This window comes from Chrysemys picta, chromosome 10, assembly GCF_011386835.1.
Source record: "Chrysemys picta bellii isolate R12L10 chromosome 10, ASM1138683v2, whole genome shotgun sequence".
NCBI classification, from domain to species: Eukaryota; Metazoa; Chordata; order Testudines; family Emydidae; genus Chrysemys; species Chrysemys picta.
Window position 1 is genome coordinate 6,885,257 of NC_088800.1, and position 62,087 is coordinate 6,947,343.

A 62,087-nucleotide genomic window follows, 5' to 3' on the forward strand; every position below is an offset into this window, starting at 1 on the left:
TTAGGAGTGCAAGACATCATGAGCAGTGACCCCCAGCAGACTGTGAGAATTTGAAACTCAAAGGGGAACGAGTCCATCTGCGCACCTAAAATGCAGGAATTTTGCTGAGGGTTTAACCAGACTCCTGCCGACCCAAACCTACACGTTAGGGGGCTTTCCCTTCACCCCTCCCTGGTTCTTATCTCACAGACAGAAAGCAGAAGACCAGAAGTCTGAAGTTCAGGCAATGCAATGTTTATTGGGGTTAGTTTCAAGCAAACATATGCATAGCTCTGACGCTGCAGAGCCTTTACCCGTGTCCCCGTTCCCCTCCTCCTTAACAGGCATAATTATACCTCCACTGCACACCCCTGGGCCCACCCCTTACAATGTAGGGTCATGTTCCGTTTTGGAGGGTCATGAGTCTTGGGGCTTGGTACCACCTCTTGTGTATTCCATAGGAGGGGTAAGGAGTGAGGTTGTTTTCTTGCCAAGGCCAGGCTTTTCTTTGGTTTTTAGTGTTTCTTATACCTCCCCCTGCACCCTCCTTGCCCCCTACCAACTGGCTGCTTGACCTTGGCTTGAGAGAGGAGCCAGGCAGCCTTCCAGTGTGTGCTTGTATCTTATACTCCCAGTCACGGGGACAGTATCTCTCCCCTTTTTAAAGATCTTGTATGTTGCGAAGGCTAATGGTTTTTAAAAAAACTCCCCTCGGGTAATGCCAAAGGATAATAATAAAATACGCTTGGATTAGCCGGGCTCACACTGCAAAGGTATCCACAATGACCCATGGCTTTGAAACAGGCTTGCAGACTTAACACACATGTTCTCCCTGTCTGTGTGGACAAAACAAAACAAAACAAAACAAGGTAGAAGCACATGGAGGAGCAGTGTTTTAACCCCGGTGGCTATTTAGACTAATAAACGATTCCTTAATACGGTTAACCTCTAACCCGAGGGTGGGGGGAGTTTCTGTTCTTTTAAAAAACAAACATTTTATTGTAATTATGGAAACATTTTCACCCAAACAAGGAAGTTCGGTAGCTATTAGTGACATTTCTCTTTCATTTTGACAGGCGTGGCACGGAGAATTATATTAACGAAGGACTTAATTCTGCAGCCAGTCATTGAACAGTGATCTTTTAACTGACATCCATGGACATTTTGTCAGATCCCACGCCCCCTGAAGTCAATAGGAAGACACCAATGTCAATGAATGTATCGCAATGTATTTGTCGTGTTGTATAATAACTCACGCCTGCTACTGCTCGTCTTACTTACTAACTTCCACATGAATGGAAGATGCGAGAGATTTACTGCCCATGCTATCTCCTGGGAATGACTTGTCAAGATAAAACAGGAAGCTTGTAATATTAGCTGTGCAATAAAACTAAAGTTGTGCTTCAAGTGAAAATATGAAGCCAAGCTCTCTCTCAATAAGAAGGGACTGATGCCAAGAACTCCGTGCAAGAACAATAAGGCAGGAGGTAGAGAAGACACATATTAATCTGTCAACATCTTAATGTATAATAAACAATTCCAGGAGGCAAAATGCTGAGCAGAAGAGTAAGCTTCCAAAATCTGATATATGCCTTTCTTTGATTAAATGAAAATCAAAGCCTGAAAGAAAATAGAAGTTCCACCTCAGCTGGTTTGAGGACTCTGTTAGAACACATGTTCTCTGTCCCTCTATCTTGCTTCCTAATAAAAGGTTACAAACAAACATTCCTGTACATTCATCAGCCTGATCCATCAGCTCCATGAAATGCCACATGCAGCTGTTTCTAAACACGTGCCAGGAATCTGTCGCACTTTATAGACCGGCTCAACCAGGGAAGGTCCCTGAACTGCAAAGCCAGCCCAAATGTAGCCTGATTAATTGTGCGATGGGGACAGAAAAGGACAGGGACTCAAAATGGGAATGTGGAAGCGGTTTCCTAGAGACAACTGGTTTAATATCTACCAAAGAGCAACAACTTTCCATCACTGGCTTCCAACCTGCCTTACATTTGGACCAAGGATGTCCATGTGAAAGGCTCCACATTCTATTCCGAAGGCGCCAACCTCCTGAATTGTCTTGCCTTGTTTTCCTAGCCCGCCTCCCACAAGAGCTTGCAACTCTTAGTTATTGGATGCTATGTTAAAATATGTTCTGTGTAAGAACCAGCCGAGACAGAGAGCTGGTAGGCTCTCAAGTCCCAACCTTTGTTGCTCCCACAATAAAGCTCATGCTTCTAGATCAAGCCATCCGTTCATAAGCCTTTCCCTTTCTTTAGGACACTACTACATATTCATTCCGCAGCAGATTTCACATGTCCTGTGTGTAAGTAGATGTCTGCCAATTTCATCAATGGGCTGTGAAGGAGAATAAGCTTCCCTATTGGGGTATGGTTTGCTTAAGAGTTTTTACAGACAACCCACTCTAAACATCAGCCTTTTAGAAAAGGAAGAAGACAGAGGGCTTTGGGCAGGTGTAACCCCCACGGAGCCCTTGGGGTCAACTGGCAGAGGCACAGGTGGTGCCTAGGGTTTTACAGGGATTCCTTGGCTCGGATAGCAGAGTGGCATATGAGATCTCTACCGAAAGTCAGTTGCCCATCGGTCATCATGATCATTATGAAATGTATGTAAAGAACATATTTAAGGAGTTCTGTATCAATACTGAAAGTGATGCTCTTAAGGTCTTTGGAGTTAAGGCTGATCCCCAGGAGGTGGCATACCTTGAGATGTTCCTTTCAGGCAAGAGGTAACAGATACTTCTCTCCCTGTCTGGCCATTTGTGTGCTGCGTATTGCATGTGGGGCTTTTCAGCTTGGAAAAGAGATGACTAAGGGGGATTTGATAGAGGTCTGTAAAATCACGACGGGTGTGGAGAAAGTGAATAAGGCAGTGTTATTTACTCCTCCTCCTAACAAGAACTAGGAGTCACCAAATGAAATTATAGGCAGCAGGTTTCCAACAAACAAAAGGAAGTATTTCTTCACAGAACACACAGTCAACCTGTGGAACTCTTTGCCAGAGGATGTTGTGACAGCCAAAACTATAATGGGGTTCATAAAAGAACTAGATAAGTTCATGGTGGATAGGTCCATCCGTGGCTATTAGCCAAGATAGTCAGGGCTGCAACTCCATGCTCTGGGTGTTCCTAGCCTCTGATTGCCAGAAGCTAGGAGTGGATATCAGGGGATGGCTCACTGGAGGGGAAAACGCCACTGAGCCTCACAGGAGTTTTCAGAGCCCCCTTGCAGGTTTGTCTGGGTAGGGAGCGGGAGGAATAGCCCCGGATGCGTACACAATGCCGGGCTAGTCAGGGAACAGATGGGGAATAGCTGCAGGAGATAAAGGCTGCCCCGGCCCATTTGGGGCTGGTCAGAAAACCAGCCTTAAAGGCTATTATGTGCCCACAGTGATTTAAATGGCTAGACTACATGAGAGTCTGATGAACAACATCACTCCGGAGCACAAATAGCTCCTGCCACCGAAGCCGTTCCTGTTTGCATAGGTCAAGTCAACCCAGCGTGTGAGTCGTTAGCTCCACTCCCCGTTAGCAGTGCTTAATTAACCTTTAAAAGAACAAGCTGCGGAAAGTGAAACATTAATGAGGTCTCTCATTGGCGTTTGGGAACAGTGTAAAGGTCTCAGATGAATCCCTACAAACCAGGCAGCGCTCTCGGAGCTTCGATCAAAATTCCTATTAGGCCGCACATCTAGCGTGGAGGGACTTTAATAACTCTGGGCTCAATATGGGGAAACAAGTTACTTCGTATGTCTCTTACCCCCAGCCTACAATCAGCCTGAAATGCACCTTTGCCAGAAATAATTAACCTGGAGGTGCCCTCTCCCATGCCTAGGGCTTAAATTTGACTGCCACCTCCCTCTTTCCTAACACAGAAACACAGCTGTAAAGGGGAATTCTGTGCTAAGCAGCCCCTAGGGACAGCAATGGCCTTGCCCATGTAGGCACTAGCTAGTACTAGGCAGTTAGGCAAGCCCCTTACAACACATGCAGCTGTCCATTTGTGGGGGGAACCAGAACAGATTGGGAACCCCCCAGGCTAAGACACAGTATGTGCATCTGATTACCGGGGGGCTGATCTGCAGGGAGGTTTCTAGCTTCCCCACAAACTCACAGAGCTAGTCAGGGATTTTTTTAACAAAACATTTCCCTCCCCCATCAGAGAATGCCGAGTCACCTGAAGCAAAACTTCTCCTGGGAAAGGGTTGATTTTTGACAGATTTTTTTGACTTGAAGAAATTTTGAAGGAAAAAAATATTTTGAAGATTTGTTTTGTTTTTAAAAAAGAAAAATGCTGGTTCCAAACAATTTTGTTTCAAAATTTAAGCCAATGAATGTAATAAAGAAAAGGTTAAAATCACACTAAAACATTTTTCTTGGCCCAAAGCATATATTTATTTTAGTCAATGAAAGAGATCAAGATTTCAAACTCTCATCTCAGTTTAGAGTAGGAAAATTCATCAAGATGTTAAACTCTCATAGCATAGAGAAACAATTTCCTAGATAACACTACTTACAATTACTGGTCTGGTCTGACTCCTTCCATCCAATATAATCCTAGTTTTAGTCCAATCTCTATCCAAACAGCACTTTAACTGCTACTAGAACAGATCCAGCTAGACTCACCTTCTCTAGAACTGAGCTCCAGGTACAGCCCTAGCACTTTTGTACAAAGGGCTCCATACCCTACAGGCCTTTCAGTAAGGGTGACTATGCTGGGCAACAAAACAACCTCTCCAGATATGTTGCCTAGATCAGACCAAATACAAATAAATCCCTTGTGAACATTTTCAATGCTGAACAAACCCATGTTCACCAAAACACAGCAGCCACTGGACCAGCCAGCATATGCAAATTGCCAAGCAGTTGATTCAGTTCCTCCTTTATGCCGACAGGTGGCGCCAGCATTGTTAGAACAATCACTAAGAGCCCTTCCTCTCTCAACACATTAACATAACAGCATTTCCCATCCTGGAAGGATTGTGTGTGATCTGACTGGTTCTCCTCCCATCTCTCCATTTTCTGTCCTCTCTCTGCTCCTGCCTCTCACCTCTTACCTTTTAACTGTTTTCTCTTCCTTTTCCTCTCTCCCCTTTTTTCTCTTCCTCTGCTCCCCCCATCTGACCCTCTTCTCACTTTCTTGGATCCTCAAAACAGGTTTAAGCTGGGCTTTAAAAAGGTGCCTAGACTTAGTTCTCACCCGCCATAGTACCACCAGCAAATGATCTGTGCCTCAGTTTACCCATCTAGCAAATGTGGGTGTGAGGCAGGGGGATGTATGGATACAAGTACCAGTGCAGAGTGTTATTGTTTAGCTTGCTGGCACAGGGGGAAGTCAAACGCAGACGCTGCCTGTCACCCTCTGTGTCTCCACAGACACGTGCTGTAAATCTTTCCCAAGCTGTCCCCACTGCCCCACCCCCCCGCCAAACGCCCCCCAAACGCCGACTGATGGGACTTTCCAGCAGCACGGCAGTAGAAGTGGATCAGAGGGAGTGAGAATCTTTCCCCTTTTGGAAGCCTCTGGCTAGGAGACGTGCAGAGCTGGGGCTGATTTCACGCGTAGAGAAAAAGGAATCGCGCTGAGGAATACACCAGAGGGGCCAGAGCCCAAGGTCCTTCCCTCGGGCGAACTCCAGCTGGAGCTAAAGCCAATGAGAACTCAAGTAAGGGGTAAGTAAAAGTGGAGTAAGGACGTCAGACCTACATGCGGATGACTGAGTGAGATGGAGTCATCTGGCCAGTGCTCCCATGATGTCCAAGCAGCAATGCTCAGTACCTTTCATTTGCTTGGGATATGAGAGTCCCATCGGGCATCTTTTGCACCAGACTCAAGTCTAATTCCCACTGACTCCTGGGAATTTTGCCTGAATAAAGAGTGCAAGATCGGGCCCTTTCTTTTAAATTTGGAAATCTGCATTCTTAGCACAGACCAGAGGTTGCTTGGCAATAAAAGAGACGTCAGCATGAGAGGTCATTGCAATTGCCCTGAGGCCAGTTACATTCCTGTCCCAGCTCCTGCTCTGTCACTATCAACTTGTGACTTCTGATCTGGCCACACCTCCTGCTTCCCCTACACACCCACCCAGGGCCGTAAGCAGGGCAGGGAGAGCAGGGCAGCTGCCCAAGGCGCAAAGCCGTGGGGGCAGAAAAATGGGGCATGTGGGGGCAGTCATATCCCCCCCCCCGATTTCTGCCTTCCATTTAGCACAGCGATTTTCAAATTGTGGCGTGTGCCCAACCTCTGTGCTAAATGGAAGGCAGAAATCTGGTCGGAGGGGGAGGGGGTGTGCACATGACTCTGTATGTTCCCCAGGCGTCACCTCTAGGGGGCGCAAATATGCCTCAATGCGGCTCTGCGCCCACCCACCCTCAGACACTACTGAATGAAGGCTTATTCTGCCTGAGCCCTGAACAGATCAGCCAGAGCCAGCCTGTCTTCCTCTGGATCCCAATAGCAGCTGATTGACACATCCCTGCTGGTCTTAGGGTTCCTTCTCCTGGTGGTTCCCAAACAACAGCCAAACCACTGAAGCTGGGGTCCAGGATTTGCCCTGTAACGGTAACATTTATAAAGCATGTTGAAAGCCATGGACAGCAGGTGCTGCAGAAGTACCAGTGCATTAGTAATAGCAAGGAGTGGGAGCTTGAATCTGTGACAGATTGCTAGCAGAAGCACTATTGCAACGTGCTAGGAGTGTGTTTCCTCTTCGCCTCTGGTATTCGAAGGTGCTAGCAATGGGAAGCGGGGAGCCGCTAGGGATTCTAGGAACATGAAAAGAGACTCATCCCGTGGAGCATACAAAGTAAAATCCGGGTGCGTGGGCCACAGGTTAGGACGCTGGGCTAGAAGTCCTGGGCTCTATCCCCAGCTCTGCTGTAGGACCTTGTGCAAAGTGGCTTTCAGTTTCCTCCCCTTTAAAATAGGGCTAATGAAATGTATCTTCCTTTGCAAAGCTCTTTGAGATCTGTGAATGAAAAGCACTACAGCGGAGCTCAGTCCTATTAGCTGTGTCCAGTTGCTGGGTCTTTACCCTACAAGGTTTGAAGTATTATGAGGCGAGTGAAACAAAACCCTGCAAAACTCATTTATTTCTCATTCCAAACCTAATGGTGGGATTTATGCTGAACATTTGGTCAGATGTACAAACCAGCAATCTGTGGTCGGAAGTGCTCACGATCGGCTGCCAGCATCTTTCCCTATTGAAAGCCCAGCCTGGCAGATGGCACCGAGGGGCTGCAACAGTGCCCACAACGGTGCGAGAGTTTTACTTGTAATTGACATGAGCACAGGAAATGTGAGGCTGGAGAGAGGCCCTGGAGCCTGACCAACCTGATTGCCTTTTATAAGACAACTGGTTCTGTTGATATGGGGAAAGCAGTGGACATGATATACCTTGACTTTAGCAAAGCTTTTGATACAGTCTCCCACAGTATTCTTGCCAGCAAGTTAAAGAAGTGTGGGCTGGATGAATGGACTATAAGGTGGATAGAAAGCTGGCTAGATTGTCGGGCTCAACAGGTAGTGATCAATGGCTCCATTTCTAGTTGGCAGCCGGTTTCAAGCGGAGTGCCCCAAGAATCAGTCCTGGGGCCGGTTTTGTTCAATATCTTCATTAATGATCTGGAGGATGGCGTGGATTGCACCCTCAGCAAGTTTGCAGATGACACTAAACTGGGAGGCGTGGTAGATACGGTGGACATGGTAGATACGCTGTTCTCAGTGGTGGCAGATGACAGAGCAAGGAGCAATGGTCTCAAGTTGCAGTGGGGGAGGTCTAGGATGGATATTAGGAAAAACTATTTCACTAAGAGGGTGGTGAAGCACTGGAGTGGGTTACCTAGGGAGTTGGTGGAATCTCCATCTTTAGAGGTTTTTAAGGGCCGGTTTGACAAAGATCTGGTTGGGATGATTTAGTTGAGGTTGGTCCTGCTGTGAGCAAGGGGTAGGACTAGATGACCTCCTGAGGTCTCTTCCAACCCTAATCTTCTATGATTCTATGAATGCCAGCTACAAACGTGCCAGGCAAATGCCTGTTCTCACTTTCAGGTGACATTGTAAATAAGATGACGGCAGCATTACCTCCTGTAAATGTAAACAAACTTGTTTATCTTACCGATTGGCTGAACAAGAAGTAGGACTGAGTGGACTTGTAGGGTCTGAAGTTTTACATAGTTTTGGTTTTGAGTGCAGTTATGTAACAAAAAAAAAAATCTACATTTGTAAGTTATACTTTCACGACAAAGAGATTGCACTACAGTACTTGTATGAAGTGAATTGAAAAATACTATTTCTTTTATCATTTTTACAGTGCAAATATTTGTAATCAAAAATAATATACACTTTGAGTTCAATTACAACACAGAATACCATATATATGAAAATGTAGAAAAAAATCCAAAATATTTAATAAGTGTCAATTAGTATTCTGTTGTTTAACAGTGCGATTAAAACTGCGATTAATCGCGCTTAATTTTTTTAATCGCGATTAATTTTTTGAGTTAATCGTGTGAGTTAACGGCGATTAATCGACAGCCCTAGTCTGAAGCCCATTAGCCTATGCATCATCAACCTCCATTTTCAGGGGTCACAGTTAAAAAACTCATGCCAAGGCAGCAAAATATGGGGCTATGGGAGGTGAAGCTATTCATTTCCCAGAGTGACTAAGGGAGCCGCTCTTCCTGTCTTGGTCCACTTTGAATCTGCTGGAGGATGCTGCCTTCGACACAGCTAATCAACGGCCACGGCACCCTTCGTCTTAAACCAGCTAAGCTGCAAGCGTAAATGGCGGAGCACTCTGGAAAGCCCAGGTGGCGGTCCCCACCTTGTGGCTGCCCAGGGCTGCAGAAGGAAGAGTTTGGGCTGGGTTTTTGTCACAGCTTTTCAATGGGGGGTTGTGTCTCTCTTTTCTCGATGACCGTATCCTTTAATACGGACAACAACTAAACAACCAGGGGCTGATCCTTCAGTCTTTGCACAGGCCAAACTCCCACCTCAGGGAGAGTTTTGCCTCTGGAGGGGATGCCGGATTTGGCCAGAAGAGGAGTTTAAGCCCTAGGAACCTCCTGCATCACTGGGCCCAAATGTGAGGGCACAATATGGCTTCCATTGTATTAAGATTAAACGGGGATGAGTTGCATTGTTACTCTGCACCGATCAGGCAGAAAACCATATGTCCTCAAGCTACTAAAATACCCACATTGGCATCTTTTATTTGTAATCATGTCAATTCCAAGGTGAACATAACTTCAAGAGTCCTGGTCCCTGGCATGGACACAGCTAAAGGTTTTTCCAGAACCAATCCACTAACCATTTATTTCCACCGGACATAGATCAAAAAGTACAAAACAAGCACTCTGCACAAGCTCACTTTCCAGGGATTCAAAACAGTCACAGAAATGACAGTGAAGCATTAGGGCTGGCACCTGCACGTACTGAGTCACGTGAGTTGCTTTTAATACTGGACAGATGAGTAGAAATTCACAGAGGAGGGGATGTCAGTAGCAGGCTGGTTGGGAAGACAAGACCAAGACTTTGCCTGACAAAACCTGAAATGTCTCATTCTTGTCATGGAAGTCACAGCGGTGAGAACCACACAGCCCATCACTGGTTCTGCAAACACCTCTGCACCGGAGTACCGTTTGCCCCACGAATGATCCCGCTGAGGCCAAAAGGAAAGGATGCTCTTTTGCCAATCTGGCCCTTTCTCTATATTTTTTAGAAGCCAATGTATTTTTCCAGAATAACAGTGGTTGGCAGGAGGCTGGCAGATACTGAATTCTAGAATCATTGCAGCAAGTTGCACCTGGCCCCAGAGCAGCATAAAAAGGCCATAAAGGGGGTGGAACTAGCCTGTGGGGAACAGGATCTGTGCAAACAATTTCTACAGAGCTGGTGGAGTAGCAGGACGCCAGCCCCTCTCTGAGTCTCTCCCATGGTCCCAAGGGGTCCTCGGAACCAGAGCACAAGGGCCCAGGGCCGGAATAAGGGGGAATCAATGGGACCCTGTAGCGGGCTGGACACCCGCTCCTGCCCTGAGGGGTTTGGAATAGCCCTGGGAGAAGGCTGGGGCTGGGAGAAGCAGCTACTGGGCTGATTGGGGAAGGAGCTGCAGCTGGACCACACCCTAATCAGAGCCCAGCTGGCCTGTATAAAGAGCCTGGGAGCCAGGAGCTCAAGAGTCTCTCTCTGCCTTCAGAGAGAGAAGGGCCTGGCTGCGGGGAGCTAGACACAGAGGACCTGGGTGGAGCAGGGCTGGGGAAAGGCTGAGGAGCTGGGGAGCTCCAGCCTGGAAAGCCCCAGGCTGTGGCCTAGTAGGAGGCCAAGGGGTACTGGGGGGTGCAGAGGGCAGCCCAGAGCTAGGCCAAGGCAGCAGGTCCAAACCCAACCTTCCTGATGATGAGTGGCCTATACTGCAGTCTGCCCCAGGGAGTGGGGGCTAGTTGGTGACTGGCAGTGGCCTTATCCTGAGGTGAGGTGGGGTTAGTGGGTGGGGGTTCCCCTGGGAGGGGAGACCCAGCGAGTGTGGGTATTGCCAGGGGGCAGCACCCAGGGCAAGGGGTCCTGGGAGGGACATGGGGGCCAGAACAGGCAGCAAGGCGGATCACCGCCCTGCAGAGGGTGCTCCAGAGGCTGGTGAGCTAATTCCCTGGACGACCAGCAGGAGGCGCCGCCGGGGTGAGTCCGGACCCCTTACAGACCCCTTGGAGAGCACGGTGATACTCAGCATGAGTGCCGCAGAAGCCAGCTCTCAGTTACCAGTTTCTGGTGACTGTTCCATTCGAACCTAATCCAGGCGGGGAGGGTGGCTGAACGACATGCCAGCGTTACTGCTGTACTTCCCAGGCAGTCGCCATAATAGGAGGTACTGGCCAACGCAACGCCCCCGATCAAGAGCACCGAGTTCCTTTCCTCCTGCCGGATGCTTTTCTTTAGCAGACCGTGTGGATGATTGTGCCGTTGGAAGCGCCCGAAGCTGCTCCGCCATTTATAATGTAGTCCTTTATGTTCATCTCAGAACTGGACATCAGTTTGTTTCTCTCCTGCCCCGTGATTACTGTTTCTATTCCTCTAAGGCACGCCTTCATATCCTCTCGGAAGGAAGGAGTGTAGAGACCGTAAATGATAGGATCGCTGCACGTGTGCAGCAAGCCAAAGAGAAAGAGACTGTGGTTGATGTATTCGGGCATACTTTGAATCATGTCTGGCTGGAACCAGTACCACAGGCCCAGGAGGTAATATGGGGTCCAGCAGATAATGAAGGAGGCAACTATCACAACGGTCATCTTGAGGGTCTTCATTCGCGCCTTGGAGATGTGGTCGTTTTTGCTTCTTGCTAGACCTGCCGGGAAGAGTCAAAGGGATAATTGTATACCACGCAACAGCATACAACCAGGAAGAGACCAACATTCACAGCCCGGCCTCCCACAATCAGTATGAGTTTGACTTCAAGATTTAGGCCTGATCCAAAGGCCACTGGAGTCAGTGGGAGCATTTCCATTGACTTCCGTGAGCACTGGATTAAGCCCAAACTGCAGCTGAATTGAGTTACCACGGGGCTGAAGTAGTGCCCAGAGGCCTGTACTGGCTCTCTGTATTGGGCTGTATTTCACCCTGAAGGGCTTCAGTGGGACATAAAGCCATGCACAAGGCGCGGGTTGGGCCTCTCCCGGGGAGGGGGGGGGGGGGGATGAATAAGGATATCCATTTTCAAGGCTGCTGCCTTTCATCACCATAAAGTCACTTGACTGGATTGAGGCCTGACCCTACCCCAGCCATGCAGGAGTCTGAAGAGGAGGTGGCCTTGCACACCTTCCCCATCTCTTCTCGCCTGGCCTGAAGGAGGCAGTAGCAGGTCTCCATGATACTCCTGGAAGAAGTGGGCAGAGAGGGGTGGCAGATTCCATGCTCTGCGCCCCTCTCCACTATATGTGCAGTCTCTCTCACCACGTATTACATTACAAGGCTCCCCTATTCCGCTGTCCATTATTTTCCATCAGCGAGGACTTGCCATCCCCAGAAACACACCTGCTGTTTCTCATTTTCTAAGCCTGGAGATGTCAGGCAACGATGCTAACATTACGCAACAAGAGATGGCTATGAAATCTAAGGGCTCTGGCAGGGAAAATTACAACGTCTCGGCAATGCCAATAAGATCACATGGAAGTATACTGAATGCTAAATAGCTGCAGCCTACTCACCCTTGTTGATCTTCAGTTGCTTACTGATTTCCCAGATGATGCGGATGTAGCAGACAATCATGACGCTCAGTGGGGCGACGTAGAGGGTGGTGAAGGTGAACATGTTGTAGATGATTTCTTCCCAGTGCTCTTGGAAACTTCCATGGGTCACACACTGGGTAAAATTGACACCCGGGACAGTGTGCAGGTGAAAAAGAAAAAGCTGAAATTAAGAATGAAACAGTTAGTCAGAGATCGTTCTTAAAGGGGCACTGTCACAATGACAATCTCCTTCCTGGGCTTACTGGCAACACTTTCTGGCAATTATTAAACCCCAAAAAGAATTTAGAAAGTCTTGTTACATAGGGTTTGCCAGATTGGGTCAGACCACAGGTCCATCTAATTCAAAACACTGTTTTGACAGTGATCAGCACCAGATGCTTTAGAGGAGGGTGTTAGAACCCTGCAGTAGCAGATACGGAATAATCCGTCCCCACATTAAGTCTTGTTCTAGCTCTCATCAGCAGAGCACGAGGCTGCATATTGACTTGTCATCAGACATGCTCTTTGCTGACTCAGCCTGTCACTCATCTCAAGCAATGGTCTGGTCCATTCATGGTCAATTCCACTGTCCAGTTCTCATGCGCTAGTACGACACTGCGACATTTGGGCAGCAGCTGCAGCAGGCGAAAAATGGGTTCTGTTGGAATTAAAAGCTCATTGCGTTTTTCTCCAGGCCTTGATCATAAACCTCAGCCATTATTGTAATTATTCCTTACTTTGTGCCAATAGACAACATGCTACCAACTACTAGCAAACGCATCAATTAATTCTATAAGCCAGGTTCTTATAAATAAATCAGAGATAAAGTCCTTGAGTTGGGGTGGATCTGTCTCTCCTTTCTAAGTATTATGATGCTGTTCTCCATGATAGTGGAATAATTTTTATCCAAAACATACTTGGCCTAATAGCAGAAAATAACCCCCACTGAGCCCATAAGCCAATGTGTGGATATTTTAAACATTGTTGTTCCCAGCCATGCAATATTTGATGGATTCAGTAACTGGGTGAAGAGCCATTTATCTCTCTCGGGAACTCAGAATTCTTTTGTGCTGCTACAACAGCACCGTAGAATTCATGCTCACAAGATTTATTTTCACTCGATGGCGGCTTCCTGTCCTGAGCTGACAATACACCCCACTTATCTCCATTAGTGTCAGATGTTCCTAGCGCTGTCTGAAGCAGCAGCATCTTTTGAATGAAAAGTCTCTCTATTCGCCTTTTAAAATGCCAATCCCTTTATATGTTCAGTCTCCCGCCCGGGCTGCCCTGGCAGCACTGAAATTTGCACACTGAATAAACACTGGAAGGAGGACAGGTTAAACATTTTATAGCAGTCATAGTCCAGACACACCATATTGTGGATATGAGAGACCAAGGCCCAATTCCTCAAAGTTGAAGAGAAGTCTGAAGGAATGCCTAACATAGTGAATGCTAATGGGAAGGGGGTAGGTTTAGCAGATAAAATAAAAAAAGAACAAGTTAAAAATCACTTAGAAAAGTTAGATGCCTGCAAGTCACCTGGGCCTGATGAAATGCATCCTAGAATTCTCAAGGAGCTAATAGAGGAGGTATCTGAGCCTCTAGCTATTATCTTTGGAAAATCATGGGAGACGGGAGAGATTCCAGAAGACTGGAAAAGGGCAAATATAGTGCCCATCTATAAAAAGGGAAATAAAAACAACCCAGGAAACTACAGACCAGATAGTTTAACTTCTGTGCCAGGGAAGATAATGGAGCAAGTAATTAAGGAAATCATCTGCAAACACTTGGAAGGTGGTAAGGTGATAGGGAACAGCCAGCATGGATTTGTGAAGAACAAATCATGTCAAACCAATCTGATAGCTTTCTTTGATAGGATAACGAGCCTTGTGGATAAGGGTGAAGCTGTGGATGTGGTATACCTAGACTTTAGTAAGGCATTTGATATGGTCTCGCATGATATTCTTATCGGTAAACTACGCAAATACAATTTAGATGGGGCTACTATAAGGTGGGTGCATAACTGGCTGGATAACCGTACTCAGAGAGTTGTTATTAATGGTTCTCAATCCTGCTGGAAAGGCATAACGAGTGGGGTACCGCAGGGGTCTGTTTTGGGACCGGCTCTGTTCAATATCTTCATCAACGACTTAGATATTGGCATAGAAAGTACGCTTATTAAGTTTGCGGATGATACCAAACTGGGAGGGGTTGCAACTGCTTTGGAAGACAGGGTCATAATTCAAAATGATCTGGACAAAGTGGAGAAATGGTCTGAGTTAAACAGGATGAAGTTTAACAAAGACAAATGCAAAGTGCTCCACTTAGGAAGGAAAAATCAGTTTCACACATACAGAATGGGAACAGACTGTCTAGGAAGGAGTACGGCAGAAAGGGATCTAGGGGTTATAGTGGACCACAAGCTAAATATGAGTCAACAGTGTGATGCTGTTGCAAAAAAAGCAAACATGATTCTGGGATGCATTAACAGGTGTGTTGTGAGCAAGACACGAGAAGTCATTCTTCCACTCTACTCTGCTCTGGTTAGGCCTCAGCTGGAGTATTGTGTCCAGTTCTGGGCACCGCATTTTAAAAAAGATGTGGAGAAATTGGAAAGGGTCCAGAGAAGAGCAACAAGAATGATTAAAGGTCTTGAGAACATGACCTCTGAAGGAAGGCTGAAAGAATTGGGTTTGTTTAGTTTGGAAAAGAGAAGACTGAGAGGGGACATGATAGCAGTTTTCAGGTATTTAAAAGGGTGTCATAAGGAGGAGGGAGAAAACTTGTTCACCTTAGCCTCTAAGGATAGAACAAGAAGCAATGGGCTTAAACTGCAGCAAGGGAGGTTTAGGTTGGACATTAGGAAAAAGTTCCTAACTGTCAGGGTGGTTAAACACTGGAATAAATTGCCTAGGGAGGTTGTGGAATCTCCATCTCCGGAGATATTTAAAAGTAGGTTAGATAAATGTCTATCAGGGATGGTCTAGACAGTATTTGGTCCTGCCATGCGGGCAGGGGACTGGACTCGATGACCTCTCGAGGTCCCTTCCAGTCCTAGAATCTATGAAAGGTAGTTAAGTGCCTAACTCCAATAGATTTCAGTGGGAGTTTGGTGTCTGAATACCTTTGAGGATCTGGGCCCAAAGAGGTAATGTCAGGTTATCATCAAGCAGGTTTCCTCCACCATACAGGTCGCTAGTGACAGTGTTATGCTACTGCGCATTTCCTGCTGGGTGTTTTTGACTATTGCACGGATGAAACCACTGTATTTAGAACAGGAGCAGCTTGAAATAATGGCAGACATGGGTGGCAGGTATAATAGGCCCTAACCCAGGCCCTGGCCCTGCCCACGTGCCACCTTCTCTTCTAAGTTGGCGGGAGCTCAGCTCCGGCCAGATGCCAGTAGGTGGGTGGGGCCGGTGGATGGCCCGGTGCTGGTGCCAGCCAGTGGCCCAGCGCTGTGGCCAGTTGCTGGGGGCAGCCAGCAGCCCAGGGCAGTTCAGCAGGGGCTCCTCTGGCCATAGAGGCGGGGGACGCTCAGGGCTCCAGCAGAGGGTGGGCATGATAGAGGCAGGGCCTCGGGTGGAAGGGAGGGGGGCGTGTGGCTAGCCTCCCCAAAGTGGGGGGAGGGGGGCTCGCAATGGTAGCAGAAGCAACAGACGTAAGAGAAAGCTGGTTAGTTCTGGGCTTTTAGGCCATGTCCACACTACAGCATCTCTCTGTAGCAATTGCATTTTGAAGTCATTTGGCAAGGTGGTTGCAGCCCAGCATAGTTATAACATGGTTCACATCTACCCACTGAAAGAATGCTGTCGGCTGCCTAGAAGAGTGGTCTATGGAGCTGGTCACACTGGGGGTTTTTGCTGAAATTCGCTACTGTTGCTGCCAATAGGGTTACCATATTTCAACAAGCAAAAAAGAGGACGGGAGGAGCCCCGCCCTAGCCCCGCCCCTGCCCCTCCCACTTCCCGCCCCCCCAGAACCCCCAACCCTCCCCCCGTTCCTTGTCCCCTGACTGCCCCCTCCTGGGACCCCTGCCCCTAACTGCCCCCCAGGACTCCACTCCCTATCTAAGCCTCCTTGCCTCTTGTCCCCTGACTGCCCCAACCCTTATCCACACCCCCACCCCCAGACAGACCCCTGGGACTCCCACGCCCCATCCAACTACTCCCCACCCCCTGACAGCCCCCCCCAGAACTCCCAACCCATCTAAACCCCTCTGCTCCCTGTCCCCTGACTGCTCCGATCCCTCTCCCCACTCCTGCCCCCTGACAGCTCCCCCCCAGAATTCCCAACCCATCTAAACCCCTCTGCTCCCTGTCCCCTGACTGCTCCGATCCCTCTCCCCACTCCTGCCCCCTGACAGCTCCCCCCCAGAACTCCCAGCCCCCTACCCCCCCGCTCCTTGTCCCCTGACTGCCCCCTCCTGGGACCCCTGCTCCTAACTGCCCTCCAGAACCCCACCCCCTACCTAAGACTCCCTGTTCCTTGTCCCCTAACTGCCCCCTCCTAAGACCCCCCCCAACTGCCCCCCAGGACCCTACCCCCTACCTGTACCCTGACTGCCCAAAACTTTCTCCACTCCCCCCCAAAAGCCCCCCCCCCGTTTCTTGACTGCCCCCTCCAGAATCCCCCTGGCCCCCTTACCCTGCTGCTCAGAACAGGGTGTTGGGCTCTGTGCCAGCCGGACACCTGGCTGAGCTCTCCAGCACAACAAAACCCGGTCCCTGGCCCTGCACAGTGCTGCCGGACCGGGCTGCAGGAGGAGGAGCTGCAGGCTCAGAATGCAGGGAGGAGGAAGCTGCTCCGGAGTCCAGCCCGGGACTTTCCTGCAGCCCTCCCAGCTGCTCGCTCTGCTCTGCCGGGGGAGGGGGGAAATCCCGGACATTGTGAGTGCTTTACAAATTCCCCCCGGACGCTATTTTTAGCAGAAAAAGGAGGACATGTCCGGGTAAATCCGGACGAATGGTAACCCTAGCTGCCAGCATTTCAGCTCCGCTGGGGGTAGCAATGAGGGGGGGTTAGTGTAGGCAGCGGATGGTATTTTAAGCACCATGGTGTTTAACCTTCGCTTGAGCAGGTCTTGCCAACATGTTGGCTTAAGACGCTGGTGATCAGCGGCAATGTGGCCATTCTAGAGTGTCGACCCTTGTGAGCACTAGTGGTAACAACCGGGGGAAATATTTGGCAAAATAGCCCATCATGGACAAAGCCAGAAGCACCATCTAAGCCAGCCAGGGGGGTTTCAAATCTCCACACACACTGGACTGGGAAACTACGAACTGCAGTTGGGGATACTCAGTCTAGTTCCTCAGGCTTGCTAGATGTGCTAAGGAACATGGCAAAGAGATGTTCTGATGGGGACCAACCTGGGACAGAAGCTCTCCACCTGCCTTCCCCCGGCAGCAATCATTGAGGATACGTCTACACTGCAGAAAAAAAACTCCATGGCAGCGAGCCTCAGAGCCGCGGTGAACTGACTTGGGCTTGTGATATGGGGCTAAAAACAGCAGTGTAGACATTCCTGCTCGAGCAGGTGCTTGCGTTCTGAGACCCACCTCACTGCTGCTATTTTAATCCCCGTAGCGTGAGCCCCATAAGCCCGAGTCAGCTGACCCAGGCTCTGATGTGCGCAGACTCAGGGATTTTTTTGCCCAGCAGATGGACGCTTAGTGTGGAAGTGACAACACCCCACCTGTTGTTCTGTGATTCACTCTGACTCAAAGGCTCGGTTTATTTGCACATTGCAAAATAATCCATCCTCCGCAGTGAGTTAAACAAGGGCAGCCCAGTTGCTGTGTTGATCAACCCTATTGCACATCATGAAATCCGAAAGCCATAGGACCAAATTCTGCTCTCATTCCCATCTGTGCAACCCAATGAATGAGGTCATCTGTGCATAACGGAGCAGAATCTGGCTGTAGTTTGAGTTATGGATGCGATTATCTTTTGGATGCTTGGCCATTGTATCAGGAGCTGATTTGTGTGTAGTTCTCTTATTGAATTTCCTTGCGCAGATAAGGTGGCGGCAAGGTAGGTCCCTAAGAAAGTTCTGCCAATAGCAAATGGATCACTGTAGAAATCTGGGGGCGTGGCCTCAGCTGGTGTGACTCAGCTCAGCTTCATTAACTCGAGATCAGCTCACACCACAGGAAGAATAGAATTCTATAGCAAATACATTCCCAGGTAAGTGAATGAGGAGCATGGATCAGCGTTCACGTCTCACTCCCTGTCAGTCCCTGGCCTGGGCCTGGGAAGCTAATGATCCAGCCAGGGGAACAAATTCGATGATGAATCTTGGCCACGTGCCACCGGAGTCATGTTGCGCATTCACTAAGAAGAAGTTAAGTGAATGGAATACAAGAGCTAACACATCCCCATGCAAAGAATGGGGTTCAAGAGTTAATGGATTCCCACTGAAGCTAATGGACTCTAGGAGGTACTGCCTCCAAAGCTGAGCCCAGTCAAAATTTCAATTGACATTTTCTGGCGGCGCCATGGTACAGCATCACCACCATAGAATCATAGACTATGAGGGTTGGAAGAGACCGCAGGAGACCATCTAGTCCAACCTCCTGCTCAAAGCAGACTCACTCTTCCTCACAAGCTGGAACAATGAGAAAGGGGCAGTGAGCAAAGAAGGGCTCAGTTCCAGGATACTCTAATAGCTGCAGAATGCACTGACCATAGACTTTGGAGAACCTGGAGTGGTTCAAGAGACAGGCATGGTGTATGGGAGTGGAAGCCAGAAATTCCCAAGTTATAGTCCGGGCTCAGGCAGCAAGTTCTTCCAAGATTCTGGGCCTGTTACTTCACCTTCCCGCGTCTCATTTTCCCAGTGTACAATGGAGATTGTAACAATTACCATTCTCCCTAGGGCACGGTGATGATGAATGAGTTAACATCCGTAAAATTAGTTCTCTGAAAACATCTGCTCAATGTGCAGCAGCCATCAAAAAAGAAAACAGAATCCCTTAGGAAAGGGATAGATAATAAGATAGAAAATATCATAATGCCACGATATAAATCCATGGTACGCCCATACCTGGAATACTGGCGTGCAGTTCTGGTCGCCTCATCTCAAAAAAGTTATGTTAGAATTGCAAAAAGTACAGAGAAGGGCAACAAAACTGATTAGGGGTATGGAACAGCTTCCATGTGAGGAGAGATTTAAAAAGACCAGGGGGAAAGAGACGACTAAAAGGGGATATGCTTAGAAGTCTATAAAATCATGAATAGTGTGGAGATAGTGAATAAGGAAATGTTATTTACCCCTTCACATAACACAAGGACCAGGGGTCACCCAATGAAATTAATAGGCAGTGGGTTTAAAACAAACAAAAGGGAGGACTTCTTCACACAACGCAGAGTCAACCTGTGGCACTCATGGCCAGGGGATGTTGTGACAGCCAAAAGTATAACTGGATCCAAAAAAAAAAATTAGATAAATTCATGGAGGATAGGTCTATCGGTGGCTATTAGCCAAGATGTTCAGGGATGCAACCCCATGCTCTGGGTGTCCTCTGACTGCCAGAAGCTGGGGCTGGATGACAGGGGATGGATCTCTCAATAATTGCCCTGTCCTGTTCATTCCCTCTGGAGAATGTGGAACTGGCCACTGTCAGAAGACAGGATACTGCGCTAGATGGACCATTGGTCTGACCCTGTATGGCAGCTCCTATGTTCTTATGTTCATAAGTGTTCTAGAAGTCCCACTTCTTATTATCTACCTCAACATCTGCAGACCTGAACCGTAACCGGATTTGAACACCTCCCTGTGTGCTGGGGATGGGACACTAAACCATGAGGCTCTTCCCTACTATAGCTGTGCTGAGATGGGATCTGTGCCAGCTGCAAGAATATCTCAGGCCTGAACTCCCCAAAATTCAGCAACAAGTTAGGACCTGGCTTCCTCTTGGAAAATAATGGGCATATTATCAGTCTGGCTTAGGTACTGCAGATGGCTTCCCATCGCTGCAGTATCTGAGCACCTCACAATCTCTAGTGGATTTATCCTCACAACCTCCCTGCAAGGCAGGGCAGCGCTATTATCCCCATTGTACAGATGGGTAACTGAGGGCCAGAGCCACTGAGCAACTTCCCCTAGGTCACACAGGAAGTCCATGGTAGAGCAGGTAATTGAACTCAAGTCCCCAGTTAGTGCCCTAACCATTGGACCATCCTTCCTCTTGATTCCTGATCATCCCCCAAACCATTCGCCCAGCGCAAGGTGGCCGTTCACTTTTGCTTATTCTAAAGTGTGGCACTTCCTGTTTGAAGCAACCCCAGCTTTACAATGGAGTTGCGCTCATACCTGGGGCGAGGCCAGCAGAAGGCTCATGACCCAAGCGACGCATAACATGAGTCTGTTGCGTCGACTGGAATTAGCGAAGGCAAAGGGGTGGAGGATGGCTGAATGCCGGTCTAGGCTGATAACCACAAGCACCAGCGCTGCAGAGTACATGGCAAAGAGTTTGAGGAAGTTCAGCAATTTACACGGCAGGTCCCCGGCGTACCACTGGACCGTCACGTTCCACACAGCATCCAGGGGCATGACCGTGAAGGTCACCAGTAAATCTGCCACCGTTAAGCTCAGTATCAGCAGTCGGACATGGGACTTCCTTCTCTTCCTCATGATGCTGTATAACACAACTGAGTTGCTGGATGCTGCTATCAGGAAAAAGCAGATGGTGACGATCACACGGACCCTGGCTGCTAGCGTGAAAGTGGGTTCGATCCAGGGCTCGGGGCAGCCGGAAACAGAGAGGTTTTCATCCACGACATCAGCTGACTGAGGAGGCGTCATAAGGTCCCGTTCTTCAGGCATTCCCTGCAGGAGAACAAATGGCAAAATCAGAGAAGAACGCTAGGCCTAAAATCCCTGTCAGGTGTCCATTTAGCATGGGACAGCTTTAAATGTGATGGAGAGGGAGGTTCGATAGGCTTAGCCAAGGATTCTCAAATGTTTTAATATTCTTAACTGGTAGTGCCTTACCGGCCCCGACCAGGGCCAATAAGTTGGGCGTGGGGTCTGACTAGACAATCTAAAGGTCCAGTCTATCCATAAACTCTATGAAACTTCGACTATTAAAACCAAAAGATTGTGCCTGCCTCAAAGAGTATACAGGCTGAAAGACCAGACAGACAAACAAACAGGCAGAGACAAGCAACAAACAACAGTACAATTTCTTCTCAGTTGCCTAGTTTCCATAATGTGGACCACATCTTACTACACAGATTGTCCCATTGAGCTGCATCCTCTTCCATTTGCTATTGTGGGGCCCATCGCCTCCTCCTCCTCATAACAACACATCATCTCCATGGTGACTATAGCAACCGCTCACATGGAAATGTATTTTAAGCACTTTTCAATGCTGCTTAGCAGGTGGAAACAAGGAGGCGACAGTCCCATGTGACCAGCCAACTGTGCAGATGATCCAGTAAGAGCTTGGTGGAACCCAGCTGGTCGTTTGACCAAAAATAGAGACCCTCTGGTCTAACGAGGAGTTAAAATGCACTTGAAATACTGAGAATCTCTGGAATTGTGGTGCTCTGAAGTAGATACATTGAGTTCCATGGAGTTTATACTGGGTGTGGGAGAAGATCCATGTGATAAGACATTAAAAACAGAGGGTCTGACTCCTCATTGAAGACCCGTTGGCACTTTTCTTTAGAGTAGGGGTGTCCAAACCAGTGTCTTTGTTTACATTCTCCCCTGGTCTGCTGTTGTGCAGTGAGCTTGGGTCTGTGGCTCTGGAGATAGAACCACTGGCTGTTGTACGCTGTGTGCAGAGAAGAGGTGTCAAATCCCATCCCTCCACACCACAATCCCAGGAAAGCTCCATGAGGCGGAGACCTATGGAGTCTTCCTTTCCTCATAAGTATTTCCATGGGAGGCAGCAATCTGAGCAAAAATACCTCTCCTATCCATGTTAGCACAGCCGCCATGAACCTATGACACCCCAGACACCTGCATATTGCCCTGTTCAGGTCACTGGGATTATATTATTATTATTCATTATTTGTGTTACTGTATTGCCTGGGAGCCCTAGTCATGGAGCAGGACCCCATTGTGCTAGGCGCTGTACAAACACAGGACAAAAAGACGGTCCCCTCTCCAAGGAACTTACAATCTTAGGCCTGGTCTACACTAAGGGGGGGGGGAGAAATGCAACTTCAGCTACGTAAATAATGTAGCTGAAGTCGACGTACTTAGATCTACTTACCGCGGTGTCTTCACTACGGTGAATCGACTGCTGCCGCTCTCCTGTCAACTCTGCCTGCGCCTTTCGCGGCGGTGGAGTACAGGAGTCGACGGGAGAGCACTCGAGGGTTGATTTATCGCGTCTAGACTAGACGCGATAAATCGATCCCTGCTGGATTGATTGCTGCCCGCCGATCCGGCCGGTAGTGAAGACATACCCTAAGTATAAGACAAGAGGAAACAGATGGGTATAGTCACACTGATGGAGGAGCACAAGGAAACAATGGGAGAACACTGGTCAGTAGGACAGGCAGTAGTCTCTGCACACTAGCAGCCGATAACACAGTGGCCCATATTGCAAAGGCCTGTCCTGCACTCTGCCCAGAAAAATGCCTCGCAATCACCATCTAACATTGATTCACTTACAGCATGAACAGGTTTCAGGGCTGCCAATTTTATCTGTTTATTCCCTGGAACAGGAGCACGGAGCTATGTTAGCACAACACAGACAACACTCAGAAGGATTTGACACAGCAGGCCATCTTTGGTGTGAGACCCCTGTAGTCGGTCCATATTACACCAGGAAGGAATTTGGCCCAAGGACATTTTTAAAACTCTGATCTAAACTTATTGCTTGCTAAGTGGAGATGGGACATTGGCCTGAATCTGCCAAACTTTGGGAGTCCAAAAAAAAAAAAAAAAAATAGGACCCCCGGCTGAACTGGGTTGTCAGGTTTGTTTTACAAAACTCATGAATGACAAGGTTTAGCAAGACCACGCCACGACTGGTTTTGCCCAGCTCTGTTGGAGATAGTCAGGGACCTGTATTAGAACCATTGACACGAATCCCTAGGTACAAACATGCACACACACGCTCCCTGAACATTGTGGGTCCAGACAGGAAAGGACCTGATTCTGAACCAATGCCATATCACTGCAAAACCCAAACCCAACTGACAAGATTTTTCCAAAACAAACCAGCTCCAGGTGTCATCCATCTTTGGTGTCAAGGCTCATGACATTTTCTCAGTCCTTATTAATCTGATCTCCAGGGCTGCCTATCAATATCTGATTCCAACTTCCAGCGTATAACAAACCTCACCTGCTTCTCAGCAGAACAGAGACATCCTGCCGAGCTCTGGGTTCAGTAAGCAAAGGAAAATAAAAGATGTGCCGTTAATAAAAAAGAAAGAGAGGAGTCTCTCTTTTGCTTTTTCCTCTCTGCTCATAATAAAGATACACACGAGCACTTCTCACAGATGCGAAGAGCGGTTCACCCCCCTCCTTTCATTCATCTGGATGGTGACATGAAGTCATCCCCCAAACAGTGCCCCACAACTGTCTCTAAACATGTTTATATGTGGGGGGGGGGGGGGGGGTTTCCCTGCAGAAAGATGCAACCTATACAGTTTCAAAGCCAGATTCTCGCCCAGGTAACTCAACTGTGCAGAGTCACCACTGTTCCACTGAAACTGCCCTGTGCTCCCGTACAGAATGATATCGTGAACAAGCCCAATTTCGAGGGCAAAGACTCAAATTTAGGAGAACGCAGACAATAAGCACCGATGAATGCGAGCAGCTTACAAACTGTTTCATGCAGCCGGGGCTGACGCTCAGTTTCACTTACACAGAAAGAATGTGCTTTCCCCTGGTGAAGTTACAGAAATAAAACCATCAGCAGAGACTGAATTGACATCCTGCTCCCCAACTAACTTATTGTTACTACACACTCACACTTGCTCTCCCTCTTCTCCTTACTGTCATTTAGTCCCATGCTCCGTGGCTAGTTACAGCTATTTGCTTTGCTGCAGCCCCCACAAAGAAAGTAAGCGCAAATATGACCAGAGTCTTAGCTCAAACCCCAAAAGCAAGCAAAAAGCGATAGCAATGACAGAGTACCAAACGGGTCACTTCTCCTATTATTGCCAGTCCACGGGAAGGAGGAATGACACGAAGGAAGCCCAGTATCTGTGCTGATTGGAGGTGCTGTATTCAATTCATCGGATGGGAACATACCTGGTATCCGCATGCCCTTAAGGGAAAGGAAAACCGCTGCCTCTCTCTTTATTTGTCCTTCCTAGCCAGTGCCAAAAATGTCAGCCTGCTCCTCTCCTGCATTTAGCCAGCGGTCCGCATGATGCAGATCTGCCTCCCAGTAAAGAGAAGATGCAGAGAGATAGCAGGGTGGCTGGGAGCGCTGTTACAGTGCTCGGTCTATGCAAAAGAGGAGTGTCATTCCGCTCCCTACTCCTGGCACTGGAATTATCATAGAGAGACCCCACCGCCCGATGTAATTCAGATTAATCTAGCATAATGCTTTAACAATGCGCAAGGAAAGCTGCTTTGATAGGAGCCCCGGGAGAGGGGAAGCACTCCTCAGTTACACAGCTCCAGTGCATTCAGGGCTTAGCAGGTGTATTTTATGATGCTTGTTAGGTCTGTGTTTTAACTTGTGCAGAAAGCTGAGCGCCTCTGTGGTGAGATGGGGCACAAATCTAGCTTTATATATAATATAAATAGAGACAATAGCATTATTTGCTATCGAGATCAGGAAACAGCTCATTAACCGGGCCCTGAATCAAACCGCTCCAAAGAAAAGCAGAAACAATTCTTTGCCATGGGTCAAACCTTGAGGTCCTTATTCCATTTTTAAGATAGTCCATACACAGGCAAAACTGCATATGGACTAGGTAACAACAGAATAAGGACTTCAAGATTTGACACATACGTGAAAACAGGTATCAGGCAGTGAACGTCCAGGTACCAATACACATTTCAGTGGAGCACTTGGGCTGGATCCATTCAGGGACCAGTATGGGAGCGCTTTTGGTTTTGCAAATATGAATGACTAAATTGGCCTCCTTTCCTTTTAGGATTTAATGAGCCACCCACGTGAGGATTTAACGAGCAGGCCTAGGAAACAATGACAGATCTGCTGTATGCAGGGAAACGGCCAAATTCAGATGCTGCACCTGCTTACGACATAGCTGAATGTTGCCTCTTCAGGGACAGCATCACCATTCCAGCGCATCAGTTGTCTGTAAATCAGTAATTATTACACGGATTTTTGTTGATCGTGCTGTTGCTTAGACAACCGCCACACGCACACACACACACACACACACACACACACACACACACACGTTCCAGGAGCATACAGCTCTTTATTAGCCCCACTGATGGGGATTAATAAGGAGGGGATGCGATCCTGAATGGAAAGCCATTAATTGGGAATTCAACACAGAGGGAAGAGGAGGCTAGGAACTGGATAAAATGTTCAGAAGTCCCTTAGTGACTTAGAAGCCTATTTTCGAAAGAGACACAGGCACTCAGAGCTAGATCCACAAAAGGGTTAGGCTGACATCTAATTTTAGACACCCTGCACCCAGTGTAATTCTCAGTCCTGAGTTAGGTGTCCAAGCTCTCTATACAATGCATGGAGACTGTGGAATGGGATTCCCAGAAGCCAGCACACTGAGCGGGGATCCAGTAGGAAATGCTGAGGAGGGGTGTGTGGCCTAAGCCCTGCCCCTCAAGGGGACTCAGGCACCTCCCTTTGACCTGGATGTAGGGTATGTCTACACTAGAGCTGGAAACATGAGAGGCCATACCCACACGAGCTCTGGGCACACTAGTGCACTAAAAACAGAAGTGTGGCCACAGCAGTGCGAGTGGTGGGAGGGGCTAGCCGCCCAAGGACAAACCTATGGTCTTGGACGGGACCATGAGTGGGTGGCTAGAGCCCCTTGTGATGCAGCTGCACTTCTGTTGGGCACGTCTCCTCCAGCCGAAATGGACACTTCCCAGCTCTAATGCAGACAGACCCTTAGAGACTGGGGACTCGCCGCTGTGGACCCTCTCCTGAGTTAGGCTCCTAAGGTAGATTGGTCCTTTCTCACAAAAAAATCGAGGAGGAACCCTTACACCTGATAGCCCAGGGAATGGAGGACATGGGGACCACCACGGTGGGGTTTTATATTGAAGTAACCCACTAGTCTTAATAATAATTAATTGCTAGTAACTTAACAGTCTTTACTAGATAAACAGTTAACATATCTCCAGAGCATCTGAACGAAGCCAAGCTCCCGCCCCCGTCCGAGCACCACGCCGCGCCAGCCCCCGCCCCCCCTCCGAGCGCCAAGCCCCCGCCCCCGCGAGTGCTGTGCCGCCCGAAACCCCACCACCCCGAGCGCCGCAACGCGGAAACAAACAAAAAAAACCCCTCCAGCGCTGCCCCGACGAACCAATAAATAAATAAATAAATAAAAACCCGAGCGCCGCCCTGCCCCAAGGTGCCACCCCAAGCACATGCTTGGTCGGCTGGTGTCTGGAGCCGTCCCTGATCATGAACAATTATGGACTCGTGCCAAGTGCTGTGACCTTTTGAAGAACTGTTACAATCCCCTGGAGGAGAGGCAATAGCAGTACTTATTCACACACAAAAGCTCAGTGCTAGTGACTCAGTATAAAACAAGGTAACCTTTTCCTTCCTCCAACAGGGCCTGTACAAGAAACCAGATACAGATAACGACACCCAAAATTACACAGATTAACAAAGGAAATGAGAGCGGGAAAGCCCTGGAGGGCATGACGTCCTAGGTGCATAACTGTCTGTGAAAGATGTTCCTATATTTGCACACCGAATGCACGCATCGGAATACGGCAGCTGTGCACACAAAGTGGGGAACTGTGAGTGGAAATGAATTAGGGTCATTTGTAATTGATTGATTTCTGGGGAAAAGCGGTTAATTCCCTGTGCAAATAGATGAATAAAGGAGCAGAGGGAGAGAAACATTTCAGGGAAAACCATATAGTCCAAGGGATAGCTATGGGGATAACCGATTGTTCAGTTCGCTGGCAATTAAAATTTAAAAAATTAGTTTTGGATAGAATCCAAACTGACATTTTTCAAATTTTTCAGCAAATTGAAGCTGAAAAAGATTTGTTTTGATTTTGAACCTTTTAAAATGTTTTTTAAAAATAAAACTATAGGAACTTTCTAAATGAAAAGTCATTTTGAATAAAAAATCAAAACACTTTATTTTGAAAATGTAGAAACAAAACCTTTCCATTTGTGTTCAGGCTTTTTGTTTTGTTGGACTGAAGCAATTCAGTTAAATTGACACAAATTTCATTTTTTGCCCCAGAAAAAAGTTTTGATTGAAAAATTTCACCCAGTTCCATTCATATGCAACGATCCAGCTTATGTCATCCACCAGGTTTGAATAAAGGACCTTCTGCAACGCAGAATACACCTCTATCACTTGAGCCAAAAGAGTACTTCCTTTAGCTGGTAGCAGTAGTAGGCTATTACCTTCTACATGGATTGACCACTGGAGAATGACCAAACACACTTTCCACAAGCATATTACATATACATGGGGCACGTGCTTGTATCAGCCTAGCTTAGGGGGTAGAATATTCTATGCATAGTGCAGGACTTTCTAACTAGTTTGTGTTTTAAAGATTGAATCACCCTTGAAAAAAATACATTTAATTACAGGGGGGAAAGGTCAGTGAACTCAAACTAGTTTGGGGAATCCCAAAGAAGAGTAAGAGCCTACAGCCCCTTCGAACTCTGCGATGGTGGATCATGCTGCATTTAACTATTCAATCGCCCCACTCCCTCCCCTCCCCATACCCATTTGCCTGCCTGTTTCCTAAAGGGATTTACATTTAGCTCATGGCAATGACATTGAATGGACTGGAGGAGGCTGACCCAGTCCTTCTGGAACCGCATGGAAAATATTAACTTGCAGTTTCCGACAGCACCGAGAAAAACTAAGGAGGGGCCAGGCAGGCAGAATGTCTGGAGAGCTGCAGACGCACAGGGCAGCCTACAGATCACGGCCTCCAAACGGGAAAACCAAACAATCCAGGGAAGTACCGATATTGCCCTAAGTGAGAAGTGTCTCTCCTAGAGGAAGGGGAGGAGTAACCCAGCAGGCTGGGGGAACTAAGCACTGCCAGAGGGATTGTACCAGGGTTGGAAATATCTCCCCGAAGTCACTTTCCAATGTGACTGACAGCTGTCAGGCTGAGATACAAAGTAGCTGCTTTATCACCAGGAAAATTGCTCCCGCAATGTGCTTCTTTGCTGAAAGTACCTGGGAGCAGTACCTGTGTATTTGACGGAGCGAGAGACCACAACATAATTATATAGCACTTGATGAGTCACTCTCCTCTTAGGGTACGTCTTCACTACCTGCCGGATCGGCGGGTAGTAATCGATCTATCGGGGATTGATTTATCGCGTCTCGTCTAGACACGATAAATCGATCCCCGAATGCGCTCCCCGTTGACTCCGGAACTCCACCAGAGCGAGAGGTGGAAGTGGAGTCGATGGGTGAGCCGCGGCCGTCGATTCCGTGCCATGAGGACCCGAGGTAAATCGATCTAAGATATATCGACTTCAGCTACGTTATTCTCGTAGCTGAAGTTGCGTATCTTAGATCGATCCCGCCTTAGTGTAGACCAGCCCTTAGATACACCAGCATAAATCGAGCTACCCCAGTTAACAGTGGTGTAACTAAGGGCTTGTCTACACACAGTCTTTGTACCACTTTAACTATATTGGTTTGAAACCGACATAGTTAAATCAGTAAAACCCCTAGTGTGGATGTAGTTATTTTGCTATAAAGGAGCCTTATACTGGTATAGCTTGTTCTTATGTACCTACACCCATGTTAGGAAATGTACCAATGTAACTGTTTGGTTACACAGCGTACCCGGAATCCTTACACTTAACTTGGTAAGAAAACTGTGTATAGACCAAGCCTGGGAGTTCTGTGGCCTGGGTTTTACATGAGGTCAGACTAGATGATCACAGTTGCCCCTTCTGGCCTCAGAATCGATGAAAGAGGAAGAGTTGGCCCATACTACCGGCCAAAGTACTTTGCGAACATTATTAGCTAATTAATCCTCACAGCATCCTGATTTTGCACATAGGGAAACTAAGGCACAGAGAAGTTAAGTGGCCACACTCAGTGAGTCATTGTCGGAGACAGGATTAAAACCCAGGTGATCCTGGCTGCCCACTCCAGTGTTTTAATCATTAGACAAATGCTGACTCTGGGTGCGTAGGGAAAAACGGCACTTGCACTACGAGTCATTCATAAAACCAAGAAAGACGAGAGAGAGAAGATGGATTGTCAGAAAATGGGACATTTAACCTCAAGCGGAGAGAACAGGCTTGGATGAGCTAGAGGCTGATAAATCTACTTTTCAGACTATGCAGCAGGGATGGTGAATCGCTCTGTAAACATTGGGAACATCGACCAGTACGTGTTGTCCTTCTTAAAAACAAAAAGAACAGACAAAGCGTTAGTAAATCCCTTGTGATCTTTCCATCGTCTGCTCTGATACTTATCGAGGAAACGCTCGCCAGACAGAGAATGTGCTGTTCAGAGCTACACGCTGTTGACATGCTCTAGAGCGAGATGCAAACTCACCAATTTTAATGCTTCTTAAGAACTCCTGTGTATGGAGGGACAACCAAATGGGGGATGGGCACGTTATTTGCTTCTGTCATTTCTTGTTTGGTATCACACACTACATCGGATATAATGGATGCTGTCTTACACCGTAGGGCTCTGGCAGACAAAGGGATAACAAGATCCAGTAGTGAGAAGCTGAAGCTAAATAAATTCAGGCTAGAAATAAGGCACAATGATTTAATAGTGTAGGTAATTGACAATTGGAATCACTTTCTGGGGGATGTGGTGGATTTCCCAGCACTTGGCAATCTTTAAGTCAAAATCGGATGTTTTTCTAAAAAATATGCTGTCGCTCAATCAGAAGTTATGCGCTTAAGGCAGGAATCACTGGGTAAATTTCTATGGCCTACATGATGCAGGAGGTCAGACTCAATGGTCATCATTTAAATATATTTACAATTGTTCATAGACAAATATCAATTTACTATCAAACGGCTTCCACTTTCGATACAGTTGCTTCTCACTGTCAGGAGGGGACACATTCCTTCTCTGGGATTATTTGGCTCTGTTGGTGCTAACCTGTTCTCCAGTAGCCTGACTGTGTTTTCACCTATTTCAATAAGGCAGTGGTTCTCAGACTGGGGCCGCCGCCTGTGTAGGGAAAGCCCCTGGCAGGCCGAGATGGTTTGTTTACCTGCCGGGTCCGCAGGTTCGGCCAATCGCGGCTCCCACTGGCCGCGGTTCGCCGCTCCAGGCCAATGGGAGCTGCTGGAAGCAGTGCGGGCCGAGGGATGTGCTGGCCGCCCTTCCTGCAGCCCTCATTGGCCTGGAGCGGCGAACCGCGGCCAGTGGGAGCCGCGATCGGCCGAACCTGTGGTCGCAGCAGGTAAACAAACCGGCCCGGCCCGCCAGGGGCTTTCCCTACACAAACGGTGGACCAGCTTTGAGAACCACTGCTTTAGAGTCCAAAAAAACACCCCAATTGCTTTCAGTGTCTCTTCCTGAAAAATACTGGGCCCAAACCACCTCACACACCTGTGAGAATCAGGAGTAACTCCACTGAAATCAATGGAGTCACATCGGGTGTAAAACAGTGGCAGGATCAGAATCAGGCCCGTTGTGAATACAGGTCCATGAATGAAATACAAAAATACTCTCCACCCTGGGTGCTCTGCCTGGGAGTCAGGACCACCCTGCTCTCTCACATTGCTAAATGAGAGAGGATCCCTTTGTCTTTCTGGTCTATTTTCGATGGTAAGCTCATCGGGTGAGGTGCTGTCTTTCCCTACAGCAACCAGCATAATGGGACCACGATCTCAGTTGGAGTACCTAGGTGCCACTCAGCTGAGCAAAATGAGGCCTAACACCACTTGCTGACATTTTGTCTGTCTGTGCGTCATGGGATAGCTTTTGAAGATCACATCTGATCCGTTCTAAAATTTCAGGGACTGGTGGAGGCATCAGTGGGCAGAACCCTAGTGATTCTGGTGACACCAGAAATGCCGGACCTCCACGTTGTGCCCATCTGGTGCTGCAGGCAGAGAAGCACTGTGAGATCAGGGGCAACTTGGCCAGTCAGCACCAGATGGGCACTGGCAAGGGGAGAGATGGCCACAGGTTCAGGCTCTGGGTACCGGAGGCAGCGAGCAATGACTGGCTGAGTTACCTTTGATGTCACAATGCCACTGCTCAGGTTCCTCTGCCTGAAGCACCCGGTGGACCTTGTCAAGGGGAAGCTGTTGACATAAAATGATGCAGAGAAGAGGAGGAGCAGCTTAGACAGCTTCACAATAACGTTTAGGCTCAATGGCAGTTACAGGTTCAGGGAGAGAGACTGCGTTCCTCCCCCTCCCACTCCCTGCCAGCTCGGCCTGCATCAGCAACCAAGTTGACACCTTCTAGTCAATAACACTAACAAGGGCTGGGAGCTGCCTGAGGGGATCCCAGTTGTGGCTCCGAACTAGCCGGGGAGGCTCTGACGGGGGGAAGAGTTTACAATGGGAGAGCAAATGGCAATGATTTTCGTCTCTTGCTTCTTTCCAACAAACAGCTGAATGGAAATCTTGATGAGTGGTTTCTCCACTTGGTTCAGCCGCCCTGTTTTCTAGATTAGTTCTTGTTCTGAAGCCCCTTTTGTCCCACAGGAAGCACGGCTATCCATTCTGGAAAAAACACTTCCTCAGCTGAGACAGCTCAGCTTGGATCATTTTACGATCAACCCACAAGTGACGCAAAGTGGAGGCCAAAATGCTTTTGCAGGTTGTTTGTGGGCCAGCCTGGGGTCTGTTCCAATCCTAGAAACCCAGTTAGGAAAAGCAGCGTGTCTGTTGTATCTAGGTCAGTGTAGCTAGCTACCCCAGTTTGCATTTGTAAGTTTGTTCCTAGGAGCTTTGAGTCCAGGAACTACAATTCCCAGGGTGCACCAGGGGAGGAGGAGGAATGGGAGGAGCAGGAAAGGAAGAATGATGAGCTGTGTGAAAGAGTGAGGGAAATAAACCTTACCTTTGCTATTAGCAAGTTTCCTGAGTCTTCCTCCCAGGGGGTTGGGTACACAACCAACTGGCAACAAGCATAAAAGAACCACAGAGAAACCAAGATCTAACGTACCCACGTGCCTCGTGATTCCTACTGCCGGGATCTGCTGTTGCTGCATCCAAGGAAATGTCACAGGCCTAAATCCTGCTGCTATCTGCAACTGCAGCTTGCTGCAAAGAGAAGTTTAAAGGGGCAGTGACTATTTCTGCGAAGTGCCCCTTTTTGCCAGCCGGCTCGTCCCGCTGCAGTTCTGAGTATCCAGCTTGCTTCCACACTTATAACCAGGACACAAGTTACACCTCCTCCGTTCTTCATGCCTACTCCAGGAGATGCCCACTCCCAGGGGAACAATGGAAATCTTACTTCACCAACTGCGTTTGCTAGAGAAACTTCTGCTTACACTCCAGACAAGTGGGGAGCCTTCCTGCTTCCTTGCCTTGGTTCTAAGGGGCAACAAATCTTCAAGCATCTCCCTCCCGTTATCGACTTACTGCAAGCTGCGACTCCATACGCGGCTGCTTTCCAAGCCCTGGAGGATTATTTTAATCCTCTAGCAAATGCTGTTGCCACATGCTTCAAGTTCTATTCCTGTGTACAGATGCCTCATAAGCCCATTGACCACTACACAGCTGCATGGTGTGAGTTGAATGCAACCTGTGAAATTGCCAGTTTCACAGATAAAATGATCAGAGATCAAACTGTCAAGAAGACGACCAGCTCCAAGATTCATGAATGACTCCTCATGATAAAAGGCCTTATTTTGAACCACAGAAACTGCCCTGTGAGTGGAATGTACCACTTTCCATGACATCAGATGTCTTCCAGCCTGCAGAGGTGAATGCAGTCTGATACAAGACTGCACCCCATAAAGCTCATAAGTCTATATCCACAGGGCCATTACCCTCCCACACACTACACTGATACCATGTGCTACAGATTCAGTGACCCAGATCACAAGGCAGACTTTCAAGGGTGTCCTGCCAAGAAATCAGTATGCAAGAAGTGCAACAAACAAGGAGATTCTGCTAAAATCTGCAAGTCTGCCATCAATGTTGTATCTGCAGTTCTCACAGATAAGGATGATGGTGAACTGAATCACAATGGTGTTCTGAACGTGATAGGAGATCACTACACCACTCCACACTGCTGAGTGTGAGTCAACGGCAATAAGATGAGGAAGTTAGCAGATTCTGGTTTGTCCTACGCTATAATTCCCGACCACCTCTACATTGTGGTATTTGCCAGCTCCCAATCTGAGTTGCATCTTCCAGACATATACCCCAGAGATGGTGGATCTCTCATCCCCAGTCAATGGTTATTTTACGGCTACCCTTGAGTACAAAGGCTGTGATGCCCAAGGGAGAATCTGTGTAACCCAAAAGGGAGCTATTTTTGGAAGGAATCAAAAGGATCTTCAGATGATATTAGATCTGAATAGTACAAAACCTGTCCTGCAAACTGGGCTAGGCTACCAATAGGAATCACTTCTGACTTTCCAGAAGTTTTCCCTGATACCAAAGGGTGTTGCAAAACAGTTCCAGCACAAGATCCAGCTAAAGAATGATATGGTGCCTGTACAGCATAAAATATGAAACTTACTGGTTGCAATGAGACAACCACTCAAGGAGAAGATTAAAAACTATGAAAAGCAGATATCATTGAACAAGTAGATTCATCAAAATGGGTTTCTCCTATTGTTCTTGCCAGGAGGCCTAGTGGTGCTATCTGTATGAGTGTGGACATGAGAGATCTAAATTCCAACATTGTTTATTGTCATCCTCCGCCCAACATCACTGAAATGCTGCTCACTATGAAGGAGGCCAGAGTCTTTATGACCCTGATTTATCTTCAGCTTACCACCAGATCCCCATAAAGGAAGAATCCCACTAGTGCATAGCTTTCATCACTCCAGAAGGTTTGTTCCAATTCAAACAGATGACATTTGGTTTAGCCTCTGCAGCATCCATATTCCAAAGACCGATGCATGGGATCTTTGGAGAGACTAAGTGTGTTACTTATTTTCAATATGACATTCTAGTGGTATGGCAAAGATGAATCCAAACATAATGTCATCCTAAAATAGGTTCTAGAAAAACTCTGATGACAGGGACTTACCATCAGCAAAAAGAAATGTCAATTCCATACTGACTCAGTGACATAACTAGGACATACGGTCTCTTAGAATGATATACAGCCAAAACCAGTCCTAGTGAAAGTCATTCATGGTGCATCAGAGTAGTTCCTTTGCATCATCTCTTAAAAAAGGATCTGAGGTTTTAATGGGATGAAGTGTGTAAGAACAGCTTTAATGAGATAAAACATGCAATTTCCACCAGCCTGACTTTTACCCTTTTTGACTCTGCGAAACAAACAATTGTCACAACAGATGCTTGTGAGTACAGTCTTGGTGCTGTCTTGACTCAGCTAAAAAATGGACAAGGCACTGTTGCATTAGCCTCCAGAGCCCTGATTGAGCCAGAAAAATCCTAGTCTGTCATTGAGATAGAAGCTCTGGCATGTTTCTGGGAAATAACACATTTCAGAACCTACCTGTGGGGTAGGAGATTTATCTTAAGATCTGATCACAAACCTCTTTCAGCTTTATTCACCGTGTGAGGTTTTGGGTGAGCAATACCAAGAATTGCTAAATGGGCCACCAAACTAATGGACTTTGATTTCCAGACAGTACATTTTTCAGGTGCCAAGAACACCCACTGCAGATTATCTATCTTGCTTGCCCATACTGTATCATGAGATTGCAATAGAGAAAGATGATGAAGAGATCGTCATTGAAAAATCTCTGCTACAACTCAAGAAGTAATCACAGTCTCAGAGTGGGAAACAGCCATAAGAGAATACAAGGTGCTTCAGGACCTAAAGTCTTACGTAGTCAACAGATGGCCTTACAAGACGATAACACCACAACACTTGCAACCCTATATATACATATCACATGAGCTATCCCCTGTACATGAATGAATTTTGAGAATTAACCATCTTGTTGTCCCTGCACTTATGAGAGAATGATTGATTCACCTGGCACATGAAGGACATCTGGGGATGAGTCTAACCAAAAGATGACTGCTACAAGACTTCTGGTGGCCAGGGATGCACAAGCCAGTTGAAGAAATCATCAAGAATTACATGGCTTTGTGCTAACAGTGATAAATCACAGAAAACCTTCTGCATCCCTCTCACACCAGTTGACTTTCCCATCTGTCCATGGGAGAAACTGGTTCTCAGCATAATGGGACCATTTGAAGATCAGCTTGTTATGCAAAGTTTTGCCATAGTAATTGTAGACTATCATTCAAAGCGGCTGGAAGTTATTCACTGGAAAGATTATCACTGAAATCATGATTAAGTTCATGCCATCAGTCTTCTCCTGAGAAGAATTTTCTAAGAAATTGGTAACTGACAATGGAACGTAACTGACCTCTCCTGAAATGCAACATTAACCCAGTAGCAATGGTATCAAGCACAAAATCGTATCTTTATACCATCCGAGAGCTAACGATCCAGTCGAGAGAGTGAACAAACTAGTGAAAGAAAGTTTTCAACTTACCAGTTTGCAAGCGAGACCATGGAAAGAAGCTTTATGTGAAACACTGTTTGCTTACAGGACCACTCCACACTCAACAACAAGAGTATCACCCTTTGAACTGTTAAGAGGATGCAAGGCCAATACACGACTTACTACCAGTCAAGGGCTTACATAGTCTTCTTTTTCAACCAAATATCCTGAAGAAATTATTTGTGACCGTGTTGAGAACAAATAGGAGAGATACAGACAGTATGTAAATTGTACGAAAGGTGCTAGACCTTACACGTGTCAATCTGGAGATTTTGTTTGTGTGAAGCTGCCATATGGAGTCAAAAGAGGATGTTCAAGATATTGATGTCCTTTGCAGATAACAAAAATAGGAGGAGATCCTGCTCTATTAACAGATGGAAAGAAATGGAACATTTTCAGGGTTGTCCACAGCTCATCAACCAGCAGCTGGAGAAGAGAATGCTGATGTCCATCTTGGACCAGAGAACATGGATGACACCGATAGTGATGATGAACAATCCATAGTAGTAGGAATTGCTCCACTGCCCAGTCTCGTTCCCGCCTCTCCAGGTAGTAGGAGAAGTGGGAGACAAAGGGGACTGCCTAAAAGATCGGAAGACTTTGTTACTGGACTCAAGTGACTGTTTAAAGTTTTACAATGACTATTTGAAAGGGGAAGTGTGTGTTATATCTAGCAAGGCGCAAATAGCTACCCCAGCTTGTGTTTATAAGTTTGTTCCTGGGTGGTTCCTGTTGCTTTGTGTCCAGGAACTATAATTCCCAGGATGCACCAGGGGAGGAGGAGGAGAGAGAGGAGAAAGAGGAGAAGGAAAGGAAGAATGTGAGCTGTGTGAAAGAGTGAGGGGAATAAACCTTTCCTTTGCTGTTACCAATCTTCTCGAGTTTTCCTCAAAGCGGTTCAGGTACAAAACAGTAGTAGCCTTTGGCCTGTATTACCTGTACAGCCACATAGGGTTTGTCTACACTGCAGGATGGCCATGGCTGGCCCAGGTCAGCTGACTCAAGCTTGTGGGACTCGGGCTGCAGGGCTACAAAATTGCAGTGTAGCCCATTGGGGCTTGGGCTGGAGCCTAGGCTCTGAGACCCTACTATCAGCAGCCCTGGGCTCTGAGACAAGGTGCCATGGGGTTTTTATTACAGTGTAGACATACCCATCCTTGTTTATCCAAGGATCGCGCATGCAAACAAGTCGGGAGCCACCATGGCCAAGGCCTGCTCATCGGTGGAGGGGAAGCTAGCACTCTTAGGGTCCGAGCCAAAGCCTGTTGAGAGCAGTGGAGAGTTGATGTCAATGCACTTTGGATCAGTCCTTTGCTTTGCATGGGGCCCTGTAATGCTGAGGCTTGCCCCGTCAGTCAGCTGGTCAGTATAATTCAATGGACGATCTATTCTCAGCAGTGAAGCTGTACGTGATTCACAGGGATTTGGACTGGGGCTGGATGAATGGCACAGTTTATAATGTATCTGAGATGGCATTCACTGTATGGAATTTATGATCCTTACTCCTGGCATGTTTAAATTCCCTCCCACAGCTTGAGAAGGGATTTGGTTTTGGATAAAGAGAGATTATGTGGTAGGCTATGTGTGTATAGTTATTTTGAGGGATTTTATGAGATTATAGGCAGATTGGCATTGCCTGCCCATGACAGCAATAGGTGATATGTCTTAGTGGATCACATGGACTTTCCCAAGACCTCTGCATGTGTTTTCCTTGTTCAGTTCAAATTTTAAAAGGCAATTCTACCTTCTATAGGTGGACTCCTATCTATCTCACCCCCATCTCTGGATACCTGAGCACCTCACAGCCTTTAATGCATTTATATTCACTATGTTCCTGTGATGTAGGGCAGATGGGGAACTGAAGCACAGAGAGGCTAAGTGATTTGCCCAAGGTCACACAGGAAGTCTCTGGCAGAGCAAGGAGCTGAATCTGAGTCCACCAAGTTCCAGGCCAGTCCCTCAACCACTGGGCTAGCCTCCCTCCCCATTGTGGAGTCCTCATGGAATCTCTGTCAACAAACCTCAACAAAAATACTTGCTTCCATGCAGGCTGGATACAATCCATTGTGCCTTTCACAGGGCTGAGCGATTGGGGCTGGACGATCTCCACTTGGAGTTGCAGAGGAAAGTTCACGGGTCCACTAAAACGATCACCACTAAAAGGAAAAGACCGAGTGTGTCTCTTTCCTCCCTCACCGTCCCCCTTCCAAGCATTGTCAGTTTAGCTGAATACATATCCTGCCGTTCGGGTGCCAAGACCAATGACTAACTAGTCTAAACAACAATAAATAATCATGATCAAAACTTAGCACCACCAAAGAACACCTAACTGATTGCAGCTGAACCCATTAGTAGAGGCAACAGAGCCGATTTGCTTTTACACACGAACAGCATCCTTAGCAGAAGTTCAGTTCTCATATACCATGAGCACCCATGAGATAACCATTGTTATCTACTGGAGGGAGGGGGGCTGTTTTCGGGGCTTACAGATTCAGCTCAAAATCTAAACAGAATGAAGGCCGGTTACCTCTCCCCTCCCCCCCCCCCCCGCCCCTAACCAAACAAAGATTTGCACAGATGTGACCATGTTTTGCAAAGGCATCGCCGGGTCAGTTTACAGTCTTGGATAGCAGAACCAGAGAACCCTGCTGCAAGAGTCTGTATATCTGCAAGGAAGTCGCATTCTGGAAGGATATCATGGACAGGTTCTGATCTGTTACTCTAGTGTTTATCCTGAGTATCTCTGTGGGAATAAACTCTATTGGAATTTACTCTAATGGAATGAGCAGTATTTGGCCCTGTACTTTTAGGTATCATGTCTGTTCTGAAATATTGGTGGTTACAAATGAGTAATGAGAAACTATTGTTCTTATTACCAAAAAAAGAGACTCAAAGTGAACAGGAACAATATGAAATTCAGAGGCACTACTTTTATCACCTGCCAAACTTTACATTCCCAAAGCCAGCACATCTGAGTCCTCCCTTCAAGATCCATGTCGAGTTCCACGCTTGGAGAAGCTGAGCACCCTCATCTCCCACTGATTGCAAAAGAATCGAGGGGCCTCAGCATATCACAGGATCAAGCCCATAATTATTAATTCTGTGGTACCCATCAGAGCAGAACAACACTGCACAATTTCCATCAGCTCTTTTCAGTACTGAATCTTAAAGAAAAGGGGAGTGAGTGACCAAGGTAACTAGGGAGGTTGGCAAGACAGCAATCTTAATACAATGTACGTAACTTCTTTTTGTTTTGGTAATGAGAATCATCTACATTTATTAGCTATTTGTTCACATGGATATTTCTGTTTGGTCAGAGTAATTTATAGCCTAAATTGAGTTTTTCAGAGACTGATCTTTTCCCCTTACGTTTTTTAAAGGCTTGTGTTGTTTCAAAAGCAGCTTGTCCAAGGAAACGTCTGCCTCATGTTGGATTTGAAACAGCAAGTCTAGTCAGAGGGGGACATGGAACTTACAGTGTTTTTGTGAGTAAATACCAGCATCCATGCAGTCATTTCCTCGGGCTAGGATGGAAATGAGATCACCGCTGGAATGGTTTCTTGATATCAGACAAGAAGTTCACAAGTTAAAAATATGTTCATGAAGTTCCCATTTCTTCCCCCCTTTATCCTTCGAAATATTATCTGGGCTGAGCTGGAACTAATTCCATAACATACCTCGCACTTCGGACATGCCTCTATCAGCTGTGTAAATAAATATAGTAGCCATGTGCTTTCAGAGTAGCCTTCAGGCCAGGATCTCAAAGGCCTTTGGAACATTCACTGAGCCTCACAATATTATCCTGAGAGGTAATTCATCCTCACGTTAGAGCCAGGGAAACTGAGGCACAGAGCAATTAAGGCAGGCTAGCTTGCACAGAGAGGTTAACTTGCCTACAATCACCTACAGAAGCAGTGGCAAGGCCAGGTATAAAATCCAATCATCCTGGCTCCTAGACCCCCTTCCCGCCTTCCCCCACTCACCCTGATGCAGATGCACAAGCTCATTTCTTTTAAGAAAATTCATAGATTCATAGAATTTTAGGCCAGACAGGACCATTAGATCATCTAGTCTGACCTCCTGTATGGCACAGACCATTACATTTCACCCAGAGCTGGATGCTTTTCTAAATACAAATGTCCATCACCCTGATTACAATAATAAAGGTCAGGAGTGTACTTTAAGGACCACTTCACTTGTGTGTGCTGTACAAGGAGTTGCACAGCGCTGGCGTGGGGACGGAGAGGCGCCCCAGCCATGGATCTGAAATCAGCTGAATGTTTTGCACATCAGTGAGCAAAGAGAAGAAAAACAGTGAAGCAAAAAGAATGACGTGCAATGGGCTGAAGTAATATCTACCAGTATCTCTCTTCAGCCCAGCACCCAGCCTGAGCGTGAAGGGGGAAAGGAATCCTCCACTCAAGCCACAGAACTGCTCCATCACAGCTCTCCCAACTCTGAGACTACAGTAGCACCCTGACACCTCCAATGTCCAGGCAGGACGCACAGAAGGATTCTTTACAGAAAAAACACCCTCTGGTCCTGCCTTCCACAACCTACTTGTGTCAGCAACAAGGTTTGAACCTAGGACTTCCAGCACTACATCGTAGACCTCTACTGCCTGAACTAACAGGGCAACTCTATTAGTTAATATAGAGTAGGCTATTATCTTCTAGTGCAGTGTTTCCCAAACTGGGGCCGCTGCTTGTGTAGGGAAAGCCCTGTCCGCAGGTCTGGCCAATTGCGGCTCCCACTGGCTGTGGTTCGCCGCTCCAGGCCAATGGGAGCTGCTGGAAGCAGCGGCCAGTACGTCCCTCGGCCCGCGCCCCTTCCTGCAGCTCCCATTGGCCTGGAGCAGCGAACCGCGGCCAGTGGGAGCCGCGATCGACCAGACCTGCAGACGGGGCAGGTACACAAACCGGCCCGGCCCGCCAGGGGCTTTCCCTACACAAGCGGCATCCCAAGTTTGGGAAACACTGTTCTAGTGGACCAGCTCCTAGTGCAGAAGTTCTCAGGCGGTCGCGAGGTTATTACATGGGGGGCCGTGAGCTGTCAGCTTCCACCCCAAACCCCGCTTTGCCTCCAGCATTTATAATGGTGTTAAATATATAAAAAAGCTTTATTAATTTATAGGGGGGGGGGGAAATCGCACTTGCTATGTGAAAGGGGTCACCAGTACAAAAGTTTGAGAACCACTGCCCTAGTGGGAGATATTATACATTTGGCCAACATTGCGGTGAGAAGCAGGGAGCCACCACAGGGTTAAGCTCCAGCCATGCAGAAACGAGTGCAAACATTGCCTGATTTTGTCCGGAGAAGTTGTTTTTTTGGGACTCTTGCTGGAGCCCTGAAATAGAACCGTCAATAGTCCCAGCTTGTCTGAGGACACATGTATAACTCCTGCAATGCAGAAACTGGGTTATGTGGAGAATAAGGAGGACATGATCTATTGGGTGTTTATGTCACAAGATGGTAGGGAGGAAAGAGTTTATTTTCCATAGTGGTGGAAACGTCTGTGATCAAAGGAAACATTTGAGCACTAAGGCATACTTATTCCACAAGGCTCTCTCTGTTATTGTACCTCAGTTTCCATCTGCAGTGAACCCTGTGGTAATTATGCTTTCGCCTCGCCTTCGTTAAGACACACAACACACTTGGGTTCCAAGGCTGATATAATAAGGAAAAATTGTAGCAGAGGGTCATATAAACATATAAAACGCCTGACATTCAAATATGCTTGGGGGAGCTGGACAGGGTGTGTGGATTTCAGTCTGGATTAGGGTCAGACAAGGGCTCAGAGTCTGGGTAAAAGGCAGAAGCAGGTCTAGATTCTGAGTTAGCCAGCAACAAACTCTCATGAGAGTTCAATCCCCAAACCGTGAGAATTTCACACCATCAGTTGCTCTTGTGAGACCTCCACCCCCTGGGCCATATTCAGAAACAGACCCCTTCTGCTCTGCAATCGAATCCAGAAAGGGTGGGGATCCCCATACAAACATCCCATCCCCGGCATGTATTTGGGCGGAGATGGTACGTCTTCACTGGAGAGTTAACTCGGGCGATCGGCACCGGGTTCCCTGAGCCTGGGTGTGAGCAACATAATGCAAAAGCCAGACTCGAGTGACCCTATCCTCCCTGCTGCCTCACTCCCCCGTGTGAGTCACTGGGACGTGGGGGCAGACCCCAGAGTTCTGCAGTGAGCTTTCCCAGTACACTGTGAGAGAAATTGGCTGTCTTTCTAGGCACCTGGGGGAATGGTGGGCAGGCCTTGGAGGACTATGAGCACTCGAGTGGTTTACCCTGTGTCCTCACAGCCAGCGTGAAAGCAGCACCTCAGCTCTAGCCTACCCCCAGGACAGGCCAGTTAGCCTGGGTTTAAAGCAGCAAACACAAGTGAGAGGTTGTGTGTGTGGATGGGAAGAGGGGCTAAGGTCAACTCCCAAGTAAGACCATGGGTTAACTCTGTAGTGAAGACTGACCTAGTGTCAGGGACAGGCCGTGGGCAGCCTGTGTGCCCTGGTCAGCCGCTAAATTGCAGTCGGGAGATGAGCAGCAGGATTGGGGTCAAGTTGGGTCAGGGTTTCAGGAAGCTGGGTCAGGCACCAGGTTATAGACAGTAATCAAAGTCGAGGACCAACCAGGGTCAGCAGCCAGCAGGGTCTGGAGCAGAAGCAGGCAGCCAGTCCGCATGGTTGCTCAGACAATAGTTGGGTTTGGTCCTGCTTTGAGCAGGGGGTTGGACTAGATGACCTCCTGAGGTCTCTTCGAACCCTAATCTTCCATGATTAACTCCCCATGATGGCTTCCTGGTTTAAATACTAGTCTCAGCCAATCAGTGGGCTGTGAGGGGCTGCCACTCAGGTCCTGCTGGGCGGTACTTCCTGCCAAGCCTAGCTCCACCGTGTCCTCTAGCGGAAAGCCAGCCTGAGCTTCCAGTGGTGATGTGGAAGCACCAGCAGCCCAGAACCTCCCTGGTCTAATTCTACGGGTTCTTGCACCTAGAGAGGTTCTACCCTTGCCCATCAGCCTACATCACACTGCACCACCTCATCATCCGCTGGCTCACACAAGGTTTGAACATAGATCTGGGTGACAGGCCAAAGCTTCCCCAACTCCAACAAGTTCTACAGACCACAGAAGCAGTCTGAGTGGCTTGCAAACCTCTATGCACCTTACCAGCCCGCTGCCATTTGTCTTACATCTCATATGGTTAATCAGAACCACAGGCACACATCAAAACTAGAGATGGGCCTACCCCCTAGACCTGGACATCCCTGAGGCTTTGGGATGCTGATCAGGCCCATCTATGACAGAAACAGTTCTCCAAGCTGCTGTTATAACAATCCCTGGGCATGAGCCCCTCATGGCAGCTCTGCCTATGTGCAGTGCAGACCACACACCTTTGTTAGAGTCTATACCTAGCTGGCTTGGTCAGGCTCATAAGACCATCTATCTGAATAGCCAAGTCACCACTGAGGCTCATTTCGTTTTCCTTCAGCCCAGATGAGCCTGGCAGGGAAGAACTGCGGCCTACCCACTCTTCGGGAGTTCTGCTTCCAGGCAACCACCAGGCCTGGCTAGGATATGGATCAGGATTCAAGCTGACTTCTCAGGCAGACACCTGTCACTGCCTGTGGACGCATCCCAGCATTGTTGACTGGGAAGTTGGGATGTCGCACCATTATAGGCAGGAGGGCAGGTGACTTCTAGCCCATGTGGAATCCCCTGTCAAACCGTAAAAGGCTCAGATGGCCAATAAAAGGCCATGAAAGGGTTAATAATTGGAAGAGGAGCTAAAAGGATAGTAACATGGTCACAGATGGTCCTGGAATGCTCTGTACATTTCAGACTTGCTTATGTCACAGAGAAGGAAACAGAGAAGGGCCCTGTCTGAAACCAGACAGCTAAATGTAAGCGTCGGGGGAGCTGAGTTTTGTGTCTAGGACCCATCTCTGGCAGGCAATGCAGCAAAGCGACGCTATCCCACTCCCGATACTCTGGGCCAGCCGTTACTCTGGCTTGAGTTTCTGTGCTTATTGCTAGAAGCAATGAGAGTTACACGGGGCGGATCTCTGCTAGGCTGGATGGCTGCCAGGACCCCACTTCAGGAAACTGGGAATCCCATTGACGCTGCCAGTGATTAGGGGGCTACCCAGGCCTCTTCTTTCCCACTCTGCAAACTCCTGCTGACTGTGGCAGAGGTTTTGCAGAGTTGGCACTAACTGCTTTGGTGTCCTAAGCAAGTATGGGGTTTGGTCTCCTTCCCCCACCCAAATCACTTGAAGCACAGGCCACATCACAGAACCTCTGTGCCTCGGTTTCCCCAGCAGTCAAGCAAGGATTATAATATGTACCTGCTTCCCAGGGGCCTTGATCCATTACTGTCTGCAAAGATCTTTGAGGGGCTTGGATATCTTTGGATATTACAGAAATGCAGAGGGTTACTAATGATCCTCCTTCGGCTGGTGCTCTAGTTCTAGAATCCGTTATACCAGCTGCAGCGATGTTTCAGAGATAGTACCACAAAAGCCATTACAAAGCTTTGGGGGAGGACGCTGGAGCTCACAGAGCACCTGTCGAGCAGAAACAAGGAAGCAGAAACCTTGTGGCTGACAGGCCCAGTCTATGGGTTAGCGACCATGATAGACCCAGGACACTTTCCATGCAGTGCCACCTACTTAGCCTGTGTCTACGGTTGCTATTTACCAGCAGATTCCCTTAAAGATCTCTCTGCAGGTTCCCAGGAAAAAGGATGGATGGTGCTGCTGACACAACTCTCACCATACCTCTAGTGTCTCCAATGAATGCTTTGTAAGGAGAACGGATAACAAAAGGGTCTTCTATCTTTGGACCACTGTGGATTGCTCCTTGCAGCCAGCGATAGTTTTCTGGGGTCCAGATTGATTCTTTCCTGACTGGGGGTCCCCACCTTTGTATAAATTCTTATGTGGAAAGTGACACGCAATGAGCCAAATTCTGCTTTTGCTTACACGGGAGTAAACTCAGAGCAGCTCCAGGTGACTTCAGTGCAGCTACTCTGGACGTACATTAGTGAAACAGAGCCGCACGGGGTCCATTGGATCCAATTATGGCGATAGTGTTCGACTGGAGCAATTGACTGTCATGGGAGGAGGACTGAGCTGGTAGGGCCTGATCCAAACCCCATCTTTCCAATGAGTCGAGTGGCTCTGGCTCAGGGCCCCAATGAGCAGGAAACCATCAAACTCATCCATTTCTCGCCATTCCTCGTTAATGCAGAAAACACAATCGGGGCCTCTGCTTTCTTTGCTGCGACTTCCAGGAATGCAATTGCAAACCTTTCCGGGAGAAAGGAGTGTCTTTTAAAGTCAGTGTCATGTTTTTACACGTCCGGGGGCCGTTTGCCTTCTGCTGTATTGGAAAACGATCCCTACCCAGAAGGCCGCCAACCGTCCTTTCATCCAGGATAAGGTTAGGTCCAACGTACGGATTTGTCAGCTGTCTGTGCATTGCGGGGCTTAATTCATCCACGAGGATTTATGGGGAAATAAATGGGGATGCTGAAAATGAGCTTTGCGGCGAGCAGATTTATGGCCATAACAGAAGCTTCAGAAGTGAGGAAAATCCTGCAGTATAAAAACACTTCCCATTAATCCATATCCTTCCTAATTCAACCACGGCCATCAGAATGAGTCCTTCCATTCTTTTATGGAAGTTGGTAAATTAAACAGCAGCAAGTCACCACAGCAATTCAATACCCTTTCACCGGCATGCTGTGAAAGATCAAATGAGGGAATATGTAGCTACTGTACAGCAGAGAAATCAAAAGTCCAAGGAAATTACCAAGCCCCAGGAACGAAATACTCAGAGCAAACACCAACCATATGCTCATAAAATAAAATGCTTTATTAAGAATTGCAATAGCCTGAATGTTCATTCAAGCATTTCTCTGTGGAATGATGATACTCTACTCTTATATAGCACCTTTGTGCAAAGAGCTCAGTGTGTTTTTCAGACACTGATGAATTAAGCCTCACGGCTAGAAAAGAGTCCAAAATTGATTCCAGTTCAGCTGCTACAGAGTCTGGGCTGTTTACAATCTGGGGGTTGGCGTCCAGGTGTTATGGCTTGGGACCGTTTCCACTCACAAACACCCCTAGAAGCTGATACTTTAAGTATTATCATCCCCGTTTTACAGATGGAGAAACTGAGGCACAGAGGAGTCACCAAGCTAACAGTGAAGCAGTGGCAAAAACAGGAATAGATTTCAATAATTATGGCACTTAGTCCCTTGATCTAACTCCTAAGCCACACCACCTTTTCTGTCCCCTTTCATCCACAAATCAGTTTCAGCCTGGGCAACAGCAGTGCAAACGTCTCCACACAGCCCCACCAGCATGCCATCCTGACACTAGGAGTGAGAGGGCAATTCATTTGCCCTGCTCATCCAACCTTGGCCTTTTGATGAGATTGCCAAGAAGGAAAATAATTATTAGGCATGAACTGGGTTCCTTGGCAAACAAGTGGCTTTCTATCCCATTGCTGATACTCTGGGCCATCCAAAAAGGTTCGAATTTAACATAGAGGTTTAAATTTATGCCTGGTGTAACTCCATTGCAGTCAGTCAAGTCATACCAGGGATAAATATGGCCAAGCGTGTTTAATTTGTTAGTAAACACTCATCTTCTTTTGGACCATATCTGCATGAAATAAAGGCCGGTGTCAAGATTCAGCGTCATATTGTGATGTATTTCAGAACACTTCGAGACTTTATCAGCCACGGCCCTTTTCTTTGGCAGATTCTAGGTGAATCGCCTAATCTAGCAATTTGTTTCTAGCCCTAAAAACGCCTCCAATGCTCACAAGACCATCTGTTCTTGTGTGTAAGTAACCTAGTACAGGATTCCTAATTTCTCACACACCAGAGACATCAGCAAGCCAGCCTCAACTTCAGACAAGGATGCCTGAAAAGGTGAGCACCTAAATCTGTATTCACTAGGTACTTCAATCTGGATGGCGGTCTCTCACACTTTAGACATACAGACTGTCTAATGTTTGCCTAAAGCTTTATTCCCACATCCTGCTCGTAATAAAATGCTCTGAGTATGAGAGTCAGAAGTTCTCTCCATTCACTTAAAGCAGAGAATGTTTTATCTGGGAGGATGGCAGCTGAAAGCATTATTTCCAGAGGTAAACGGCTTTCCTAGATGAGTGGAGCAGCTGTGCTGGCCAGGCCACCTGCTGCTTTAACTCCAATACTTCAACAGAGGTGTGGAATTCCACACAAGGCTCTAAATGACCCCACAGGAAGAATTTAGTAGCCTGACTCCCATTCAAAAAGTGCAGTTCATATCCACTCACTGCTGGTGGCCATTCCAGGGTCATGCCTGTTTCACTGTGTGTACCATCAATGCGGTGGTACTTCTGGCTTTGACACTTTCCCTCCTAGAGCATTAAACTGAATGAACAATGGTCTATATGGAATTGAAGGCGGTTCTAGATTAAATATTTAAAAGGCACCAAAATGGACATTCTCCCCACCACACACACACACACACACACACACACACACACACACACACCCTTCACACTGCCCATCTCTTCAAGTAAACAAGACAGATAAACGGATTTGTCACAATGGGCCCCTTAGGTCCTGCCTCAGGCCAAACACCCCCGGGAGTCACTGGGAGTTGGGCTGAGGCAGGACAGAAGCCAAACTCAAGGCCACATCCTCCCACGGAGGAGAAGAGCCCCCAGCTTACAGAGTCTCCTATGAATTCTGTCATTGAGGATGGGAAGCTGCTCCCACTGGGCCTTGGAGAACATGACAGCTTCAAGCCTTGTGCTTCTAGGACTCCCCAGACCACAGATGTCTTTGCTCCACAAAGGGAGAAAGCACTTAACTTAACACAGCCACAGGTTTGCGGGGAGCAAGTACCCAGATAAATCCAGTTGGTTCCCATGCCCCATCCCCTCCAGCACCTGTTGTATTAACTTTCTCAGTGTGTGTGCATGGGGAGGGAGGGGTGATACACGCCCCTCTCAGCTCCCCCCCCCCCCCCATGCCTTACAGATCACTGACAAGGACAACCGTCAAGGCCCAAGGCAGGAAGGGATGGTGTCTGGGGGCAGACACAGGAGAAGGGAACACACAGAGAGTACACAGCACCAATGATCAGGATGAGAGCCGAACCCTTACTTTTAACAAATACAGTTTCTGGGTTTGGGTTTTCATTAATCCTGAAATATCAAAGAACCTTTCCAGTTCCAGTGGAGCTCAGCATGGCACTCGCAAGGGAAACCTCCTGCCCCTTCACATCCAGCTTTGTCATTTCAGTGGCTGGCTGCTGGAATCATCCCCTGGAATGGATGCTCCAGACACAGGCCTGTTTGCTTTGGAGGAACCAACAATGGATTATCTTATACACACAAGATTCCAGGAACAACTCAGCGCACCAGACGACACGGAGGCAATGAGGGCTGGATGCGGAGAGCAGCTCTCCGCGAGAACGGAAGGGACATTTCTGGAGCTAGACAAGCCGTGTGCGTGAATGAGGGATGCTTATGAGGCTTTCAACATTGTAGCATGAGACCTGGCACAACGTTTATTTTGCTGTATTTCTTAAATGCCGTCCCGACAGGATTTTCAAAGATAATTAAGCAATGGAATGTCCTGTTCTGCTAAGACTTCTTGGCTGTCAGAAGCGATGTCTAAACAGCCGAAGTGCAGTTCTGGAGCACAGCCCCACAGGGCAAACAGAAGCTGTGTTTGTTCATCATCTGGCTTTACAGACCTACTTATCTTCCTCAGCACATGGTGCCCGCTGTGAAACTACACTCAAAGCGTTCACCCATCTGGTTCCGTCCTCTGAAATTCACTGGCATTGACTTTGGTGACACAGCAAGGTCCAAAGAATAGGGCGAGGGTCAGGAGACCTGGTTCTGGTGTGTGATCTTGGGCAGTTCCCTTCACGGTGTCTCTATCCCCTCTCACCCTCTGTCTTGTCTATTTAGACTGTAAATTCCTTAGGACAGAATGATGCCCTACGTGTACATACAGCACCAGCACCATGGGGGCCAGGATCTTAGTTGGGGAGTCTGGCACCACTGTAACTCACCTAATAATAGCAACGACAACTATGCATTGGCTGGGTTCCCCTTGTAAGCCTAGGCTCAAAGGTGTACAACACTACCCAGACAGGGGCTTAGCCAGCCCATGGGCCCTACTGGTTTATATGGAGACGACGTGTTGGCTGATGTCCCATCACAGCCTTCTTCCTGGTGGTCTCTGCACAATGCTTGGGATGGAGTTGTGCAGTACAGCAATGTGTTACAACTCCTGTCAGCCACAAGCATATGCATTCTGTAGATTTCTAGAAGTTTTTCTTTTGGGGGGATGGGTGGGCAAGGGAGGCAGGGTTTTGATGCCAGTGTGAGGCTCAAGGTAAATTAAAACCAACAATCAATGCAGATCTCAGAACTTTGCTGTGACTTGGTAAGAAGCCCACTGTGCACTCCTTCCTCACCCTGGTGAGATCGCTGCAAAGAATTATCAAGGCACAGTGAAAGGAATGCTGCTTGTCTGTCCAGCATTCGTTTTCCTATCAAAACACGGTCCTGGCCAGACATTTGTTAAGTTTCTTAAACATTTGCCAAAGTGCTGAGCACCCTAAACACCCCCTGAAGTCAACAGAAGTGCAAGAGGCTGCCCATAATTTTCACAGCTCTTATATTTCCCGTAATCTGTGACAAACTATGGAATCTAATCTATGAAATGGGACAATTTTGTCCTTGATTTCCATGGGGCTTTAGTTGCCATATTTCTGGTCTCTCCCTTCTACTCTCTCTTTCCTCCTTACTCTTTTCTACCCTCTCCCTACATTCTCCTTCGTATCTTCTTCTCTTGCTTGTTAGAACCATCTGAAGGATGACCAGAGAAAACATCCTAAAAAATCATACTGTACCAGTGCACTCCCCTCTTTAATACTATATGAATTGTAATTTCTCAGAGTATTTTCCAAACGAAAAAAGGCTTCAGACCCCATCCAAAGATCACATATTTTCAGCCCGGCTTCTCAGCTACCAAATGAGTAAATCTTCCACACCCACACCACGGTTCTCATTTAAGACTGCAGAATCTGGCTTTTATTTGCAATTACCACAGCAATTTCACATGTCAATTTCACTACAGCCAGTTGTTGAGTCTTATCAAACAATGCTGTTCTGGAGATTTCTAGAAAATCCAGAGTGCAATTAGCCTAGGTCAGTTAATGAATATTATAGGCCAGCTCTTCAGCTTGATACAAACTGGCACAGCTCTGTTGTCTTCAATGGAGCTACACAGATTTACAGCAGCTGGGGATATATGCACCGCATTTCCGTGAGGATAATGGGCCTGGTTCTCTTCTCACTCAGCCCAATGGATTTACTTCCAATTTAGTGAAAGAAGAATCAGTCCCTGATTCTATGCTTCTGCCTCAGAAAAGTTTTCAGAATCATTTGAATCCCTCAGATTTCTCAATATAATTTTTAGGAGTAGTCCCCCACTCCCCAGTGATAAAGCTATTGCACCTACATGTAGGGTGACCAGACAGCAAGTGTGAAAAATCGGGAGGGGGGGTGTAATAGGAACCTATATAAGAAAAAAACCCCAAAATCGGGACTGTCCCTATAAAATTGGGACATCTGGTCATCCTGCCTACATGTATATTGAGTAGATCCTGACCCATCTCTGAGCACCTTTCAGTGATGCATTTAGCAATGTGATTTGCATCTGTCAGACTTGGTTACCAGGTATTGGTTCATTCCCCATCTCTAATGCAAATTCAAACTTGCCCTGCTGTTTTTCAGTGGTCTCACTCTAAATCATGGCTCTGACCTTTTCTCCATTAGGCCAACTTAGGCCCGGTCCCAACATTGGGGAAGGTGGGTAAGAAGAACCATCGATCCCCCTTTACTTGCAGTGTTCCTTCTCTTTAGAACGCTGTTGGTGGAAATGACTGACATGTAAAGACAGGTGCTTTGAAAAACGTGTGACCCAATTTCTTTGTATGTTAAAGAAACGCTGTGCCAAAAGTCTTTGTCCTACTAAAGAAACTTAATGGAGAAATATTCCTGAGTGTATATGTGCACTGGAATATTGTAGGCCTTAACTAAGGCATAAATTTTTAATATTGAGAGTAACTAACTAGCGGAACAATTTACCAAGCGTCATGGTGGATTCTCCATCACTGATCATTTTAAAATCAAGATTTGATGTTTTTCTGATGTATCTGCTCAAGGAATTATTTTGGGCAAGTTATCTAGGAGCTCAGACCAGATGATCACAATGATTCCTTCTGGTCTTGGAATCTATGAAATGAAGAAGATACAGCTCGCAAATAAACGAATAATTCCTCAGTGAAATAGTTAGACTTAACTGTATTTCCCTATTGCTAAAAACCACTTAAGTCCCTAATGAGATAATGAAATTGAAGCAGGCATAAAGATGAAGAAGATCTTGTTCAGGGAGTGTGGTGGGGGAGATTTGATTTCCCTTTGCAAAGTGCATTTAAAAAGAAGCTATTTTTAAAAAAATAATAATTTACATTGGAGATGGATCCAAACAAGAATCCTATATCCAAAGATCCACTGATATCAATGGGAGTATTTCCATTCAATTCAGTTGGGCCAGGATTCCACCCCAAACCTGGGGAAACTCTAGATCCACATTCAAACTTTTTATTAAATTAAAAGATGTAGCTACAATTTCTCTGATGGTTCAAACTAAAATCAGTCTCTCTTGTCAAAATGTATTTTGCCTCCACCACAAGAACACACTGGTTTGCTGTGGTAGGGTTGCTTTGGAGTCCTGGGCTGCTGGCACGGATTAATTTATACACCAAAGAAAATGCACTGATACACTTCTTTAAAATTACTTAATAAATATCACAGTATGGCACAGAGGCACTTAAATACAGGGCAATTTATAAGAGCTAATCTATAGTGTTTGAAAGCAATTCTTCTCTGGCTTTTTTTACAGTATAGTTTATAATTTTATGTGGCATGCTGGTAACACAGTCTCACAAAATGCTGCACAGAAAGAACCCGTCTACAGCTTCAGTGTTAACAAGTGTTGGGCTGCCATCCCACTCCCTGGAGCTCAGGGGTTCTCAAACTGGGGGCTGTGACCCCTCAGGGGGTTGTGAGATTATTATGTAGGGGGTAATGAGCTGTCAGCCTCCACCCCAAACCCCGCTTCACCTCCAGCATTTATAATAGTGTTAAATATTTAAAATATTTTAATTGATTAAGGGGGGGGCGCACTCAGAGGCTTGCTATGTGAAAGGGGTCACCAACACAAAGGTTTGAAGAAACCTGATGTAGCTGGTGTGGAGGCTATAGCTGGAGAGAGGATTTCCTGCCCCCTCCCACCATTACCCCTGCTGCTGCAATAGCCCCTTGGGTTGTCAGGGTGTTGGAGCAGCCTTCAGGCTGCTCAAACTTACGCCAGGAAACCAGACTGGCACCCCGCTGGCCCAGGATCAAGGGAGCACAAGGGTATATTAAAGCCCTTTTTGCCATGGAATGAACTCACTGTTTCTTGCAAGCAGCGCCACAATTGTATATTTAGATGGCCACGTGTTTATTTTATTTTCTCTTGTGTGTGTTATTTCCTATTGTGTCCAAGCATTGGCCTGTTTCATGCTAGACAATGATACACAGGTTGGCACGTTAAAAATTAGAAATAAAAAGTTCATAAAATATAAAAACCTGCTCTATTCTTTACTTCTTCCTTCTATCACGTCAAGAGAGAACAATGGGTTCTGCTTTATTCTTGGCAAGGCTCACCATCTGGAAATCCATTTTAAAGAGGCACTATGAAATAACCAGATGTTGGCTTTGAAGCACAGTATACATTCATCTTCTGCTTGCACACACGGTCACTCCTGAAGCCCCGGCCTGCTTTGAAACTTCAATGCTGTTTCCTTCCGGGTTGGTTAGGAAGGTGCTGATGAGGGTAGAAGGTTAAAATTCTAACTGATCTGCGCTGAAACATCATCATCACCAGCACTTCATAGGCAAGCCATTGGGAAAACATATGCAAGCTGTAAGGCCCAGACTTGGTGTCACTAGCAGGTTGTTCTTATCCTTGCATCTCTGCCACGCCTCTAGCTCAAGGATGCCAAGACTGGTGGATGTCCGGGTTTGGTTCATGCCTGGATTGACCTGTTCTCAATAAACAAACGTACACTGCATGTAAACATACTCTGCAACTCTTCAAAGTGACTTAGGCAACAGCTTCATTGTTTTACGGTTACTGTAATCAGCCTCTGGACCTTCTGCCTTTGCCTTGCATTCATATTCATCAAATTGGTCTCTCAGGTCTTGTGTATATGACTTCAAAGATCGGATGATGATGACAACAGACAAGTGCATCTCCTTTTTTATATAGTCTTGCCTGTTTCACTGAAACAGAAGAGAATGTCATGCCAAAGAATCGTGACATATACGGTCTCCAGCTTGTCCATTTTTTACTGAGTTTTTGACCATCATACATGGTGTCTCTTGGCTGATGGTAGGTTATCATTGGCCAAAGAATCAAGAGTTGCTTGAATCCCTTCACAGACATCACACGGAGCCTTCGCTGCGTCAGCATGAGCTGACCATTGAGTGTTAGACAAGCGCTTCACAACCTTGTAAAGACACTAACACATTCCAACGATGAGTAGATGAAGCAAAAAATGTGTACAATCTTTGCGTGAAGTCAAAGTATGAAACAACTCGCATGCTCCATTCAGCAGCCTTAACACCTACTAGGTTCGAGGAATGTCCTGCCCAGGGAACGTACACAGCAAATTCATTCATTCCTTTTAGCTTTGCTGCAAACTTGAGTTGGTTGGGTGGAGCAAAATTTGGCCCAGTGCTTCTACTCATGTGAGTAAGGGCTAAAGGATGTCGTTCCTCATGTGGAAGGGGGCAAAGAAGGCTGCTGGGCAGGACATTGAGAGCATTATTGTTCCTGTTAAATCTGTTGTTTTTTCCAAAGCCCTTCTAACCTGAATATAAACAGACTCTCCTGGCTGAAACATGCCTGACAAGCTTCAGCCCCAAAATTAAATTAAACCCCATTTTCTTTGCTTTTCTGGAGAAAGAGTCCAAACAAAAGAGCCCTTTCCCAGCCTATAATTGTTATTACACTTGGGAAAAAAAAGATGCTAACTTTTCTAATATGATTGTTTGGAAGCCCTCGGTCCTACTCCCATGGGACTCAGCAGCAAAGCTCCATTGAGATCAGTGAAGCAGAATCAGGCCCAGAGAGCTTTCTTTGGTCTGATGCGAGCTGGCTTGTTGATGTTTGAAAATCAGGATCTGTGCATGAACATTATATTTCCCAGTATAGACTCTGGAATAACTCCATTCCGTGGGGATGCACCTTAACCCTCTGAAAGAGCCAAACCTCAGCCACTGCAATCCTTGGCATTGCTCCATTAAAGTCAATTTGTACCAGCTGAGTATCTGTTCCGGTATGCCAAGGAGATACTAATTGAGTCAATACGCCAAATTCATCACCGGCGTAACTCCACAGGAGGCGGTGGAGATACACCAGGGATGAGTATGGCCTGATGTTACTTAGCAGAGCTAGGAGAATTGTGGTCAGTTTGCTTGGCAGAGATTTCCAGTTTCTTCTTCTTCTGTGTGGCATTCTGTGAGAGATAGCTCAGTGGTTTGAGCATTGGCCTGCTAAACCCAGGGTTGTGAGTTCAATCCTTGAGGGGGCAACTTAGGGATCTGGGGCAAAAATCTTTCTGGGGATTGGTCCTGCTTTAAGCAGGGGGTTGGACTAGATGACCTCCTGAGGTCCCTTCCAACCCTAATATTCTATGCATTCTATACTCCCCAGAGTTTCACTGTTAATTTACATTTGAAGAAACCCAAACATCTCTAAGAGAAACAACTGCAAGTTAAAGCCACCAAATTTTCACAGTTTTGCACCAAAACCTCAAATTTTCCCCAGTATCAATATGAAAGCACAACATGACCAACATTTCCTCAAAAACTGGCACCAGATGTGCTTCAAAGGGTCACAAACCTTTAAATAAACCCAATCTGAGGTGAAAACAAGAACCCCAGTCAAGAGACCACTGCCTACCATGCTCACCAGTATTGTCTCATTGTTTCTTTGTGCTCCCCCATCTGTCTGTCTTTATCCACCTGTTGTCTCGTGTTTTATACTTAAACTGTAAATTCCTGGAGTAGGAGATAATCTTTTCGTTCTGTGTTTGTACAATGCCTAATACAGTGGGGTCTGTTGTGATAATTGGCCCTACAACTTTACCCTAATTGTGAGCTCAACTTATAAGAAGTACATGAAAGCTCATAAGATGTCACAATGACCTATAATAACAAATGTTGATGGGAAAAGGCACAATAAAGAGATGCCAACACTGAAGGAGTCCAAACCCAAAGCCCTACTGATATAACTCGAGGACTGTGTTAAGATCATGCTTGGTAAACAAGAAAAGTGTGGAACCAGAAAACAGTGAACCCTAATTGGTGGACAAAACAATGAGGGGATGGGCTATTCTGCCCACCATTCCCTTTCTGGGTCTTTAAAGAAAGAGACTTTGGCTTCACCATTATGGCTGCCTCTCCCACCATTTTCTGGAATGCCAGGCCTTCATCAACCTGATGCCGAGAGATGGCCTGAGCAGACCAGGCCAGAGAGAGGGACCCAGATGACATTGCTACTTCTACTGGCTCCAGCTGAATCCCAAATACCACCTCGGATGAAATGGGATCGGACTTTAACAACAACAGGTCCAGCCCATTTCAACTAATTTCTTCTCTTACCATCAGTTATTACCATCTTTGATACCATCTAAGAGACTGACAAACAAGGGTTGTTGTTTTTCCCCTTCTAAGGGCTCTTACCAGCTAAAGAAAAATGGAACAAGGGATGTTGTTAAAATGAAAGCCTTATTTAACACTTTGCATTTCAAATACTTAAATGATTTCCCTTCTTTTCTTTATCTTTAATAAAAGGTTTAAAGGATTTTTAATAGGGTATTGATGGTACCAAGCAGGCTGAGGTCTCTGTATGCCAAACCCCGGACCTTGTTTAACACTGTTTAATGTTGGACAGAGACTGGGTTATGTTAAAACCTTTAGCTCACATATTCCATCTAAATTAATACCACAGGTACTGGCCAATGACTAGGGCTCCTAGGGGCTACAACAATCAATATATCTCACAAATAAAACAACAACTGTGACTCTACTTTTCTGTGGTTCCATATGAATATTTCACACTTAGTGGCTAAGAAAAAAGTGTTGCCCTCATATTTTTGTTTACAGGAACCAGCTTTTAATCCATGGCGTGGTGCATTACAACATGTTGAGAAGTCAGGAATGAGACAGGGACCATCCTCCCCTGCTTGTTTTGTGATAATTATCCTGCAGTATTTTGTTTTGGAAACACTGATATGAAACATGCTTCCTGAGGTCCCCAGGTACCATGCTTTTTTTCTTTGAACCTTAATTCCTAATTTGCTTGGTATTTTAGGCAAAGCCTGCCAGAATTATAGTTGTAGCTTAAAATTAATCTTTCACCAGCCACAGATTCTCAAACTCCCACAGTGCTTTTAACACTTCAGAGGTAGGTTTTACATCTGTTACATAAATGATGTATGTAAAACTGAATAGCATTTAACCATGGTCCACAGTTTAACTCATAACCAAATCCTTCCAGTGGGAAATGTCTGGTCATTCCTTGACTCCTAGTCACAGCCTGTAAATTCTCCTTTGTGCAATAAAAGCAAACTACTGTAGTACATTTTCTGGATCTTTTCCAAAGATTTTAGGCAGCTGGGCCATGACTTTAAGCTGAAGGGTTGTTTGTTTTAAGTTACAAAATAATTTTGTGCCTGAAAGGTCTGATGATGGTTCAAACCTCACAGTGGGCCCCTGGGACTCTATGACATCTCCAAGACTGAATATATAACATGGAAAACATTGCTGGGGACTAGGGTATCAAACAAGATTAAAAAAAAAAAAAAAGTCGGCATTAGTTATCCCTGTAGAATGGTTGGGTAGCTCCAAGGAGTCAGGTGGTAAATGAAATCAGAACTCCCAGTTCCTTGTTCTAGAATGGATTTAACTTTATTGTAAAACAGTGTTTGCTGTGGAACCAAGTGGGCAATTAGGCCCAGAACAAAGGTATTTAGGTGCTGAAATATGTGTGAGGATCTGGGCCATTGTTACTTAAAATCCTGTATTCTCCTTTTGCATAAAGATGCAAGAGGGAGGAACTTACAGAGAAATCCACACATAAGCAGAGGGAGATTAGCATCAAATCCCTATGGGAGGCTGGCAGTGTGAATGGGAATGTAGCCAGGCAAACAAGAGTAGGTGCTCAGATACCATGGTTATGGGTGCAGTATAAAAACCAGAACAGAAAAGAATAAGATTTAGATTAGCAGACTCATTGCCTTGGGATGTTGTGATAGCCAAAAGTATAATTGGGTTAAAAAAAGAACTAGATAATAGATCCATCAACAGCTATTAGCTAAGATAGTCAGGGATGTAACCCCATGCTTGGGGTGATCCTAAACCTCTGATTGCCAGAAACTGGTTGGGGAAAACTAGGGTGGATCTCTCTAAAATTACACTGTTCTATACACTCCCCCTGAAGTTCTGGTACTGGTCACTGTTGGAAAATTTATCATGCAAAATTCAGATAAATACACTATTGTTTTACAATTAGTTATACTTCCTATATCAAATCATAGAAGTAACTGTGTAGGAAACCACACAGCCTCCTGAGAGTTAATCCACAGTAGCAAATGGGAAGGAGAGTGAAGAGCAGGTGGCCTGGCATGGAAGCTGAGCAGACAAGCCCTTTAAGTCCTAGACAATCTCTACGGACCTCTGGATGCATCATCCCTTTAGCCTCAGGAGGAATTCTGGCTTTGGACTGAATGCTAATTCAGGGAAAGATGAAGTTTCAATTAATTCCAGCTTTAAAATTAACAGGTGAAAAGCATTAAGAAGGAAAAAAAAGGATGAAAAAATGTCCATTTCATTCTAACACATTCCTCCGTCTTAAATACTGAATAAATTTGTGCTGGTTGAAAATCCTAGAAACCGGAGACTCTGGAGGGATTCTGAACTGTGAGTTCAGATCTGGATTTTGAACCCGGAGCTGAAATTGTTCAAAGTTTGGGTGTTGTCCTGATTAGGGGCTCTTATTTGGACCACTGAAGATACGGCGTGACATTTGGCTCTAGAATGAGATCTGGAGCCCAAAGTTCTGCAGTATTTGGATCTTCAGATCCGTGTCCACTAGAAATGGGTTAGTTTGCACAATAAAACACAGAGAAGGTATTTGACTAAGAAAACTCCCAAGTATCCCTCACACAAAAAGAGTAAACAGTGAAAGCTAAAACCTTTCTCACGCAGCCTCAGGAACTACAATATTAGAAATGAATGAATTGTGACCCACAAGAATCATGTATATGTAATAATAGTATATATACAAGTTTTACGTCCTCAGTAGACGTCAGCCACTGGAGGGCGACATGGCACACATTAGAGACAACAGTAACTTAGGTTAACCACTACATGGTGACACAATCCTATGCACTCATACATTGCTCTGCCATTATTTATGGCAGAAAACACATATAACCTGTTGGAAGACAGGCAGGCATACAAATACAGTGCATTATTATATAGACATCATAGCAGTCTTGGAGAATGTGAGGATAAACCACATTGGACAGGCCCAAGGACAGCCACATATCATGTTTGTTATCAGCACATCACACGTTGGAAATACTCAGCTCTTGTCTGGCTGTGTGGCTTACAACTCTGAGGATGCATGGGAGCAAAGCAACATCCCCCTGCCAAGCTGGAGAACGGATGGTATCTTCCATATTCGGCTAGTGGAAAGAATCTGAACTCCCTGTGGAGAAATACCTGTCAGACTCAAGCTCTGCATGCGACAGACCATGGCATTCAACATGCCCCATGCACTGACCAATCTACCATTAACCTGGTGCAATGATTGCAGGTGAGTGATGGTGAAACCAGAGACCGATCACCAGGTCTGAATTCCATGGGGAATTGTTTTTAATGAACCTCTGCACGAACATGCTGGTGGTCTTTCCCCGAGCAATGTGTGTATGTCTCCTGAACATTCTTTGTAGCCTCTCCAGCTGCGTTTATCCTTGACAGGGGAGGCTCAGACAAGTACAGCTGGAAAATCTCAAGCAGACAGGCCTGCGCCCGCAGCAGTCTAGTTTTAATATCCCGTTTAGTTTTCTTCACATGTGGAATAACCTTCTCCTTGTTTTGCAGAGAAAGTCTTTGTCATGCATCTTCCTGAAATAGTGACTCTTGGAATCCAGTGCAAAATATTCAGAGACAGTGACAGACACATCCTCTGTATTGGCAATACCTCCCAACCTTGTGTCGTTCGCAAATTTTATTAGCACACACTCACTTTTTGTGCCAAGGTCATTAATGAAAATGTTCGGTAACACTGGTCCTGTAGTAGGGTCCTCGGCGGGCTGGGTGGCATCCACACAGTTGTGGGAGAGTGGCTGGAGAGCCTGGGTCCACCCATTCCACTGGGCTACAACCCAGAGCCCTAGGAGGGTTAGGAGTGTTGACCCCAGGAAGAGGCCTGGGTGCACCGTCTGAGTTACCCTCCCTGGGTCGCTTCCTACCATTGCTTCTGCTTCTGGTGCCAGATAAGGAAAAATAAAAAGGAAGCCAAACTGTCAGCCCCAGCCGGGCCCAGCATATACTACTTCCGGGAGGTGTCTCTCGCCCAGTGGTTCTCAACCTTTCCAGACCCTGTCCCCCTTTCAGGAGTCTGATTTGTCTTATGTACCCCAAGTTTCACCTCATTTAAAAACGACTCGCTTACAAAACCAGACATAAAAATACGAACGTGTCACAGCTCACCGTTACTGAAAAAGTGCTGCTGACGTTCTCATTTTTACCATATAATTATCAAATGCATCAATTGGAATATGAATATTGTACTCACATTTCAGTGTGATGCTTGAGCCTGGTTTTCACTTGCGAGCCTTGTCATTCTGGGAGGCAGTGAAGCGACAGCAACAATTAGGTTTTTCTCCACGTTGAGGCTATTCTACTCTTAGGCCCGGCCTCAGGGGGTGCCAAGCAGGGCGATTGTGCGGGCCCCATGCCACAGGGGGGGCCTGAGAAGCTAAGTTGTTCAGGCTTCAGCATCATCCCTGGGCACCAGTGAGTCTAATGCTGGCCCTGGTGAAGCTCGAGTCCCGCTGCTTGGGGTTGAAGCCCTCGGGTTTTGGCTGTCCGTCTGTCTCGGGTTTTGGCGAGGAGTCTAACCAGCACTGGTGACCCCATTACAAGGAACTTATGACCCACTTTGGGGTCTCAACCCCCAGTTTGAGAATCGCTGATATAGTATATGGAGCAGGAGCCTGCAAGCTAGGCCTGCACTCCTCCCCGGCCTAGGCCTGCACCTCCTCCCCAGCCTCCAGAGCTGGGTTGCTCCCTTTTCAACCCGGCCTCCAGTAGCAACATGGGTTGGAGGGGCAGGTCTAACTGGGCTCAATACTGTCCTTTAGTCCCTTCTGCCCCAGTGTGGGGTTTGTATACCCCATCGTAGGTCCCAAGACTGATCCCTGAGGAACAGCACTAGTAACCTCCCTCCTGCCTAACTGTTCACCTCTCAGTGTGACCCGTTGTAGTCTCCCCTTTAACCAGTTCCTTACCCACTTTTTGATTCTCTTATTAATCCCCATCTTCTCCAATTTAACTGATAATTTCCCATGTGGTACTGTAGGAATTGCCTAACTGAAATCCAGGTAGATTAGATCCACTAAAAAAAATCAGTGATCTTCTCAAAAAAAGAAATCAGGTTGGTCTGGCACACTCTACCTTTTGTAAAAGCATGCTGTATTTTATTCCAATTATCGTTTACCTCTATGTCCTTAACTACTTTCTCTTTCAACACTTGTTCCAAGGCCTGGCATACAATTGAGGTCAAACTAATGGGCCTATAGCTTCCTGGATCATTTTTTTCCCTTTCTTAAATATCGGTTCTATAGTTGCAATTCTCCAGGCATAGGGCACAACCCCCGAGTTTATGGGCTCATTAAAAATCCTTGCTATTAGGCTGGCAATTTCATGTGCTAGTTCCTTTAACATTCTTGGATAGAGATTAGCTGTTCGCCTTCCCCCGCCCCGATTTGGTCCCATTAAGGTGTTTGATTTCCATCTCGGATGTGGTAATTTCTACATCCATGTCCTCTCTTCTACTGTCCCCAAGCTCATTATTTTTATTAAAAACGAGGCAAAGTATTTGTTTAGCTGGTGGGCCATCCCCATATTATCTTTAGTCTCCACCCATCCTCAGTTCTTAGTAGTCTCACTTCTTCTTTCCCTACTTCATCACTCAGCTTCTGCCAACATCTTGGTCTCCTTTGGTATGTTCCTCCTTCCAGCCTCAATTTCCCCTTCATCTCCTTCTCTAGCAAACGTCTCTGCCCCTTCTGCCTTGCCACCCAGTATGCCTGGAACTCTCTCCCAAAACCGGCCCGGCACACTCACCTCATCACATCCCTCCTGACACGCAGGGCCGCTGCAGAGCCGCAGAAGAAAGAAGAGAACTGAGCGGAATTAAACGGAAAATAGTAAACAAACAACTCCCCACCATTACCCCGCCTTACCTCAGAAATAACCCCAAAAGGTTGCTCTCCAAGAAGTGCCTGTGAACTAACCAGGGTCTCAGTTCTGTGATGAGCTCTGAATGGGCATGGGGCTATTCCCATATAGAGCTCATTGCAGGACTGGGGCTTATGTCACTGTTATTTAACCGGCCCTGTCTGATCCTGTGCTCTCATGTTATGATATCTAAATTTTAAAGTGTAAGCTCTTCAAGGCAGGGACGTATCTATTTATCAGGGTTCTTATTTGGCCCCCCATAAGCCTAGTATCTAAATCTCTTCCACAAGTAAAAACGGTAACAGTGATCTCTCTCTCCCTCTTGTCTGTCATCCTGTTCACTGAGGCTCCTGTCACACCTCAGGACATGGTATAAGTAATGAAGAAATAATACTCCAGTACTAAACGACATACTTGCTCTCCAGTGCAGTTTCTATA

General features: G+C 46.8%; 1 protein-coding gene across 3 annotated transcripts; it reads right to left on the reverse strand.

Annotated features, from left to right (window-relative positions):
* Window positions 1–8,266: 8,266 nt before the first annotated feature.
* On the reverse strand, window positions 8,267–60,092 carry LOC101953943 (gonadotropin-releasing hormone II receptor-like). Of its 3 annotated transcripts, XM_065559199.1 has the most exons (5): window positions 24,438–24,575; window positions 22,444–22,640; window positions 20,532–21,047; window positions 12,197–12,398; window positions 8,267–11,337 (listed from the first exon to the last, which is right to left on the reverse strand). In XM_065559199.1, the coding sequence occupies exons 3-5, from the start codon at window positions 21,042–21,044 to the stop codon at window positions 10,928–10,930; spliced, it is 1,125 nt and encodes a 374-aa protein (XP_065415271.1). In that variant the 5' UTR covers window positions 21,045–21,047; window positions 22,444–22,640; window positions 24,438–24,575; the 3' UTR covers window positions 8,267–10,927. The 3 variants fall into 3 exon arrangements, with proteins under 3 accessions (XP_065415271.1, XP_065415272.1, XP_008170676.1); XM_065559200.1 differs by lacking the exons at window positions 22,444–22,640; window positions 24,438–24,575 and adding an exon at window positions 59,983–60,092; XM_008172454.3 differs by lacking the exon at window positions 22,444–22,640 and having other exon boundaries at window positions 24,438–24,679.
* Window positions 60,093–62,087: the final 1,995 nt, after the last annotated feature.

Excerpts from the sequence above, each read along its gene's own strand:
- LOC101953943 (XM_065559200.1), bottom strand. The coding sequence starts at position 21,044 with ATGCCTGAAGAACGGGACCTTATGACGCCTCCTCAGTCAGCTGATGTC. Across the intron at positions 12,399-20,531 it reads TTCTGCTGGCCTCGCCCCAG|CTTTTTCTTTTTCACCTGCA; the intron begins GTATGAGCGCAA and ends TCTTAATTTCAG. Across the intron at positions 11,338-12,196 it reads GCAACTGAAGATCAACAAGG|GTCTAGCAAGAAGCAAAAAC; the intron begins GTGAGTAGGCTG and ends TCTTCCCGGCAG.